We start from the raw sequence: 72,089 nt of genomic DNA on the forward strand, positions 1-72,089 counted from the left end.
TGAAAATTGCTATCCATTTCCAGAGAGAGGACAGACAGGATCTGAGTGGAGTTTGAAATATATTTTTTTCAACTTTTTTTTTCTTGGGGTTTGGGGGATTTTAAGGGGGGAAGCCTGTGTTTTCTTTCACAGCACAACTAATGTGAAAATATATTTTGTATCACAGCCCCTGTATAATCTAGATCAAATTGCTTACCTTCTTAATGAAGGGATAAAAGAGGGAGGGAGAGAATTTGGGACTCAACATTTTTTTAAAATGTTAAAATTTTTACTTGGCATTAAAAAAAATAAAATATATTTTTACAAAAACCTAACACAAAAAAGGAGGCCAGCATTAGAAGAATGATTGGTGGGTCCATTTGACTAGCAGGTAGGTTGCATAATTGAAGGTCAATGTGATTAGTCTCCAAAGAAAGACCTCTGGCCCTTAGGTCCCTACTGAGAAGGCAGCAAATGTAAGGTAAGAGATAGTGGACCTCAATGAAAGGAGACTGGAATTCAAAGATCACTAAAGTGGAATTATCTATAGCTTTAAACTATAGTGTAAATGACTATAAATGTAAGAAATATTATATATACATATATATATACACATATACATATCCATTCATTCATAATATAACATATACTCTTGGACTACTTCCTCAATCCCCATCTACATTGGAAAACAGCTCCAGATTATGACTGAATGCTACTTGCCTCAGAAATCTAGAGGTAACTAAGGGACAAGAATTTCTAAGGCTCCCCCAGTGTGCTCATTAATAATTAAATTTAGCTTTTTAAAACATTTATTTGCCAAGTGAATAGAGTAAGATGCCACCTTCTCCAGTGTTTTGATTCAGTATCATTCCATTGATCCATTTTCCACCTCCTCTTCTTCCCCTTCATCCTCCTCTTCCTCCTGCTTCTTTTCCTGTTCTTCCTCTTCCTCCCTGTCCTTCTCTTCCTCCTCTTACTTCTCCTCCTTCTCCTATTCATCCTTCTTATTCTCCTCCTCCCCATCTTCTTCTATTCCTTCTATTCCTCTTACTTTTTCTCCTCCTCCTCCTCCTTCTCTCATTCCTTCTCCTCATTCTTATTATCACTACCTGGTAACCAATGACTTGTGAAAGATGCTCTCTAAGCTTTGTTATGTTGACTTCTCCAACAGACACATGATCCATCAGTAGATCCTTACTTGATACTCTCTGACTAGACAGGACCTAACAGACCTCACATGCTACAGGAATAGTTTTTGAAGTTAGGTCATCTTCACACCAAAAATGTATTTTAAAAAATCTAATTAAGAAAATTTTATCTTACATAATTTATTCACTAGAAAATCTAAGTTTTTGACAATTTAAATTTTGGATAATTTGTGATCTCATCAAAACCCATTTAGATGTTCTCGTTCTATTTGACTCTGGTTCATGTCTACTCAAAAATCTTTCTTGTCCAACATGCTAGGGCAGTCTCTCTAGATTTGTTTGAATATTACCCAGATATAAGTGGACTGTCAGGAAGTTATTCTTTGCTCTTGATATATGACCAACTTACCTACTTTATTGGTTATATAGCTTCCTATCAGCATCCTTTGAAATCACAATTCAAGCATCATTCTTCATTGGCAAAAATCCAGCCTCCTCATTTCCACCAGATACCTCTCTTTTGCACTTTGAGTAATATCCAACTTTAATTCTTGAAGAATCTATTTGAAATCCATAGTCTTGCACCATTAAAGGAAAAATAATGATATTTAAAAGATTCTTCTCTATTTCAGAGAGAAGTTTGGAGTTCTTAACTTTAATTGTGTGATTTCCCAAATGTAATTCAGCTGGTTCCCATTTTCCTGTTCAGTTTGTGGTTTCATTGTTCATATTCAGACCTATCTAAGATGGATTATCTCTATGCTTTTATTTATCCAAATCCTCTTCCTCCTCCTTCTCTTTTAGTCAATCTATCATTTCAATCCACTTTATTTCCTATCTGATTAATTAGGGCAAATACTTATCAGTGATTATTATGCTCACTTAGAAAATTCTACAATATTCCAATGTTTGATTTGACCAACACAATGTAACCCACGAATAACAAAGAATCCTCACTTTTGATGAATAATACTTTTCCATTTGTACCCTGGTTTGGATTTCCTCTCTTACAGTGATAAACACTTTAATGTTCATGAATCTCCTTATTTTTACCTAATTTGATATTAATGCAGCACCTATGCCCTCCCAGTACTTGCTTGACAGGACTTTTTTCAGGAATCTAATGGTAATCTTGACAATTTAAGGGATAGAATGAGGGTGGACTTTCTAACACTATTGTTCATGAATCTCTACCTAGTGTGGTTCCTTAAAATCAAATATCAGTTAATATCTACCTCTCATATCATTTAATCCTTTGTTCATCTTGGTTGTTGTGAAATCACTTAGTCCATAGCATACCAAGGCTTGTCTGTAGGATTTTCTTGGCAAAGATGCTGGAGAGGTTTGACATTTTCTTCTCCAGCTCATTTTACAGATGAGGAAAATAAGGCAAACAGAATTAAGTGACTTGCCCAGGGTCACACATAAGTATCTGAGATGATATTTGAACTTAGGTCTTGCTGATTACAGGTCTAGGACACACTGTGCCACTGAGCTGTCCTAAAATAAAAGTGTTTGCAACCCAGTCCCTTTCTGAGCTGATTTCTTTTTATACCTCTATATGAGTTATAGCAAGTCTTTTGTTGTTGTTGCTGTTCAAATATTTCACCCATTGTGACCCCATTTGGGTTGTTTTTTTTATTTTGGCAATGGTACTGGGGTGTTTATAAATTCCTTATTCAACTCATTTTAGAGATGAGAAACTGAGGAAAACGTGGCTAAGTGACTTTTTCACATTTACACAACTTGAAATTATCTGAGGTCACATTTGAACTCAGTAAGATGAGTCTTCCTGATTCTAAGCCTGACACTCTAATCACTACATCATCTAGCTGCTCCCAGTTATTCCTACCCAATTATCCTTAAAAAATAATATTTACTGAGGAGATAGAGCAAAAAATCAAAGTACATCCACCTCCCAAATTTAGAACTCACTCTTCCTTGTCACAGTGGTCCACAGGTAGTACATGCCCGAAGGATTTGAATTTGATTGACCACTACTTGGTCCATTTCTGAAGATAATTAGAGAAAAAGTATCCAAATGTCTTAAAATGTTTACAAACAGCTCTCTTTGTTGTGGCACAAAAACCTGGAAATTACAATAATGCCTAAAAATTGAGGAATGATTGAACAACCTTTGTTATATAATTGTGATATCATGCTACTATGCTAGGAGAAATGATAATCTCAATGATTTTAGAACATCATGGAAAGACTTGCATGAAATAATGAAGAGCAAACTGAGCAGAACCAAGAAAACATTGCACACAGTAAAAGCAAAATTGTTTTAAGAATGGCTTTGAGGTATAACTATAATTAATACCCAAATAAACTATAAAAGTCCTATGAAGGAAAATATTACCTACATCCTTAAAAACTGCATAATAGAAGTATGTATAGAATAACTTTACATGTTTTTAATTATTTTTGTCTAATGTATAGTCATCTATAGAGTAGGGGTGGGAGGGAAGGAAAAAAAAAGAAATGTACATGATAATTTTGTTATATAATTTTAAAGGAATATCAAGCTATATATAATAGATTTTCAGTTTTATGTGTAACCTTTTTTATTGTACTGTGTTATGGAAATGTTTGGCTTTTTCCATAAATTAAAAATAACATTTAAAAAATAATGAGCTCAGTCAAGTAATTCATTCCTCAGGGTTGGCTTCTCACCAGATTTGGGTATACCATAGTCATTGCCATACTCTGACACTGATGTCAATAGTTGGACTTCTGAAGTCTTCCAAAGACTTCTTCCTTTCCAAAGTTAATTCATTAACCAAGTCTATTTTTTTCTAATATCATTTGCCTCAGATCAAGAAAAAGTAAAACTCATAGAGATAAAAGAAGCAACAGTGCCATGAATTCATGATCACATGAATAGAGATGGCCTGAGGATCCTCCTCCACAATGATTCTCATCTTGTCCAGCATTAAGAGATTTTTGCCTATTTGAAACTTTTATATGCACATTTGGTTCCAACTCAGCAGACACCATAAAGACTTTTCATTACCTTGCAATAAGCCAAATTGAAACAGGATATCTGTGGGTTCTGGAAAGTAAGGAGAGAAAAGGTTCCTCCCCCACGTATTTCCAGAAGCAAACTTGCCTAATCATCATGTCCATATTCTCCTTAACCTGAAGACTGTGTATTCATTTTTGAGTCCTCTGATTACATTAATAGTCTAGAGCTCATCAAATTTGCCCGTATTCTTATATCTCTCAAGAGTAGATAGAAGACCAACTGAAAGGGAGAGGCATTTGAGGCTGACAGGCTACTTTTTGAAGGCAAAACTTGAATTGTATTTTGAAAAATGCCATGATGAGGAAGAGGCAAAAGGGTAGACCATTTTAGGCAAGAGCCTGGCAAGGACAAAGGCATGGAGATGAAAGTCATTAAATGTCTAAGGAACACAAGTAGGCCAGAGTACCAGAACTGTATAATTCAGGGAGGGGACTAATATATAAGAAAACTGGAAAAGTAGAAAGGAGGAAGATTAGAAGGAGTATTAAATGCCTAACAGAATTTTATATTTGATTCTGGAGAAAATAGGGAACCATTTGAGGTCTTTGGAAGACAGATTCACACTTTACCAAAATCACCTTGGCAGATGAGTAGAATATGCATGAGGTAGGATATGAACTCAAGCTCTCCTTATGCAAAGACCAGTTTTCTTCCACTACATTCTATCACCATCTTTTGCAAACTTTCCTAGAAACAAAAGAGTGAAAAGTACAAGTTTATCTGGTATAGTAAACAGAAAGTCAACAATAGGGTGCCCTTCTCCTTACCATCTAATCTGATGGTCATCAACCTGGATTGACCTACCATGAATCTTCTATCTCCTCTAGCAAAATATTTATGGGTTTTTAAGATACCAGTCAATTGACTCTTAGAGGTTCATTCCTTATTGCTAATAATTATTGTCTCTGTTGTTTCCTTATAATGCTTGGGAAATAAGGGGCCAACAGTGTGACCCTGGCAAAAAGAGAAGCTAGCACAAAGGATCTACTTGAGGTCCTAATGTTCTAAGACACTGACAGGTAAAGATCACATTGTTTAGGGAGCATCAGAGCATAGAGATGTGGAAGAATTCTCTGTGAAGTAACTCATTCATTTTCTTTTGAACTTTCTATATCCCATATCTGTGCTTTTGCACTAGCCTGAAATCAGTTTCCCCCTTACCAATGTCACTAAGAGTTTCTATCATACATCAAGGCTTAATTTAATTTTTATATACCAACTCCCAGGCTGAGACTTTTTTGATTCCTAGAATTGTTCAATTTTTCCCTTTTCCTCAAATTTTCATGCATTTATTTATTTTTTAAATATTCTACCACTTCTCTCCCCCAAATTGCAAACTTTTTAAATGCAGAGATTATGTTTAATTTTGTCTTTGTAGTCTCAATGAGTTTCATATATGAGGCACTTAATTACTTCTTTTGGATTAGATATTAGTGGACAGGATAGGATAGAATAGAAGAAAATGGGTAAGAACAGGATGACAAAGTATATACAATAGGACTATATTATATTGAATAAGATTGGATTGGATTAGATTTGGATTTGAGGCTATTTTGAATTCTGGCTTACTCTGTAGTATGAGTACTGCAGTAACTTCCAAGGCTATAGATAATATTGATTTGTGATTTTTCTAAGTAAATAGTTTTGACTGTTCTAAGTAAAATGTTTCTCTAAGCAGCCCTCAGGGATAAGTTTCTTTTTGAATTTCATACCACTGGACTAAATGACATAGAAATTCCCTTCCAGCCCTGGGATTATGATTTTCAGTATATTTTCTTTTTTTTTCAGCAGGTACTTTCTAGGATGGTCTAAGGAAGGCTCCAGCCTCAAAAAAGATGGGCATACAATTGAAAATGCCTGAGTAAAATTCAAATTCTTCACTGGAATGACTGAAGTGAGAGTATTTCTGAAGAGTAGTCAAAGAAGTAATACAATTGGATAAACAACTTTTAAGTTTCTATGGTATAAAGTCCTATTCTTGATACAGAAAAAGAAGTTCAGATGTTCTAGAAATAATTGAGCCAAAACATTTCATTTTGAAAATGAGGAAACTGAGGCCAAGAGACAGTTAATATAAGGAGACAATAAACTCTTAGCTTTTTTAGGCAAGCTTAAAAGCCAGAGTGTCCATAAACAATACTTACACAAAAAAGGGAATCAGTTACTGACAGGCTGAAGAGCTGGGAGATAAAGCCAAAGTGAGGAAATCCATGTGATGTTAGACAATGGAGACCCTTATTTTCAATTTCACTAAATGAGACATTCTTGGCTTTTTTTAATATTGCCCAATGTTTTCTGAACAGAAAACCTCAATTAAAACCCCAGACTAAACTCAGGAAAGGACTCTGTCTCTTTATGGTTTTTCAGTGACAAAACCATTGCAAAACAGATTTGAACTATTCTCTAAATTTATTGGATTTAAGCCTATTACCTGCTGAGACCCAGGGGCCCTCACAGTTAATAGGAGCAAAAGTACTTTTCCTTCATCTCTATGCTTTCAAGGCAAGAGTTATCCCTTTAAAGGGTTAGGGCATGGAAATTACAATGGTAGCTCTCTCCTCCCTAACCCCCATTGGGCCTATTCAACAAGAGTAACTGAAAAAAGATGGTTGACCACAGAGTGACAGTAATGTAGTATGAAAGAACGAATGAATGAATGAATGAATGAATGAAAAATATTTATTCAGTATTTACTCTGTGCAAAATAATATGCTAAGCACTGAGAATATGAATAGGAAAGCAAGGCAGTCCATCCTTACAAGGAGTGCATATATTTTTTTAAAAGGAGTCAAAATATAGATGAGATTTTAGCATCAAGTCAGATGAAATGATCTTATGATCCTTAGGTTATAGCCGCAAAGCACATCAAAAATGTATATTCTGTACTATGTGTAGTAAAATCATATCCTTATATAATAATAATGAGTTCCAAAGATTTTGGGAGACAGAGCATACTTTTCCAGATCTTCATTAGTTGTAGCTGCTGAGGGAGCAGGGCCATAGTGCACATAAAAGAAGCTTCCATTTTCAGTTTTCACTGGGGCTGGTTCCCCAAGATATTGACTAATATTAAAAGGGGCAGAGAAGTAACCCTCACTGCACTAAGTGCCAAGACTAAGAAGAAAATGGAGACACTTTAGTTAAGAATGTTCATTGTCAATCTCTATGAGTCACTGGTGGTAACTTTTTTAAAAAACTAATAATTTTGAAATTTCAAAATTAAAAATAATTAAATGAACAAAAATGAAAAATAAAGCCAGAAATAAAAGATAAAATCTAAATTACTTATATACTTTAAGAACATAGTTGGAGGACCTGCTAGGTGGCGCAGTGGATAAAAGCACCGGCCCTGGAGTCAGGAATACCTGGGTTCAAATCCGGTCTCAGACACTTAATAATTAGCTAGCTGTGTGGCCTTGGGCAAGCCACTCAACCCCATTGCCTAGTTAAAAAAAAAGACCATAGTTGGAGGGTCTGGTCAAGATGGCAGAGTGAAAGATCACAACTACCAAAGTTTCCCACAAGCCTCTTCTACACCAAATTAAATTATGAGCTTGAAAGTCAACAAAATTCATGAGTCATTTATTTTTCATCTGCAGCAGGTTAGAAAGATAGAAAGAAAAATCTGCAATTACTGAAGTGAGGGTTGGGCAGGAGCTTAGCTCAGTGGAAGGTGAGTGATGACAGCAGCATTGGGGAGACAGCTCAGTGCTCAGGGACTATAAGAAAACTGAACACCTGGGTAGAAAGAGATGTGAGGGAATTCCTTTTTTAGGAGTGAGCACAGAACTGTTTTTCATTTCCCTCCTATATCACTCATTACTCAGTTCCTGGTCACAGTTTCAGGCCATAGAAGAGTGGTTACAATTGGGGAGAAAGAGTCCTTCCTGAGTGAGAAGCAGTGTGAAGCCCAGGAGGACAGTGAGATTATTCCCTAGATAATACCTCTTTAAAAATTTACAAGTCCCCACTGAGCTTTGAAGGCAGAAGAAGGACATAAAAGATAGAGGCTCTGATCAGCAATCTCCCTCAGAGGTGAATAGTACCTGATTCTAACAAAAGCACCTAAGTCAAGGAATAGATAGAAAAAAAAGAGAACCTGACCCTTAAAACTATTTCAGTGATAGGAAAGATCATGATACAAATAAAGAAAAAGACAATGTCTTGAAAAACGTTTGCAAGCAAAGCTTGACAGAAAAAAAATCACATTGAGTATAAACCCAACAAGAATTCTTAGAAGATCTAAAGAAAGAAATTTAAAAAAAATTAAAAATCAATTGAGAACAGTAAAAGAAAAATTAAGAAAAGAAATGAGAATAAGGAGGAAAAAATTTGAAGAGAGAATGAATAGCTTCATAAAAGAGGCACAAAAAATATAAAAGAAAAGAACTCCTTATAAATCAAAATTACTAAAATGATGAGACACAAATATCCTAAAAGAGCAAAATCACAGGTCTGGCCCTGTGATCTGCTTAGAAAAACATTTTGCTCAGTATAGTCAAGACTATTTAACTTGAAAACCAAACATTATCTATATTTTAGTATATTTTAATTATACAAATATTTTATTTGTTTTCCAATTATATATAATAGTAGTTTCTACCAATCACCATTTTGTATGGTTTTGAATTTTACAATTTCCCCCACCCTCCCTTCTCTCCCTCCAACAGAAGAAAATTTATAATCTTTACATTGTTTCCATGATATGCTGTGATCAAAATTGAATGTCCTGGGGGGCGCTTGGTGGCTCAATGGATAGAGCACCAGCCCTGGAGTCAGGAGTACCTGAATTCAAATCTGGCCTCAGACGCTTAATAATTACCTAGCTGTGTGGCCTTGGGTAAGCCACTTAATCCCATTGCCTTTCAAAAACCTAAAAAACAAAACTTAAAAAATGAATGTACTGAGAGAAAAAAACACATCCTTGAGGAAGAAATAAAATATTAGAGATAGCAAAATTATGTAGTACATAAGACAACTTTTTTTAAAAAAATGAAGGTAATAATCTTTGGTCTTTGTTTAAGCTCCACAGTTCTTTCTCTGGATACAGAAGGTATTCTTCATCTCAGATATCCTAAATTTGTACCTGATTATTGCATTGATGGAATAAGTAGATTTGATAAAGATGATCACCCCCATGTTGCTGTTAGGGTGTACAGTGTTCTTCTAGTTCTGCTCATCTGACTTGGCATCATTTCATGCAAGTCTTTCCAGGCTTCTCTGAAATCCCATCCCTCCTGATTTCTCATAGAACAATAGTGTTCCATCACATAAAGAGACTATGATTTGTTCAGTCATTCCCTAATTGATGGACATGCACTAGATTTCTGATTCTTTGCCACTGCAACAGAGATGCTCTGAATATTTAGGTACACATAATGTTTTTACCCTTTTTCATAATCTCTTTAGAGTATAGACCCAGTGGTAGTATTGCTGGATCAAAGGGTATGCACATTTTTATTGCTTTTTGGTCATAATTCCAAATTGCTCTCCAGAAAGGGTGGATCAGTTCACAGGTTATTTTTATGTTTTTTAAAAATCTCCCAATTACATTTTAATATGGCCCCATATTCACTGATCATTTTACCTGCTAAATTGGGATAAGGAATACAACTCTGACACTTCTATCATTCAAATTCACCCTCCCCCCTTTTTTTCTTTCCTTTTCATTTTTTTTTACAAATAAGAAGCCTGAAACTCAGGCTTGTGACATCCAAAGTCATATAAAAGACTTCAGGCCAAAATGGTGGAGAGATGACAGGCACTATGCTAAGGTCTTCTGGTCTTCCCTCATATATAATATGAAACAAACCTCTTAACAGAAATTTGATCAACAAAAGCCAGAAAAAGAAGCTAGGAGGGGTAAAACTCATTACATTAAGAGGTGGAGAAGGAAAGAGGTGAGAACCACCTGAATTTTACTCTCACCAGATTTGGCTTAAAGTTAAAATACACACACTCAATTAATTGAGTTAAGAAACTTATCTTACCTTTCAAGTATTAAAAGGGGAAAAGGGGAGGGGGTGGAAAAGGGGAACTAACAAGGAAGGAAAGTAAGAAGAGGCAAAGGGAAAGGGGGAAGAAAAGGGAAGGGGGAGTTGAATATAAGAAGGCAAACACACTAAAGGGCTGGAATTCAGAAAAAAAGTACTGCAGAATATGAATAATTTGAAAAAAGAGGAAAAATGCAAACAGAGGGAAGATAGCATGGAGGGCAATAAAGAGTTAGTAATTATATTTTTGAATGTGAATGGGATTAACTCTCCCTTAAAACTTAAGCAAATAGCAGAGTGGGTTAAAAACAATGTGCTGCTTACAAGAAACTCACCTGAAGCAGAGAGATTCATATAGAGTGAAGTTGAATAAAGCAAGGGTAGCAATCCTTAAAAGCATCTGCAAAATAGCTATTGTTAAAAGAGATAAGGAAGGAAACTATATCCTCCTAAAGGGTATCATATACAATAAAGTAATTTCAACACTAAATATGTATGCAACAAATGGAATAGCATCCAAATTCTTAGAGGAGAAGTTGAAGGACGTACAGGAAGACATAGACAGCAAAACTCTAATGGTGGAAGACCTCAACCTCCTGCTCTCAGATTTAGATAAAATAAACAAGAAGGAAGTTAAGGAGGTAAAAAGAATGTTAGAAATCCTAGACTTGATAGACTTATGGAGGAAATTGAATGGGGATAGAAAGGAATATACTTTTTTTTCCTACAGTACATGACACTTACACAAAATACTAGGGCATAAAAACCTAATGGTCAATTGCAGAAAAACAGAAATAGGGAATACATCTGTCTCAGATAATAATTCAATAAAAAATAACAAGCAATATTGGTCCAGAGAGATATAGACCCAAAACTAATTGAAAACGAAGTGAGCTCATTTTAAAGAATGAGTAGATCAAACAACAAATTATAGAAAAAATTAATTATTTCATCATAGATAAAAACAGTAATGAAACAACATACCAAAACTCATGGGACACAACCAAGGTAGCTGTCAAGGGATATATTATATCTTTAAATGCTTACATGAGTAAATTAGAGAAAGAGGAAATCAAAGAACTAAACACACAACTAAAAAATTAGAGGAAGAACAAATTAAAAACCCCCAACTAAATACCAAATCAGAAATTCTAAGAATTAAAGGAGAAATTAATAAAAAAGAAAGCAAGAAAACTATTGAAAAAAACCAATAAAATTGATAAACCTCTGATTAATTTGATTAAAAAAAGAAAGAAGAAAACCAAATTGCTAGTACTGTAAATGAAAAAGATGACCACCCTGTGAATGAAGAGCAAATTATTTTAGGATTATTTTGCCCAAATATATGCAGTTAAATTTGATAATTTAAGTGAACTGGATGAGAATTCACAAAAATAAAAGTTGCCCAGGTTAAAGGAAGAGAAAATTAAATACCTATATAACCCTATCTCAGAAAAAAGAAACAAGCCATTATTGAACTCCCTAAGAAAAAATCTCCAAGGCCAGATACATTCACAAGTGAATTCTATTAAACACTTAAGGAAGAATTGGTTCCAATGCTATAGAAACTTTTTTAGAAAAATAGGTAAAGATGGAGCTTGGCCTAACTCTTTCTATGACACCAATGCAGTGCTGATAGCTAAACCACTAAGAGTTAAAAGAGAAAGAAAACTATAGACCTAATCTCCTTGAAAGATATAGATACAAAAATCTTAAATAAAATCTTAGCAAAATGATTACAGCAAGTTATCACTAGGATAATGCAATATGACCAAGTAGGATTTATCCTAGGAATGCAGGGTTAGTTCAGTATTAGGAAAACTGTCAGGATAATTAATTATATCAATAACAAGACTATCAGAATTCATATGATTATATCAATAGATATTGAAAAAGCTTTTGACAAAAAACAGCACCCATTCCTACTAAAAACACTAGAGAGTGTAAGAATAAATTTATTGTTCCTTAGAATAATGAGCAGTATCTGTCTGAAAGCATCAACAAACATATGCAATGGGGCTAGGCAAGAGGCATTCCCAATAAGATCAGTGGTGAAACAAGGATGCCCATTATCACAACTACTATTCAATATTGTATAAAAATTTTATCTTCAGGAGTAAGAAAAGAAAAAAAAATTGAAGGAATTAGAATTGGGAAGGGAAAGACAAAACTCTCACTCTTTGCAGATATCATGATGGTATACCTAGAGAATCCCAAGAAATCAAATAAAAAGTACTAGAAATAATTAGCACCTTTAGCAAAGTTGCAGGATATAAAATAAACTCTCATAAATCTTCAACATTTCTATATATAACTACCAAGATGCAGCAGAAAGAACTAGAAAGAGAAATAGCATTCAAAGTAACTTCAGACAATAAAAAAAATACTCAGGAATCTACCTGCCAAGGCAGACTCAGAAACTTTTTGAAAAGAATTACAAAACACTTCTTACACAAATAAAATCATATTTAAATAACTGGGAAAATATCAACTGCTAATGGATAGGCTGAGATAATATAATATAACTGACAATTCTACCTAGATTAAGGTACTTATTTAGTGCCCTACCAATCGAAATTCAAAAAAAATTACTTTCAATCAGTTTAAAATTACTTTTAATAAGTTAGAAAAAATCATAAGTAAATTCATATTGAGAAATAAAAAATCAAGAATTTCCAGGGATTTAATGAAAAAATGCAGAAGTAGCTTAACCTTACCAGATCTAAAATTATATTGTAAAGCATCAGTCATCAAAACTGTTTGCTATTGGCTAAGAAATAGAGTGGCAGCCCAGTGGATTAGACTAGGTGCAATAGCAGGAAATGATTATAGTAATCTCCTGTTTGATAAACCCAAAGAGTCCAGCTATTGGTATAAAAACTCTAGGGAAAATTGGAAGTTAGTATGGCAGAAACTTGGATTATACCAACACCTCACACCCTATACCAAGAATTAAAATGGATACAATATTATAAGCCAACTAGGAGATTAAGGAATAGTTCACCTGTCAGATCTATGGAAAGGGAAGTAGTTTATGACCAATGAAGAGATGAAGAACATCATTAAAAAACAGACTAGATAATTTTGATTACATTAAATTAAAAAGTTTTTGCACAGACAAAATCACTGTAACCAAGATCAAAAGAAATGTAGTAAATTGGGAGTCAATTTTTACAACTAGTATTTCTGACAAAGGACTCTTTTCTAAAATATACAGAGAACTGAGTCATTTAAAAAAAGCCTTTCTCCAATTGACAAATGGTCAAAGGATATACAAAGGCAATTTACAGATGAGGAAATTAAAGTGATCCATAGTCATATGAAAAATTGCTCTAAATGACTACTTATTAGAGAAATGCAAATTAAAGCATCTCTGAGGTACCACTTCATACCTCTCAGACTGGCCAATATGACCAGAAAGGACAATGATCAATGTTGAAAGGGACATGGGAAATCTGGGACACTAATACATTGTTGCTGGAGCTGTGAACTCATCCAACCATTCTGGAGAACAATTTGGAATTACGCCCAAAGGGCAACAAAAATGTGCATACCCTTTGGTCCAGCAATATCACTACTGGGTCTATACCCTGAAGTGATTATGAAAAAGGGTAAAAACATCACTTGTACAAAAATATTAATAGCAGCTCTATTTGTGGTGGCAAAGAATTGGAAATTGAGTGAATGTTCATCAGTTGGGGAATGACTTAACAAAACTGTGATATATATGTGTGTGTGTGTGTGTGTGTGTGTGTGTGTGTGTATGTGTGAAGGAACATGTTCTATTAGAAACCAAGAGGAATGGGAATTCAGGGAAGCCTGGAAGGATTTGCATGAACTGATGCTGAGCTAGATGAACAGAACCAGAAAAACACTGTACACCTTAACAGCAACATGGGGGATGATGATCAACCTTAATGGACTTGTTTATTCCATCAGTGCAACAATCAGGCACAAATTGGGGGGGTGGATATCTGTGATGGAGAATACCATCTGTATCCAGAGAAAGAACTGTGGAGTTTGAACAAAGACTATTACCTTTAGTTTTTTTAAAAAAAATTGTTATCTTATTATGTAATTTTACAATCTCTTATACTTCATTTTTTCCCTTAAGGATATGATTTCTCTCTCATCACATTCAACTTGGCTCAATGTATAACATGGAAACAATGTAAAGACTAACAGACTGCCTTCTGTGGGGGATGGGTTCAATAATGGCTTGTTGAATTTCTTTTTTGTAAGATAGGGTTATTTAGGTATTTAATTTTCTCTTCCTTTAACCTGGGCAACTTTTATTTTTGTAAATACTAATCCATTTCATTTAAATTCCCCCCTGTGGGGGAAAAATTGCAAAATTCAAAATAAATAAATAAATTTTAAAAAGAGAAAAAGTTATATAATAAAAAAATACTTGAATTTTGAATTTATATCTTAGTAAAAAATTAAAAAAATCATCCCTTTTTTCTATTCTACTATACCTTTTATTTCTCATTTTATCTTCTACTCCCTTCCCCACTATTCTACCCCAATTCCCTAAAGATTAAACCCAAAAAGTCCACCTGAAACAAAAGAAATCAGTGGTCAACTCACTCATGGATAAGGTGTTGATGACAAATATTTTCCTCCCTTCCTAGGAATATTTATTTTCTAAAATACTATTTAAAAAGGTAATACTTTAAACCAAAAAACCACTAATGATAAAATTTAAAATAGATAAGAGAAATAGAATCCCAGGGCTGGAAAGTAACATAAAATCATTCAAACTAACTCCTTCATTTTTTCAGCTCCTTCATGTTAAAGACAGGGAATCAGGTTCAGCTGTAATAAATGACTTTTCAAAATTATGTACATGATCAGTCAGTAAAAAGGCAAAATCTATGACTCAGTTATTTTGATTCAAAATTCAGAGTTCATTTCTTTGCATATGTGGGGATAGTATTAAGTACCACATAGTGAATTACTATTCAACCTGATCATAGTATGGAGAATCACTAAAGGTAAATAAAAGTTAAATAAGTTCTTTCTCAATTAGTTTTCCATCAATAAATAGTATATTTTGTTACTGTTTACTGTTTTTAACTTTTTCATAATATATGTAATTTTTTTGATTCTTCTCTCTACATCACTTCCAAAATTCCTTGGTATTCTTTTCTTTCTAGAATGGCTACCTTTCCTCTTTTTTGTGGATGATCTGTGGGAAGGGTCCCTACAACATAGAGTCTGAAACCACTTTTCCTGGGCTTTCTATAAGGATAGCTATGATTTAATAATTAGTGGTGGACATGTTGCAGAGGAATTGTCTGCCACATGATCCAAACTTCAGTGGACTTTGGAAAATATTCCTTCTAATCCTAATCTCTATGCATGATTTTACTGTATCATAAAATCTCTTAGACCCCAGACACAGAAACTGTTGAGTCTAATTTATACTTGAGCAACAACCCCTTGTACAATATAACCAGCTACTTCATCATGCTTGAAGTCCTCAAATTCATGGCCACCTGAGTCATTCCATTCATCTCTTGAAGAATTATGAGGGCTAGAAAAGTTCCCTCTTCTTATCAAATCTTAATTTTCCTCTTTGAAACTTCTATATATTGTTCCTATTTTCATCCTCTGGGGTCAAATAGATCAATTTTGAAACACAAAGATGATGGTACTCTATTCTAAGTTTCAGACATTCAAATAAAGGCAGACAGTTATTGTGTCTCTTCAGGCTGACTTTCTTCAGGCTAAAGAGCCCTGCTTCCTTCAAATGCTAGATGGCATAGTGGATAGAGTGATGGTTTTACAGTCAAGAACACCTGAATTCAGATCTAGTCTTAGACACTAATTAGCTATATGACTTACCCCCAGATTCACATAGCTTCTATCTGATTTAATTTCTTCACTTGTAAAAAGGTGTTAATAATAGTAATTTCCAGCAGTGTTATGTTAAAAAATAAGATATTTGCAGTTCACTTTGCCTATCTCTGGTATTTGTCCTTAGTTTTCAAAGAGATTTAATGGCATCAAGTGATGTCTTGAATTGTACTTAAATTATTTTTAAATGAGGCAGAGTTGCACAAAGCTGTCAGCCTCACTTTCTCTCCAAAGTCATTAAAGTCCAGTGACAAGACAGAAGTCAGGACAACTGGTGGTCAGCCTAGAATAGAGTAGAAGACATTGCTATTTTTAATGTCTGACAATATCTAAGTATTGTAAAACACCTATTTCAGCCACCTTCATGGCTGTTGAAACATATTTTTTCTCATCTTTCCATTCCACTGGGGAAAGTCTTCATATGCTTTGTGGTAGATATTCCCTTAACTTACCAATGGGATAGAGGCATGATAGTTACTCTGAGCCTTGTATAGCCCATATGATGAAATGGTTTTACTGGATGGGGCTGCTGTGCATGCTATAGCTACTTGAAGTCTCAGCTAAGAGTTGGGTGAAGGATATGAAAGACAGATGAACAACCTGGACAAGGCTCAACAAGTCCTCACTGCAGAGGCACTAATGCTCCTTGAATGCTTCAGGCTCTACATAAAAGTAAGCTATTGTGTTCTTAACTGACCCCAAAGCTAAGCCTTGCATCACTTTTGCTGTCCTTCAGCTGGATGCTTTCTAACTTAACCATACTTTAGTTTACCTTCACATATCTTGGACACTGTACAATCTGAATACAACTCAATTGAACTCTATCACCTTGAATTTTTTTTTCTTCCACTCTTCATTTTGATCCTTTTTTACAGTTTGAGATATAGAACTGGGTTTATTTTTTACTTTATTTTGGTTTTGTCTGATTGTTTTTTGGCTCTGGCTCTTCTCTGTCAACTGAAGTTCTTCCCCTCTCTTTCTTTTCTTCCTTTTCCAATTCATTCAAATTTCTAAATCAATCAGTTCATAAAAAATCACATTTCCTCCTTCCTCAGACAAAATCCATCTCCTTCTCCCACAGTCTCCCCCTGTTGAAGAAGTAGTCTTACTGATGCTGATGAAACTAGATTTAATGACTTAAAAAGCAATGTAATTACTTTGTTTTAATTATTTTAATAAGATGATCATCAAAGACCAAGCCTGTTAACAAGTACATGATCAACAGAGTCAGATTGGCTGAAAACTTAGCAATGCCATGTGGGGCCTATCAAAAATGAGAAAGTAAGTAGAAAGTCTAAGTGATGTGAAGTAAAATTAATTACTGGAAGTGGAAAGAGGAAAGAATTGCAGAGCAGAAGGATTGGTTGGAGAAGAGATAGTGGAAAAGTAGGGAAGATAATATCTTGATCTTCCTTCCCGCCTCCTTGCCTTCTTCAACAGAGAAATTTGTGACCTTCAAAGTGTGTGGAGGGTTTGGATCTTCTCCTCTTCCATTTGGTATCCTATCATCATCTCCTGAGATAGTAGTAGTTCATAGCAGTGACAGCAGCTACAAACATACTGAGAGGATGAGAGAAGGCAGATTCATAATCCCCTAAGGATCTTTAGAATGACTCTATCCCATTCCTAAAAGGAACATCCTAAACACCACACAAAGTGAAGAAAATTCAGGATCTGTCTGTTATCCTTTTGCTCTAAAATTGAGCCCACTTTCTCTGGGTATATTTGTCTACTGGTAAGAGATGTATTACAGACTTTATAAATAAGGCAAAGCATTTTATACCAATTATTCCAACTCTATAACCTCAGGAACTCCCCTTTCTAATAATTAATTAAATATGGTTGAATCAAACTTGAGGGCTTCTCAGCTATTTCATTATCATGTAATCATTAATCACTTAGGGATTCACAATAAAACTGAGGAGAGATGTAATAAACACAATATAGAGAACCAACTCACAACTAAGACACAACTCCACAACTAAGGACACAACTCCTAACAAGTTTGGATAGTAATTCCAGAGCATGGATTAAACTAGTAATGATGCTATAGGTAATATTTCTAATCACAAGTCAAAAGAGTGGGAGAGACAGTAGAAAATCATATTTTTATCAATTTGAGTTCAAATTTTGCTAGTTCATTTGATGCTAGTTCTGTTACAATTAATTATTTTTATTGTGCTAATGTAACATTCTTCTACTATAATTTAAAAATTTTTGACATAATTAATTTATATATTTTGTCAAATGCTTCTATATCTACTCATTTGACTTTTCTTGTGATATGATTTATCTTTCATTTTCCTACTATTAATTCAATGTTCCATTCCTATGACAAGCCTTCATTCATAAATAATATTGTCCTATTCTATTGCTTGCCATTTAAAACAAAGATTTTTATGGTATTTGTTAAAATCTCTTTTATCTCACTGTTTTATCTTTGCCACCTTTGAAAATATTTTTCCTTCCTTAGGAAGAGTTGAGTAGGATACTGCTTTTATCTCATTAAAAAAAACTCTTTATTTTACAAGAACATGTAATATACTGTAGGAATGCCATTATTGTTCAAATGTTTAGACTTACTTTTGAATCCTTCAATCTAATAACTTTTTTCCATTAACAATTCAAAAATGAATTGTCAGATTTCTCTTTTTATAATACCAATCTATTTGCCTTCTCAGTTTTCTATCTTAACAATTTGGATATTTTGTATTCATTCAAATTATCATCATGTAGTCTATAAATTGCTGATTTTGTAAAACTGGACATGGTAATCTCTGATATTTTCTTAATTACATCTGTATTTGCTGAAATACAACCTTTCTGCATCTAAAAACTTGTAATTTAAGTCTTTTATCTTCTCTCTCCCAAACAACCCTTTCATATATGATTTGTTTTATTTTCTGATTTATTTAAATACACATTCAACTCTTTGAGTTTCCTTTCCATCATTAATACAATCATTTCATGCTATAAATTTGTCTCTAAGTACTTCTTTGAGTTCATTCCATAAATTCTGATAAGTTGTATTTATATTGTTGCTATCTTTCAGATTATCTGTTATTCTTTCTATAATTTCGTTAACCAAGACAGTGTTTAAAAAATCATTTTTTAAAAATTTCCATGTGGCCTATACCTTTTGATCACATTAACAATGTTTATCTCTACTTTTGCAGCATTATGGTTCATAAATTATTTCTGTCCTTCTAAATTTACCAATGACTTCTCTATGACCTGAAACATGATTGATGGTCATGACTGTTCTTTGTGGATACGGATAAATATTATCCCACTTTTTCCATTAAGTCATTTCAACATATCTGGCATTTACAATTTCTTCAGTAATCACTTCATCTTTAATTACTATCTTATTTATCTTTTTGTTTGATATGTCATAGTCTGATAGTGAGGTGTTTAAATTTCCAAATATTAATTTTCCATTTATTCCTTCTTGAAAGGCCATGAGACTTTCATTTAAAAATATTAATTTGGTACATACATATTCAATATTTGAATGCTATTTTTTCTAAAGCACTTTTAAGCAAGAGGTAGTTTTTGAAGATATCTCCTCTAATCCCTTATAACCTAGTACTTCCTAGGCATGTATTTCATAATTCCTTGTTTATGTACATACTATTTCCCTAAGTAGAAATAAATGTCTTGAGGCAGAAAGTGACTCATTTTGTCATTGAATCTCCAACATCTACCACAGTACCTGTTAAAATGTTTTTATGTCAGCTCTTCCTATCATTATGAAGCAGAATTCACCAAGCATTGGATTGTTTACCCACTAATGGGAAACATGAACTGTGTTCAAGAAACAGCTCAGGATATATCAGGTTGTCACATTCTGTCACTAAATATCACAGGCTGGTGCTTGCCCAACACTAATGGTGTCTCAAGGTACCTCACTGATATGGGAAGAAGAAAGAAAATTAAGGGCAAGAGATTCTCACAGAAGACATATCTTCATCTATAGGTCAGGGAGTGGAATAGTTTGGTAAAGGTAAGTGAATGCCTTGCACAGCATACCCCTCCTATAATAAAAATAATTATACAAGTCATCAATCACTTGCTTGATTGGAATGGCCCTTTTTGACAATGAAGTACACCCAGGATCCATAAAGAACTAACTATATTTCTTCATTAATGATATCAAACCAATTCATTGTGCTTATTTTTCTATGGGATACTTTCCATGATCAGCTCTGATCTATTTTTTCCTTTTTAAAACCTGTTCCTTATCCTTACTCATGTCAAAAAGTTTCTTTGGTGTTCTGTGTTGTTTCAAGTTCACACCAATCTTCTTCAAAGTTAATTTTAGTTTATATGTGTGTGTTTAAATGAAAGATTTTAAAAGTCTTGTTGGTTGGAACTATACTAGAGATCTTGAAAAAGATACTTCGGTTCTTTGGGAAACTAAGCCCAGGAGGAGCCCAAGCTCCTCCTTCTTTATATTTTATATATGTCAGACTCCAATTTCTCAAGTTGTTTTTGGTTCTTGAAGGAAAATTCTTTTAAGACCAAAGTGAACATATATGGAAAAGTCATCATTTCCTTCATCTTAGCAATGTGAAGAATTTTTTAGCTTTTTTACTGAAGTTTTTCAATTTGATAATGTTGACAGGAGCACAGAAAGTTGAGTTTGAAATAATATCTGACCAGAAATATACTTTCTTATGTTCCCAACAAGTAATCATCAAGTTGTCAGAGAAAGGGACTCCACTATGGGAGGACTTAATGCTTCTAGAAGGGGGTCATTCTGCTTTTGGATAATTCAAATTCTTGTTTTCCCTTTTTGAAAATCTAATTCTTTTTCTTTGAAACATCTATCCTAGAATGTTGTACAGGAATCAAGGTCAGACAGTCACTTACAGTTTGGGATTCTCTCCTCTCCCCCTGTTAAATAAAAAGGAGACATTTCCCTTGTACAATCCTGTACTACCTTTACTATTCTACATAATTGTTCAAAGATGGAAGGCCAGCCCTCTGCAGTCATATAGACCCATTCTATCAATAACTTGAGATATAATTCATAAAAATAAGATCCACTAATTTTGGATTTCAATTTCCCATATGATACATTTGCCCCTGTGATAATGATTGTCCTTGAGGAATAACACAACCAGTCATAGCTTAAGAATATTAATTTGTTATGAGGGAGATTACTTAAGACTCTTCAAATAATACAGTAGAAAATTGATAAGGGTCTAGATTAGAGTTATGGCTATGTGAGTCAAGATGATCAAAATGCATCTCTTAAACACCTACTATCTTTCAGATACTGCTAGACTTTAAAGATTAACAAAATGAAACAAATCATGAGGGAATGTATGTGTAATATGGAGGCAGAACTAACAATATTTAGCAGGATGTGAGGGTAGACTATAAAAGAAAAAAAGTCAAAGATGACTTCATAGTTGTAAACCTTTTGATGGCAATTTAGCCATCATTGGACCTGAAGTCAAGAAGACAAGTTGAAAATCGACTTCAAACACAGGCTATGTGACCCTAGGAAAATGATTTAAATTTCCAACCCTATTTTCCTGATATGAAAAATGGGAGTCATAATATCACCTCCTCCCACTAAGATCATCATCAGGATATTAAATATTTGTAAAACTCTGCAAACCATGAAGAGCCAAGTAAATGCAGCTAGTCAACATCATGGGAATGCACCAACTCTAGTATCACAAAGACTTGAGTTCAAATTCAGCCACAGCGAATACTAGCTATGTAATAGGGAAATTCACTCAACTTACCTAAATTTCTTCCAATGTAAAATGGGAATAATAAACCACCTATTTCATGGAGTAGTTATAGAGATTTAATGAAAATTACTTATCACAGTGCCTATCAGATAATAGGTGACATATAAATGTTAACCATTTATTATTAGTAAGTATGATGAAAATGATAATGCCATCAGCCCAAATGGGAACATTTGGTAAAACAATAGCAACAGCTTTGGGAAAGGGGTATATGATTAATAGGACAAAGGATTTATATTCATTGAGAACAATTATAGTAAGTGCTCTCATCATACCTACCTTTTTCTGACTTTCAATTCCCTGTTAACCATTTTTGATTTGAGTGATTTTAGTGCTAAAGAAGGTTCAAATTACTACACATGGTAGGGAACCCTTCGACGGAATGGAACTGGAAACAGCAACAGCAATGGTTATCTCCTATTGAACTCTCATACATCTGGTGACCTTCTCATCACAAACACTGTCTTCTGATTATCTAAATGTATTTAGGCTTCTTGGATGCATGTTCATTGCAAACACTGGCATCTAATAGACTTTGTGAGTATAAGGAGAAGAGACAAACAGGATGTGAAAGTAACAAAGGCAATGTGTGGTAGAGGGTGCTGATCTGGTCACAGACTCATCCTCTCCAAGCTAAATATTCACATTTAACCAAAGTGGCTACCCCAAGGCGAAATGATTACTAGAAGAATTAAGGTCAGGATATTAGATATGTAATAGGAGGAGGAACCGTCTGTTACTAACTTTGAGGGAAAATTCAGCCAGCACATAGTTGGCAACAGTGGAGAAGAAAAAAGAGTGAGCAGCTTTCAAGAGATCTGCATTTGCTCAACTGGGTCAGAACATTCGCAAACTTCAAGAGTGATTTGATGAAAATAATAGAGAAATACAGAAGTACAGAAGCTGCTAAATGAAAAACAAGACACCACTGGGTTTACCAGCAGGATAGTTCATCCATTTCTAAGACGTTAAAATTTAATTCCATCAAAGCTAAAGTACAAGCAAAACTTAGAGAGATGAAGGAATTTTGACTCTGTAAGAAGGCAGATGAAATTCAGTTTTATATAGATAGTAAAAATAAAGTAGCTTTTATTATACCCTGAAGGCTATTTATGGGCCAAAGAATTATGGTACATCTCAACTATTTAGTGTTGATGGAGCCACTATAATTAATGATAGAGACATGATCCTAGAGAGATGCACTGAGCAATTCTATAGTGTTCTTAACATACTGTCATCAATCAATACAGATGTCATTGACCTTTTACCTCAAGTTGAATTCAATCAATCCCTAGCTGAAATTCCAACTGAAGAAGAGATTTTGAATGCCATTAGGCTCCTTTCATGTGGTAAAGTTACTCGTGCTGATTCTATTCTAGCTGAGATCTACAAGGTCAGGGGTCCTTTGGTCATCAAAAACTGACTGAGATTTTCTGGGTTATGTGACATGAAGAGGTTATCCCAAAGAGTTCAAGGATGCCTCCATAGTCTATCTCTATAAAGGTAAAGGGAACATATAACAATCACAGAGGCATTTCTCTTTTAGTCATTACTGGTAAGATTCTTGCCAGAATCATTCTCAATAGATTAATCTTTCACCTGGAAGATGGTCATCCCCACCCCGAGAGCCAGTGTGGCTTCAGAAAGGGTAGAGGAACAATTGATATGGTGTTTGCCTCCTGACAACTCCAGGAAAAATGTCATGAAAAAAGCATACAATGTTTGTATATTAGACTAAGACCTTGATATGTCAATCATGAAGGTTTATGGAAAATTATGTCAAACTTTGGTTCTAGAGAAGTTCATCTGTATTGCTTATCAATTGCATGACAACATGCTTGTCTGGGTTCTGGATAGTGGACAATGTTCTTGAAATTTCCGAGTCACCAATGGAGTGAAACAAGTGTGTGTCCTTGCTCCCATACTTGGCAGGATGATGGTTTCAGCATGGTATCAAATGTCTTCACTGAGGATGAACAGGGCATCAGGGTCAACTACTGCACTGATGATAATTTATTCAAGTTCAGAAGGCTACAAGGCAAGACCAAAGTGTTGGAAATGTTGGTGCATGATATTTTCTTGGGACTCTATGCAGTCTCTGAAGCTGAGATGCAACAAAGTTTGGATGAATACTCTACTACTCATGCTAATTCTGATCTACCAATTAACACTAAGAAAACACAGGTTCTCCATCAGTCAGCATCACACCATCCATATATGGACCCATCAGTTACAGCAAATGAAGAAGTTTTGAGTACTGTGGACAAGTTCACTTACCTTGGCAGTGTCCTTTCCAGGGATATGCATATTGCCAATGAGGTTGACACATGAATTTCTATTTCAATATTTGGGAAACTGAAACAAAGTGTGGGAGAGAAGAGGTATTAAACTAGTTTTGAAACTAAAGGTCTACAGAGCTGACGTGTTGACCTCATTGCTATATGCCTGTGAAACCTGGACAGTCTACTAGCGCCATGTTAGGAAACTGAATTGCTTCCATTTAAATTGTCTTAGAAAGATTCCAAAGATCACGTGGCAGAAGAAGATACCTTTTTAAGCTAAAATGCCTAGCATTCCAAAAGTACTATAAAGAGCACAACTACGATGGTCTGGGCATGTTATTAGAATGCCAGAAGTAAGCTTGCCAAAAAGACTATTTTAAAGAGAACTCATACAAGACAAGAGCTCAAAACAGGATAAGAAGAAATGACACCAGGACACCCTGAAGGTCTTTATTAAGAACTTTGGAACTATTGTGTAGCATAAGACACACTGGTACAGGACCTCTCAGCAGGACATGCTCTCATCAGTGAGGGTGCAGAGGTACATAGAATTGAAGCAGCTCAAAGGAAACATGATAAATCTAAGTTTAGAGTAAGTACCCCAGGTAAGTACCCACCTGGATTATTTGTGCCTGACCTGTTGTAGAACTCGGATCACTTTGTGATTTGCCTCAAACATAGTAATTTTATTTTGGTCTTCTTTGATAATGCAGGGCAAGAACCAACCAACCATTTTTGATTTATACTAATAAGTCAAATATTCTCTTTTGGAGAGAAAACAGAAATTAAATCATTTCACCTTTACCTCTTTCCAGTATCTTTTATTAGCATTATCCTGGCTAACTTAATTCACTAGTCTTGCTGTTTTGAGATAAAGTGCCAGGATTATTCAGATTTTAATTTTCTCCTTATTTAAGTTCTGTGATTTTTAAAATATTTTCAATATACTATCTATTTCAATATCATGGAACTATTTTGTTATACAATTTCCCCTTTAATATAATTCAGAATTTATTTAACATTTCCTGATACCCTAATAATCTTGAGATTTCTTTCTGTTCTCCAATTCTACCACTTTCATGAGCTGGAAGAATCTAGTTCTACAAAAGACAGAGTGAATTTGAACTCAGTTTAACTAAATATGAACAGATCTAACTTCTAGTAGTTTTTCAACTGCAGCAAGATATTATCTTTACTTTTCAAACTTTCTCTTCTTATCAGAAGAACTATTGTCTGAATATTTTTTCATCTCAATAGACCTTCATACATTCCATCCTCTGTCTATTGTGTTAATTCTCTTCATAATGACTTTTAGCTAAGAATGGAGAATACTTAACTGCTTTCTCTTATTTTTCAAATTTCTGGGTGTTGACATCAAAATCTATGGTTATTCTCTACTGCCATCAAAATAAAATAAAATCTCCTTTTAATTCATAAGGATAAAGACTTATTTCACTAGTACAAATAATCTAGGTTATAATTAAGGACTTCCATAATCTAACTCCAAATTACCTTTCTAGTCTTATTTATATTATAATTATTTATACAGTTTACATTTATTCTAGTCAATTATTAGTGTTCTCCAAGATGAACATTTCATACATTCATCTAAGATATCCCTCTTCCTTACTCATATTTTTCTTTATAAATCTCTATTTTGAAGACTTAGCTCCAAGTGTCCCAATTCCCTAAAACCCTCCGTGAAACAGCTAGTTTTTAATTCTCTCTACCTCTTTCCCTTTTCCTAGCAAACTCTATCTAATTTCACTCTTTCATCTTCTTGACTGTCAACTTTCTCCCATACTTACCTATGCTGCTGCTGCATTTTTCTCCACCTCTAGGAGAATAAAAGCTCTTTAAAGGCAGGAATTGTTTTGATTTTGTATTTCTATCTCCTACATCTAACAACATAACTTTCACCTAATAATTTTCTTTTTAATTGATTCTTCTTTTTCCATGACTCTTTTGCTACATTAAATTCATCCCTTAATGCCAATTGTGTTTCTACTGTTTCTTTAAACAGAATTTGAACTAGTATTTACAAAAAAATGTTCAAAATCCCCATTCCATTTCCTCTGGATTTATTTACCATGATTATTTAGTAATGAATGACATGACATCACTTTGCCATGGTGGAACAGAGCAATTTACTTAAAATAGAAAAGAATAGAATCAGGAAAATACATTAACAGACAGCGCAGTCAGTATCACCCCAGTTGAGATTCTCTCTTAACCTCCAGGTTGGAAGTTCAGACCCTGTCACCCCGAGTTGCTTCTTTTCACAACAGGAGAGGATCTCAGACAGTTTTCAAGCAGTTTTTCCACATCTCATATAACATTTCTTTCTCCCAACACAGTGGGAGGGAGAATGACTCTTTCATTCACAGGGGGAGGTAAAAAACTTTGCTGCAATATTTTAGATCTGAACCTGGGGTACTGAAGGTGAAACTCTGGTTTGGCTGAACCAAGACTGTAACTGAAGGGGAACTCCCCCCACCAAGATAAAACTATTTCACGGCCATTTTGATAGGGATGCTCAGAACTACTAGAACCCAGGTACCTTCTATCTCTTATCCTGACATGGCTTCCTCATGATGTCATGACTCACTCCTGATAACAGTTTCCCTAGCCACTTTTTCCAGTACTGGCTAGTCTTTCTTTACTAACCCTAACTCTCATTGGTGGCGTTGAGGTAATAAGAATACTCTTTGATGCCCATTGTCACTTCCAGACACTTTTTAATTTTTTTTAATTAAAGATATTAGAGTTTTATAATTTCCCCCAATCTTGCTTCCCTCCCCCCACCCCCACCCCACAGATAGTACTCCATCAGTCTTTACTTTGTTTCCATGCACTTCCAGACACTTTTTCTACCAATCTTACTAGGCAACCTCTTCTCAAGAAATGTTCACATTATTCAAATTTATCATATAGTCTAGCTACTGGTGTTTGGTACCTTTAGATCACCAAGATATTCTCTTTCCTTCCTCAGGATAATGCCTCCCTCATGGTATTTCTTTCTTGCTCATCTCTGGAAGACTTGAACATAAATATTGATGCTCCATCAAATAATCTCACCTATCAGTTCCTTAATTTACTCAGTTTCTCTGATTTTTTTCTTCACTTCAATTCAGAGATATGTACCCTCGATCTTGCTATCTTTTGCATCTGTTCCATGTCCTTGTTCACAAACTCAGAAATTCCTTTATCTAATCATAATATTTTATCAATTTATATTTCCCTATCCTTTGTGACTCCTAATTCTATTCTTTATCCACATTGTGACCTCCATTCCCTCTTCTCCTTACTTCTTTTTCAGGTCATCATATCTGAATAGGATATTCTTTTCTCTTTTTTCTATTTCAGCACCTTTGGTAAACCAACTCAATTCCACAATATCATTCACTCTCTTGCCAAGCACCAGTCTTGGGTTATTTTTCACTGTCTTTCTCATTTGCTCTATTTGGGGTGCTTCTGATTTGAACCCAAACACTATAGGAAAAAAGTCTCAAAGTCTAGGTGGAGGAAATCTTTAATAAACTTAAGAAAGCAAAAATCATAAAACTCTTCCTAGAGGAAAATTGACCCAATTTCCTTGAGAAAAAAGAATTTGTATAGTCATAGATATATAGAGGTAGGGTATTAGTACTCAATTTAAAATGCTATGAAAAAAACAGAAAATTATTTATTAATAATTTTCTAATAATAAAAGCTGGTTTATTAATAATATTTTTCAGCAGTTGTATTATTTGATCATCATATGGCATCATTCCTATTTTGAAGATGATGAAATTGAGGCATAGTGAATTGTTGGGATTTGTCTTTTATCACAGAACTGGTAAGTAGAAAGAGGTCATTTCAGTGCTTTGCCATGATGACAATAATGATTCCTGGACATTTGAACAACGAGAGATTTGGTAACAAAAGTTTTAAGACACTAGACAGTCAATTTGAACATTTTATCCAAACAACAAGATCACAGAATGAAGTTTTGTGGTGACATAAGAGGGTTGCACTGGCCAGTTTCCCCAGTAGTACCTCTGCAAAGCATCAACATGAACATCCAGCAAACCTGGTGAGTTTTATGATACCAAAGAGAAAGTTCATCTCCATGGCAACCAGTGCATTGACTCAACAGGGCTTAGTAGACAATTACTTAAAGTACAGTGAAAAGCAAAAGGTAGTCAAAGCCAAGTCAGTCCTTCAACCCCTAGATAAAATGTGTTCTAGGATGACTACATTCATCTTTGTGTTCCCTGGAGTTTTTCTTTACCAAGAGGCTAAGTGAATGAGATCATTCTTCTTCTGGAATTGCATAAATAACAACTTCAGTAGCGTTGCCTTCTGATATAACCTCGAACCCTGGGTTTACCTGTGCTTTTAACTGACTTCAGACAAGTTCCATGGTAATAATTAGCTGCCATTATTGAATACCCAGATTCCACTGGGTCCAGTGCTCTTCTGAAGGTGGTGAGTCAATAGTGCCCCTTTGTGTTCTGATGAAATGGAGTATATTTGTCTCCAAAGAAGGCTAATTGCCCTGATGCATGTTCCTGGAAAGTACTGAACATTCTTTGTTGTTGTACTATTTGTGACTCACCTTCTTCACTCAACAGTCATCTTTGTGCAAATCCATAGTACATTGTGAATCAGTGCATGATACTAAAAGACGATACTGGAAAGTCAGCTAAGCTCAGCTCTTTTCTTTCATGTCTTCACTTTTGATGATGCTGATGCTGATGCTGTGGAGGTATTTCTCTTATATTAAGGAATTTAGAAAAGAAAGAAACCATCTAATTCAATCCCCTCTTTTTCCACATGAGAAAACTGAGGCTAAGTTTAAAAAAGGAGTAATGAGAGAAACAAGGTGGAAAAAGGGAATAAAAGAAAAAAGCAAGATGCAGTAACATTGAAAAAAATGCAACAAAGAAGGAAATAATAAGAATGAGACACAGTCAAAGATAGAGAGAGACAAGGTGAGAGAAAGATAGAAACAGAGAAAGAAAGTCACAGGAAGAAAGAGGCAAAGAGGGACAGAGAGAGAAAATTAAAAGTATAATATTGAAGGAAACAGCAAGAGAGTTATGGCATGGGGGGAGACAGAAAATGAATGGAAAGATTCTAAGGATGGCAGAACCTGAAATTAAACCCTGATCTACTTACATCAGTCAGTTTCCTTTCTACTATACAACATACTTCCACCAAAGGATTGACCATTGATAAGGAAGAAAAAGGAAATTGTTCTCTATTCCATATTTTTAGTATATGTATTTTGGTAATGGAGGCTAAAGATATTAAAGGAGTGCTACAGTCACTGAGGAATCCAAAGAAATCAAAGCCCTTGCACTCACTCCATCCTGCATCGTCATTTTCCCCTTTTTAGTGCTGTCTTTATTTACATTGATGTAATCAGTGTTTATATTCTTCTCCTGATCTTGTTTTCTTTATTCTCCAACACTTGATATAAGTCTTACTATTACTCTCAGTTCTTCATATTAGTAAACAAATTATAAAAAGAAAATAGCATTTAACATTAATATAACCAATTAAACTTGTTTAGCAATTGTTTATATTTAGAATAATTAAATCCATTGCAATATGTACCATATATTTTTTTCACTACATTCTATTAAGTCTTCAACAATATTCTTCATCCATTCTTTATCAGTCACTTTTCTTTTTATCTGGTAAGAGTTAGATTGTATAGTAGTCTTCCGGTTATATTTCTTTCATTTTATATTATTTCATAGAGGTTTTCCTATATCTCTTAGTATTTCCCCATTCATTGGTCTTAATTCAATAGAGCATTTGTGTCACTATGTGTGTATGTGTGTGTATGTGTGCATACAGTTTTCCTCCAACTACATGTTAAAATAATGTTTTTTACATTTGTTCTTTTAAAAATTTTACGTACAGCACTAGAATATTTTTAAACCATCTTCCTCTCCTTGAACTTTGGGTTGTTTCTAGCTAGTTCCCAATGACATAAAAAACAAAGAAGGTTTTGAATACCTGATCCTCATGAGGATGGAGAAGATGAAGATAATTAAGCAGAATGCCTTCCACCCCACCCAGGGAGTAGTGATCTTGACCAGGAAATTATATGGGGTCAAAGGTCAACTGCCCTCGAAAGGTAAATGAGTGAAATGTCAGCTGCCCATTATTTATCATCAGACCACCAGCTTCTACTCCAATGGTCCATGAGGCCCGTGGGCCAAGGTCTTTTGTTTTGTTTTAGTCTCTTAAAAGAAGATGGGTCTTAAAATAGAAAGTCATTACACTTTAGGGATGACCACCCAAACACTATAGACAAACACTGAAAGTCAGTTTCCTTGGAGAAAATTTCAAGGGAGTTCTGTCATGTCTGCTCAGGCCTTTGCTCCCATTCAGGACGTTTTGACTCCATTATTAATAGCTATTCTTTGGGCAATGGATATTTCATGAATTTGCCTTTGGTTAGTTTCTTGTCTTCTGTCTGACCTCAAGGAGCATCCCACTCTTCCAATTCCTACATACAAAAATGTTATCTCAATCCATGGCTAAATATATACTCTGTATGTCTACTCCCATCTTTCTAGTTTTCTAATATCCACCCCCCCAAAGGAATTCTGCTATTTAGTGACAATGGTCTTTGCCGTTCTTCAAAGACCACACTCAATCTCCTGACTCTATTCATTTTCAATGGTTATACCTCTTCATGGAAATCTCTCTCATCTGCAGTTCCTTCTTTGACTTCATTCTAATATCAGCTTAAATCTCACCTTCTTACAGAAAATCTTTTCTGTTCCACCTTTATGCTAGTGCCTTCCTCTCTGAAATTCTTCCCAATTTGCCCACTAGTCATCTTGCTTTAGTAATTGTTTGCATGTTGTCTCCTCCATTAGATTATTGAGTTCCTTGAGAGAAAGGATAATCTTTTAGATCCCTTCATTTCTCCAGCACTTATGGAAGATAGCAGATACAATGTTTACTAACAGACTTACTGACTGATCACCTTACCCCAAAAGGTAAGAGGTATGGGGAAGTTCTAGATGTTATGTGAAAATACTATATTACCTATTCTCTACCCCATCAGTTCATACATAAGAAAAGAGGAATATAATATTTGAAAAGTTGTATGTATGATGGCAAGATGAATAATGTACTCCATTTAGGAATTAAAAAGTTTGATTTTGAGCAGGCCATTTACCTCCCTTGGGTAACATTGTCCTTGTTTTCAAAATAAGGCAGTTGGACTAGATCATTACTTAGGTGTTTTCCAGATCTAAGATGCCATACTCTTCAGTTTCAATTACTGATCTTACTCTGTGTGATCCTGGGTAAAAGACATGACCTTTCTTTTATCAACTGTAAATACCTCACAGAAAGGGTATAAACATATGGGCTCTGATTACCCCCATGAGAATGTGCTGGGTTATGTAATAAATATTGATTTCCACAATCATTTGTCTAATTCCTTTTCCAGACTCTCAACAGCCCATTGAAAACAAGAAAATGTACAACCTTGAGATATTTCTGAAAACAATGTCTGCAGTGTTCAGAAAGAGCATTTTTAGAATTACATTTTTATTTCCATAGTCCCACTGCTTTTAAACGCAAAAACATAAAGTGTGTTAACAGAAGTTGACCATGAGTTCACCCTTAAGCTTAACATAGCAATTGTTGATTGCAAGTTCTCATGGACAGAAAGTAAGACAGTTTCAGAAAACCCAGGTTCAAGTCTTAGCTCTGCCATTCACAACTCCTATGGCCATTGGGAAGTCATTGGACCACTTTCAACAGCAAATTTCTCATCTATAAAATGGAAATTATTATATTTATGATAATGCCCTCAATATTTTGTCAATAGGAATGTTTCTGATGTATTTTAAAATGTTACTTTAATAAGATGCATGATGGGGCAACTAGGTGGCATAATAAGAGTACCAACCCTGGAGTCAGGAAGGCCTGAGTTCAAATCTAACCTCCGACATTTAATAATTACCTAGCTGTGTGACCTTGGGAAAGCCATTTAATGTCATTGCCTTGCAAAAACCTAAAAAAAAGATGTATGATGGAACAATAAAGTCTCTCACAATGTTATGTAAGTCATAGTGGCTCCTGTCTGATCTCAAAAAAATACTCTCTGAACCTTTTAAGTTTTTGCTATATATTAGAATATATAATGGGAAAAATGCATGAGTTATAATTGAGAGAAGATGGGGTTCACATCCTGACTCATGGATCCAAAGCTCAGCAACATATGAAATATATAGTAGAAGCTTAAATGCTTTTGACAGACTGGCTAGTTGGTGCAGTGGATAGAACACCAGCCCTGGAGTCAGGAGTACCTGAGTTCAAATCCAGCCTCAGACACTTAATAATTACCTAGCTGTGTGGCCTTGGGCAAGTCATTCAACCCTATTGCCTTGCAAAAAGCTAAAAAAAAAAGAAAAAATGCTTTTGACCTTGACTGCCACTTGTTATCTATCTTACTTTGAACAAGTCATTTCATTTCTTTGAGTCTCAAATTGTTCCTTTGTAAAACTCTCCCTCAAATTATGACCCTATAAACCTAACCTCCCTCTGACTTTCTGCTGATTTATATAATGATGATGATGATGATAAATACTTGATAATACATTCTTCTTTCTCATTTGATCCCTATAACAACACTGGGAAGAAAGTGTTATTATAGCCATTGAATAGATGAAGAAACTGATACTGAAAATTGAAATACCTTGGCTAGGGTCACACAGTTGTAAAATGTATCAGAGGTAGAATTTAAACCCTGAAGCTGTTGTGCCCCATTTGACGCAGAGTAATGTCTTTTAAACTCCATTTCAATGTCCTTGGCCATATTGCAACTCATCCTCCAAAGTAAAAAAATCTACATGTTAATTAGGCCTTGTACCACTCTAGGTTACTCATATAACACTTAAGAGTCCATCTCAGAGTCAAAGGTTAATCAAATCATTATAAGTGTAATATAGTGCTGACAAAGAAAATATAGAACAGATCCAAATCAATTTGGACTTGCTCAAAGTTACTCTAAGTTCATAGCACATTTTCAGTCAGCATTCATTTAAAAGCCCCCATCAATGTTCCTTTCACCAGATTTGACCAAGGACTATTTGTTCAAAGCAAAATAGATTAAAAGTAAACTCACTTGCCATTTATCTCCTCTTGTGTCCTCTTCACTCCACAAAGAGGGAGCCTGGGCAGTGTTTTCATTCCCCAGAGTAGGTAATGCTAATCTACCTCAATAATGATAGAAAAATAAAAATATCCACCATGTAAATATGCTTTAGAGATTGCAGAGTTCATTATCTTATAGGATCTTCACACAGAAGTGCTATTGTTTTCTTCAATTTAACAATGAAGAAACTGATACTAAAAGATATTAAGTAACTTGCCCAGGGGCAAACAAAAGCATATAATGCATCTTCCAAATTGTAATCCCAGTCCTATTTAGTGTGACACCGTACTTAGCTCTTGTTAAGGTGCTTCATATCCCATATCACATGCTGTAGGGGTGCACAACTTGCCATAGCTTATAATAATATTTCTTTTCTCTCAATAGAAGGAGAGAAGCACCTGTTTCTCATGGTAGTTAGTAGAAAACCTTATTTAAACTCTTGGAGCATGATGGGAATCTCGTTACTTGGTTATGTGAAGCCAGCTGAATAGATTAGCCAGAGGAAAATCTGACTGAGCATTGAAGTCTTCTCCTCCTCTTCCTGCCTCCATCATGCTTGCACTGCCATGGCATGTTTCAGACAAAATCGAGTCAGTGACTTCCTGGTAAGGGGACCAATAGGCACAGTGGTCTAATCTCCCTCTAGCTTCTTCTTCCCAGATACTTTTACAAAGGAATCCTCAAAAGTATCCAATATATTCTATGCTCAATCCATATCTACTGGGTTCTGGCATCCACAACAATCTCCTAATAAATGACAACATTTGAATTACAAAGCAAAGCGGTAGGCTTATTTCAGGGAATCTTAACCTATCCTAATACACTCTTTATGATGGTTAAAAACAGAACTTCTTGAACTAGTTTTATAAAAATATTTTGACAATTGTACTTTAATATAACCGATTTCCAGTAAAATTTGATATTTTTATACATTCAAAAACATTATTGTGAGAAAGGGATTTATAGGCTCCACCAGCCCGTTAAAAGAATTTGATGAAACCTGAACACCCAAAGAATGAAGAACCGCTAATCTAAGGAAATATACAATTTATCAATAGTACCATTGATAGGGCCAAGTTATAAAATCATAGCATTAGATCTTGAAGGTTATCTCCATCTTCATTTTACAGAGGATGAACTTAAAGCTATTTTCCCAATGTTACCCTTTCTCAATAAGTAGCAAGTTTGGAATTTGAATTCAGGTCATGTGTCTTTTTCCATGACTCTAGGCTGCAAAAGATAGTTGTGCTTTGTTTTGGGGTTTTTTGGTATATATAGGGTTTATATATATATATATATATATATATATATATATATATATATATATATATATATATATATATAAAGTTAGGTTAGGGAAAAGCCAAGCTGCCTTTTACTATGTGTAATTCTTGAAAGTTTAAAACCAGGTGTGCTTGCACTAGAAGGAAATTTAATCTGTATGGTTGTGATTCATTTATTCTTAACTCATTCAACTGTTGTGTTGGACACACTTATCTGAACTTGGAATTGCCTAGGGAGCTTGTTTAAACATTTAGAGCTAAAAGAAGTTTCTATTTGCTAAATGTGAAGCAAGTGACCTTGAACCCTGTCGATCTGGAGTTGGCTCAGAACCCAGAGGCAGGAGGCCTGAACAGCTTTTTTCCTTGGTAGGTTTACTCTCCTACCTCTTCCTGTTGGATTTGTTAACACTACTGATAGACTAGTTAATGGAGTGGCTCTGGAGAAGGAGAGACCTGCGTTTCAGCATTAGTGGCCTAACTAAGAGTAAGATGATCAAGACAAAAAATCCATCGGGGACTCAAAATTTGGGACTGAGTATTTTTACATTAGGGATTATGGAATTAGAACCAAGAGGGACCTTAAAGATCATCTCCTCCAATCTGCCTCATTTTGCAAATTAAGCAATAGAGACCTAGAGAGAAGTTACCTGTCTAAGGTCACACATATAAAAACCCTGGTGTTCACTCCTATTTCTTATGGTTTTGAATCAAGACTCTTCATTTTGCTACTCCATTTGCAGAAGAAGAAATCTTTCCTTAACTGGAACATAGCCAAGAACATCTTCTAAGATTTCACATTCAGCATCCTTCCGTGGTGGCTGATCTCTGGTGGGACTGTTAGAAGTTGTAAAGTTAATTATACCACATAGAAATATGTCTTGATGTCTTTCAAAGGATTGTGAAGCAGCTATAGTTTAGTGGGAAAGGAGCAAAACATCTGGCTTTTAAATAGCATTTTAAGATCTGCAAAGTTCTTTATATACTTCTCATTTGAGCATCACAAAATCTCAGAGAAGTTAGTACCATTATTATACCCATTTTACAGATGGAAAAACTGAAGCTGAGATTGTTTAAGTAAACTTACTCAGTCACCCAACTAAATAATTGTCTGAGGCAGAAGGAGAGTTCAGATCTTCCAGATTGCAAGGTCAGACCCCTATCTAGGACTCCATCAGATTTCCTGCTTGACTGGCATGCTGGTAGAAAGTACCACAGAATCACTTAACATTTCCTGTGTCCAGTTTCAATGAATTACTTGAATAAGACCTTAGAGTAATTCATTATTTGAATATATGTGAGATGCTTTGCAAGTCTCATAATACTATATAAATAAGAATTAATATGATTATTAAATTCAGTTCCAAAAATATATTAACTACCTACCTCTATGTATACAAAGACCAAAAAAAGAAACAAAGCAAAACTTTCCCCTACCCTAATGAGGCTTACATTCTAGTATGCAGACTGCAACATTTTGACAAATAAGAAAATCCAAAGCATATATAAGAAGCCACAAAGCAGTTTCAATAGGCAGGGAAAACTATAGTGTCAGAAGATAAGGAGAGAGTTTTGATAGTTTCTCCTTCCTGAGCTATCCCACAGTTCTACATCATTACTCTGGTTTTTCCAAGAATTTACTAAGATGGAATGGCTAGATTTTAAACAACATTCCTGGTGGGATCAGACTAAATTAGAGTATAACATATAGTATATCTGTTCCTGGATTCTAGAAACCTTCCTACCTGCTTCTTTTAAGAAAACATAAAAAAAGAATTGAGAACTAGTAATAACTCTGGTAGAGGCAACCCTCAGATCCTCAAATGGTTTTATGATTTCATAGATTCAGAAGTTCACAGTATTGATACAAACTATAATCCATTCATGCTTAGTGTTTATATACATATATATACATATATATATACATATATATATACATATATATATATATATATATATATTTGATTCTAATTTATACTCTCCCTAAAACTGGTCAAAACGGACCAACATATTAGATGTCTATCTAGCTTTCTCCAGATATTTAAAGGGTCCCAATGGAGCACTTTGGGAAATGAATCTGTACTGTTTCTATAACTGCTACTCCTGTAAGCAGTATTGTCCTTTAGGAACAAATCCCCAATTGAACATCAAAAGGGCAATTCTATAAATCAAAACACCTAATAATTGCTTTAATTTCATCTGCATTGGTGAAGCATTCACCCTTTTCATTTTTGATGCTAATAATTTCTTTTTCAGGTTTTTTTAAAAATTAAATTAATCAATTTTATCTTTTGTTATTTCTTTCATAAAAGTAGGTCCTAGTTTTATTTTTTAGTTCACTGAGTTTTTTAAAACTGTAAATTGTATGAATCTCTACTCTAAATTTGAGACTTACTGTCTTGACTTTTAATTTGGGATTTTTCATTTATTCTTTTTCAATGTCTTTTAATTGTATGCCCAATTCATTGATTTGTTCTTTTTTTCTTTCACTGATATACACATTTAGAAATAATTTTTCCTCTAAATATTATTTTTCACTGTATACAACATTTTTAATATATTATCTTATTGTCATCTTTAACAAATATGTTATTTCTGGTAGTTATTCTTTGACCATTTACTTTTAGCATTGGATTATTTAGCTTCTAATTAATTTTTAATCTTTGCTTCCACAGTCCTTTATTGAATATAATTTTATAAATTTTGGTCTAACCTATGTGATTTTTTGCATTTGTTTTTGAAGTTTTTAATCATCTAATACATGACTGATTTTTGTAAATGTGATATGAACACCTGAGAATAAATATATCACCCTTTTCATTCCCAAGAAATTTTTCCAGAGATCTAGCATACATAACTTTTCTAAAATCCTATTTATTTTCTTAATTATATTTTTATTTCTTTTGTGATTTAATTTATCTAACCCTGAGAGGGAAAATGAACCTCATTTACCTTTTCCTTTAAGAAACTGGATTCTTTCTCATATGGAGCATGTGTTTATTATTTTTATTATATGACTGTTATTATTGTTCCCTGCCTATATTTATTAATTAGGGGTTTTTTTTGCTTTTGAAAAATATTTTGTCGATAGTATGATTACTCCCTGTGCATTTTGATCTTCAACAAAAACATAATAGACTCTGTTCCAATCCCTAATTTTAATTGCTTTTTTAAATTTTCATTTGCTTATTTAAATTGGGGTTTTTATAGGTTGCAAGGCAAATGAGGTTAAGTGGCTTGCCCAAGGCCACACAGCTAGGTAATTATGAAGTGTCTGAGACTGGATTTGAACCCAGGTACTCCTGACTCCAAGGCCTGTGCTTTATCCACTACTCCACCTAGCAGCCCCTAAATTGTTTCTTATAAAAAATAACATATTGTTGGATTCTAGTTTCTAATCCATTCTGCCATCCCACTTTCATTTTACACATAAGTGTATTCCATCACATTCATAGCTCTTATTACTACTTCTGAATTTTGCCAAATCTCATTTTCTTCTTTATTTTCTCCTTACCCTGTCCCTCCTCAAAATTCTGTTTGACTTCTGACCATAGCTTCCTTTATTTATCCTTCCTTTTATCATCTCCCTCTTTCCTTTATCCCCTTGCCTCTTACTTTTCTGTTAAGTAAGATACATATCTATACCAAATTGAGGGTGTGTGTGTGTGTCTGTGTGTGCATCTGCATGTCTGTGTGTCTGTGTCTGTGTATTTCCTTATTTGCACCAATTCAGCTGAGAGTGAGGTTCAAGTGTTGTCCACGCTGCCATATTTACTTCACTGTACAACCTCACCCTTACATTCATTTTTTATGCGAGAAAATTTTTGCATTCTTCCCTTCCCTTCCTTTTATCCCAGTATGCCCCTTTCTTACTCCTCAATTTTATTTTTGTAAACATCCCATCATAGTCAATCATACTTGTTCTCTCTAAAATTATTATGATCAATGTCAATGTCACTTCTCATCCATTTCCCATTTATTATTTACAATAACCTGCTTAAGTAATTCTAGGTTAAATAAGTTTCCTTGCTTATCATCTTTCTCCTTCATTGTTCTCACTCTTTCTTTATAAATTATGATCATAACTCTAATAAATTTGTATCCAAATAACTTATTCAGAGATAATTTTTGTATGTCTATCAAAACATAATCAGTTTCATTCTTCATGGTGTTATATGTTTTCCTGACTCATACTTTCCCATAAATCCCTTCCCTTCATCTTCCTACTTTCCTACCCTTGCCTAGAAGTCAGTAAGTATCAATGGATGTGCTGATTTTATTTGGAGCTTCTTAAATTCTTTGCTGAATCTCTCTACCATTTTATCTTCAGCAAGTATTGGTGTGTTGGCCACAACTCTGTTTTTCTGGTGGTCTTTTTCAAATATTTACTAGGAGAGCTACAATCTGTGATAACAAAAAATGCATAAAATAATTATCTTGTAACCTTTAAGCACAAAACCTATCACAATAAAATCTTTCTTTTGACTTTCTAAAAACTAACTTCTTGCATTTAACTGTAAATTTCTTCCTTCTAGTTTCATTTAAAAGAGGATCAATATTGATATGATTCAACACCTCTAAGAATATATCTATCCATTTGTCATTGGACACACAGATCACTTATGGGATAGTAGCTACCCTGTATGTAGGGCACCTAAGGATCTCAAATCTCTCACCTAATGATACAGATATCTATTTACTCTCTGTATTAGCTCACTCACTGCAATCTGCTTTCCCAGAAACAGATCTAGGTACCAGAGAAAGATTCCCCTTTTCACTCTTGTTAGTCAGTTATTTCTGACCTTTTGTGACCCAATTTTCAGTTTAACTGGCAAAGATACTGGAGTTCCTTTTCCAGTGAATTCAGTAGATTTGTTTTTGTCAGATAATCAGAGCATGAGACTTGCCTAGGATAACATAGCTTGAAAGTGTTTGAAGCTGTATTTTCACTCAATTCTATGTGACTCCATGATGTTTACTCAGCCTCCTGGGGCTAACATTATTTAGGAAACAACCTCCTCCCATCTTAATATTCTTAGCTAATTTTTACTTAAGGTAATCATTAGAACACAGCCTAAATTCAATCAAATTAGGAACCAGGAGCTGTCTCTTCATTTAACCCAAAAGACACTTTTGCCCAGCTGTAGAGTCTTTTCTCTATCCTACATACCCTCACCAGATAAGATTCAACATTTCTCACTCTGTGCTGAAGTATTACATAAAGCATTATTTATCGCAATTAACATTATTTTTTTATTATTTTATAAGTAATATATCTAGCCCCAAAGTCAGAATGACCTAAGTTTAAATCTGTCTGCAGATATTTACCATGTCACCTTGGGCAAGTCACTTAACCCTATTTGCCTCAATATCCTCATCTATAAAGTGGAGAAGGAACTGGGAAACCACTCCATTCTTTCCCAAGAAATACAAAATGGCATCATAGAATCTTACATGCCTAAAATGACTAAAGAACAAAATATTGCTGTCACAGTTCATTCTCTTCACAAAACAATCTCAATTACATTGGAAAATTATTTCTTCATAGATGCGAGTGATACAATGGATAGAAGGCTGTATCTCTCCTCTGAGTTTAGATCCTGCTTCAGATTTAGTAATTGTTTGGTACAGGAAAAGTCACCTACCCTTTCCCCAGTCTCAGTTTCCTCACCTGTTAAATTTGGATAGCAAAAACACTTATTTTCTGAGATTGTTGAGGGGATCAAATAAGATAATATATGTACAGGGCTTTGTGAACCTGAAAATGCTATGTGAATTCTAACTATTACTGTTATTGCTCTTCTGTGCTCTTTTCAAGCATGAAAATATTCATCTTTAACAGCAAAAGAAATTGCATCATTTAACTGTTGACTTAAATTGCTTTCTGCCGTTTTCATTCCTAAACTGTTCCATATGAGGAGTCCCAAAAATGAATAAGTACCTTAGTCAAGGATCTCAAATTTAAAGTATATACATATAAATAGAATTTTGTTGATGGTAAAACTTGTCCCATGTTTAGTAGGAGGAAGCTGTCTCCTTAGACAAGCAATTCTCTTGAGTTTCCTCATTTGAAAATTAGAGCTCTACCTAAGATCCTATGTTCACAGACAAATGGAAATCTTCCTGAGTGGATGGAGTTCCCATACTGGAAGTTGAGCACCACTGAGAAAATCAAAATGTACATTCAAGTCTAAGGGGCAGAATTGCAAAATCTGGGGGTCTGTTAATTATATTTGTAAATGCCAATCCACAAAATCTACATCCCACCATCCAGAGAAAGAACTGTTGTTGGCTGGTCTTTCTTCTCTCACTCAGCAACATAGGTAGAGCTGAACGCTCTGAAGAATATATCATGGTCTAAAATAAATCTAAGCCATGAGTTCAAGAAGATAGCATCTTTAATAGAGATAACAGGGTAGCAAACTTGTCACCTTGGGAGATGTTCAATGGATTTCCTATCTCCAGGACACATGTAAACACTTATTTTTTAACATGTAAACACTTCTAATAAGTTTAAGAGGAAAGGGAGAGGAGGCAGAATAGGAAGCAAGGCCTGGTCACAAGCCCCAAGTGGTCCTTGGCAATCCAGGCAAGGAAAGTCACTTCAGTCTGAGTTCATGTCATGAATCTCAATAAAAGGGGGCAAGGACATTCAGTTATAAGTGCACTCCCCCACAAGGCAAAAATCCCTGGGTCTGGGGATCTAGGAGGTGGTTCGGTTCAACCTAATCCAGGTCAGGCAATTTAACAGTAGGAAGGTAAGCACATTATTGAAAATCTGTCATTATCATCATCATTTAAGGGAGTGGTAGTCCATATTATATTTGATATTAACAATTATATCAACAATTTTCTATACAATCATTTCCCTGTTTTTACTAAGTACCAGGAAAATGTAGTTAAAGGAATTGCAAATTTAGAACTCAAACAGACTTTAGGTATCATGGAGTATAATTCCCTTATTTTATAGTTGAGAAAACTAGGTCTAGCAGAGGCTGTATGACTTGCTCAAGGACACACACCCTTGGTAGAGAATTTAGGTCAGACTCCCAATCCAGAGTACTTTCCACTGAGCAGATCCTTAGGATACCAAGAAATATTCATAGTGATTGATGTACCTATAACCGAGAAATTGCAGTGAACTTTCCATTCATTCATGATCTCATTTTGCAGGGGTAAAAAAAAAGTCTTCTCTGGCAACTTAGCCCCAAACAACTGATGAAATTCCACTTCAGGGAAGGAATTTTTTGCTTCCTAAAACAATCTACAGGGAGTAGTAGCTGTTTTTCTTTCTCTATTGTTTGAATACCTGGTAATAGCTGCAGTTTGTATTAACATGTAAATTGGTGTTTTGTCCTGGGACCAATTGGGGACCTCTCTAGACTCCCCTGCCCCCCAAATCCAGAGGCCTGGATCTGTTGTAATTCTCTCCCCTGAGGGAAGACTATTTGACCTTTCCTCTCATTTGTCTCCTTCAGCTTGGCTCCAGTCTGTCCTTTTGTTTATGAAGTTGAAACCCCAGAGTTCCTCCTTCATTACCAGCTGCCCTGAAGAGCAAATATTTGGCACTTTTCCACTGTAGCCAGATCCACACACCACCCCCACCACCACCCCATGCCTTTGGAAAGGAAAGAGTATCTTGGGAGATCAGATGGTCCAACAATAAACACATTGAGGGAGCTCAGATAAGAGGAGGGCAGAATGAAGAGGAAACACAGTTTCTGTGTCTTTTCCACATACCTGAAAAGCTCCCACAGACTAATGAGTGAAAATGGCTATGTATTTAGCAGGGGATGAGGCAGTCTTGCAACATTAAGTTTTGTGGTTGGAAGGAAGGTCAGAGGCTATTTGGTCCAAACGAATTCACTCCCTCCTCACCTCTCTTTGAGAATCCCTAGCTTCTTTCATATACCAGCACACACACACACACACACACACACACACACACACACACACACACACACAGCATTTTCATGTTCCCTGAAATATGTATGTGGAGTTTTACCAATAGAATGAGAGAAGAAACCATTTCATTTTAGTCTTGGAAACTTCTGTTCAGCTTGGCATATCAAGACCATTTAAGAGATGTTTGTTTGATTGATGAAACTGGATCCCAAATGATTTAAATGGCCTCTCAAGATCACACAGTTAATTACTGGCAATGAATCATTTGCAGTCACTAGATCACTCAGCAGATAGTCTGGGAGACTTAACATTAAGAAGATTGCCTTTGAATTTGGCTCTAGACATTTCCATACTTTCTGATCTTGGGACAAGTCACTCAGCCTTGCTTAGTCCCAGTTCATTCATCTGTAAAATGGGGACAACTATAATAATAGCATAGAATATCATAATATCAGGGTTACTGTGAGAGGATCCAGTCAAATGCGATAGTAAACCCTTTATGAACACTAGGATGAATAAATGCAAACTAGATTTCATATAATTCAACCTTTACGTTAAGTCAAAAAACTTTAGAACTGAAATTGAGAAATCTGCTTGTCCAAAACATTTATTTTATTCCTAAAGAATACTAGAGGGAAGCAAAATGATCCACCTGAAGCTGAACGGATACATATGGAAGTTAGACCTTGAGATAAAATGGAGGAGGTCGAAAGGGGCATCAGGACTTTTCGATTTGCTTTAGCAAAATAGAGAAAATTAAGTTTATAGTTATACTAAAATAGTCACATGTAGATTAATACTTTTATGAAATACTATTAAAGGAAAAAATCATTAGGATTTTTAAATGACCTTAAATATCTGGTTCCACATAAATAATTTCAGAGAAATAAGCCTGCCATGCTAATAAGCTATGTCCATCATTCGTACTGGCCAAACAATAAAGTGTTTGTTAAACACCTATTGATGTGCCAGGCATTTTAGAGCTATTGTCCTAGAGAATTCTCTCCAAGCATTGTTTTTGTTCCAATTTTGTTCCTTTTATGACAACAATGCTATTTTTATAAAATGCTTGACTCTGATGGATTAAAGGACAAAATTTCTCATTTGTAATTTTCCTCTCTTTTTATAGCCTTTGGTTATTTCTAATCAAGATAAGTATGCCTTCACCTACCACAGTCACCAGTTGGTGCTCAAAAATTCCTCCCAATAAATAGATTTTTATTGTAATTGCATTTATTATTGAAAGATTTGATTGAAAGTACATAAAAGTTGTTTTCAAGTTTTAAAGTTCTATCACATGGAAAATGGATTGAATTTGTTTTGCTTGGCTCCAGAGGACAGAACTATAAGCAAAGATAAAGATTTCAGTTTTATACAAAAGTAAAATGAACTCCCTTGGGAGGTAATGGATTCTCTATGACTAGAATTAGTCCCATAAAGTGGGCCTAATCACTTGTCAGGGAAGGGGTAAGAGGCATTAATGGACAGGTATACATTGACCAACATCATCTTTGAAGTCATTCTATTCAAAAAAATTTATTAGATACCTATTGGGTTCTAGAACTTAAGGGAGCAAAATAAGTTGTTATTTTGGGGGTGTTTGCATTCTGACCAGGGTTAGAAGACAATATTTAATAACTTTGGAACTTCCACTCTGGGGTCCTTGGGTAGTTAGTATTCATTTGATCCAGGCCCTTGAGTAAAGGGATCCTTCACTGCTACTTTAATTTTACTAATTGTCATATGAGGGCCCAAGATCCTTGTCCTGTACAAATGGGAACTACTTCTGCCTTCATGGGGTTAGGTATCTAACTGATCATTCAATCAAAGATCATGGAAAGGGGGGGGGGGCTACCCTGATCTTGTTTTATGTCCTATGTAAACCCTTTTCCTCCTTCCAAGCTTGACCATGTTTTATGTACATGAATAAGTTATTGCTTCACCCACATGCAGCGTCTGAAGTTCTTATAGAACCAGTCCTAAAGGTACTTCCAAAGCAGTCCACACATCTGCCATTTATATGACTGACCTCTGACATCAGGATACCCTAAGCTTATAAATCCTTGCCTGGGATAAATCTCCCAGTAGCCCCTGAAACCCCCCAGATTAGAGTATATAAAGAGCAAGAGTTGGGAGCATGAATCCTATGTCCTGAAGAGAGGGACTCACTATTTCTCTTATTGATACCTAAACTTGGGCCTTGCCATGAATCTCATTCTACCTCTGACCTTATCTCTTCATCAAAAACAGAAGCAATGGGAAAGAATAAAAACAAATATAAATTTTGCATCGGTAACTAGTAGTATAGTGTATAGAATGATGGACACAGAGTCAAAAAGATTCAAATTCACTTCCTGACTCACACACTTATTACCTATATGATCCTGGGCAAGTTAACCTATGTCTAACTCGGTTTTCTCAGCTATAAAATGGAAATGATGATCATATCTATCTCCCAGAAGTTTTTGAGGATAAAACTTTGCAAAGCTTAAAGAACTATTGAAATTCTAATTATAATAAGGGAAATGCAAAGTATTTAGAGGTCTGTCTTGGGGAAAAGAGATTAGATGTATTATTTTGATTGACTCCAAAGGGAGGAACTAAGAAGTTGATGTAAGAGGGAGAAATCACAGAAAAACGAGGGGATGAGGAAGTGACTCAAGCAGATGGAACCTGAGATGTGCTTTAAAGTACACCAAGGATTCTAAGAAGTAGTGGCAAGAGGATGTTGCAAACATGAGGGAACACTTGTGCAAAGGCACAGAGGCAGGAGATGGAATATCAAATGTGGGAAACACTAACAGTCCAATTGTGATGAATAGAGAGCACATGAATGGCATTAATATGAAATAAGACTAGAAATATAAGTGAGAAACATATTATGAATGGTCACATATAACAGGTTAAGGATTTTGTATTTTTTGCTAGAAATAATTTATAGGAAATCGTTGGAAATTGTTTTTCCTGGGGATGGAGTGATGAGTTGACATGACGATATTGATATTTAAGGATTAGAATTTAGGATTAAAAAATCATATGGAGAAGGTAATCAAAGGCATCAATTAGAAGACAATCACTGGGGTGGCTAGGTGGCATAGTGGATAAAGCATTGGCCCTGGAGTCAGGAGTACCTGGGTTCAAATCCAGTCTCAGACACTTAATAATTACCTAGCTGTGTGGCCTTGAGCAAGCCACTTAACCCTGTTTGCCTTGCAAAAAAATAAAAACCTAAAAAAAAGTGGAAGACAATCACAATAGTCCAGGTGAGAGATGATGATGGCTTGACTAGAGTAGTCAAAAAACCCAAATCACTCGTTGGAAGATTCCATGATTTTATTTATAATTTCATCAAAAAATCATAAAATGAAAACTAATTTTTATTTATTTCCATTTTATCTAGAATGACTACCCTTTGGAATATTTAGAATATGGTGCCAGGCACCAGAGACCTGGGTCACTGTAAACAGAATAAAGAAATGATATTTTCTATGTGGAGTCTGTATTTCACTTAGCTTTAATGGTATGTTGTTTTTGCTGAAAGTATTTCACTGACAAGTGTCAGAAAACAAACATTTAATGACAGCAAAAATGTAAGCTGAGGATTTATACTTTGTTTTTCCTCTGGAGGACATTCAAGGCTGAATAGAGGGACACAGTGGGAAAAAAAGATGCTAATTACAGGTGAAAAAGTGAATGAGATTCTCAAAAAGATTATTTTGGCCAACATTCAAAATATACGATCTTTTATTTTGGAGACATGTGAGATAGGAAGATCTATCTATCTCATTTTAGAGAAGTTACTACCCTAGTAACCAAATATTTTGATAAGCATACTTGTTAGTCATGAAAGTCACAATAGAATAAAGCTTTATCTGTCTCCTTGGATACTATATAAAAGGAAAGCTGAGATATTAATATTCTCCATATAATAATTTGTTCAGTTTTTAACTTAAAACTACAAGACATTTTTTAAAATTTAATTTTAACCATCAGGAATGATCCTCTGCTTTTCTGTTCATAAAAATTAAAGTTTTTGACAAGACAATCTTAATTTAATTTCTAGATTCAAATTAATGATTCTATGACCTTGCTAAATTGCTATTAATATCCTAGTCTTCAAAAGATATTACTGTAATAAAAGCTTTCTTTCAGCCAACAAATAGCAGGGGGAAAGACCTATAATGACTATCATAGAAGATAAGGCTACTTGATATCAAATATGTGATCTACTATGGAATATTGCTTGCTAATGCCTATCATTTTTTTAGGTTTTTTGCAACGCAATGAGGTTAAGTGACTTGCCCAAGGCCACACAGCTAGGTAATTATTAAGTGCCTGAGGCCGGATTTGAACTCAGGTACTCCTGACTCCAGGGCCAGTGCTCTATCCACTGTACCACCTAGCTATCCCCCATTTTTTTCTAAATGACACTTTCATCAAGGATGCCATTGATACACATATAGTTTAGATTCACAAAAATTTCCATTGGAGCACAGGATATAGGTTTAGACCTTACTGGTCATTGAGACTAAGTCCCTCATCTTAAAAATGAATTCCACAATTCCTATTTTATAGAGCAACTGTGGGAAAGCAATGGAATAAAGGGGTTCATCAAAGAAATGTCTGAATGACATTGGAGATGAGCTTTTTGTACAGGGAAAGCAAGTGTTATTTAAGGGGAAGTGCATTCAGTACACTGATAGGCTTGTGATATCAACTTCTTATATGTTGAGAGCAAAGGATGTTTAGTTTAATAGGCAGTGCATTCAATACATGGGTAGGTTTGTGATAGCAAGAGAAGTTGGTAATGAACCCATTCTCATGTTGGGTGGACTGCTCTGGCAAACATAGTCAAAAGCAGCACCATTCAGGGGCTATATAAATAAATGAGCTTGAAGATCCATTTTATTTGGAACTAGAAGATGAGAATATAGATGCCCTTGAGATGCCTAATACCCTTAGTCTACTAAAGGATTTACAGAGAAGTTTGATTTAGGATGTGATGTAGCATAGTGTTGCTAGGTGGTATAAATGCCAGACCTGAAGTTAGAAAGACTTATCTTCCTGAGTTAAAATCTGAGTTCACACACTATGTGACCCTGGGCAAGTCACTTAACTCTGCCTCAGTTTACTCATCTATGAAATGAATTGAAAAAGAAATGGTGAACCACTCCAGCATCTCTGTCAAGAAGACTCGGAAAGTTGAACATAACTGAAAAACAACTGAGCCCCAAATTCAGTGTTGCAGTGATGGAGCAGAGGAAAAATACATTCAGAGCATTTGAGAAAGAAATGATTGAACTAGAGGAGTTGGGAGAGACCCCATGGAAAGTGTGGCAGGTGAATTTGTACCTGAAGGAAGAGAGGACTTTTATAGACAAGGATGAAGCAGGGGTATATGTTCCAGGTAGGAGAAATGTCTTGTACTAAATGAACAAAAATTGTAGAGGCCAGGCTGAATGAGAAAACTATTAGCTCTCTCTGATTGAAACTAAAAGAATAATGATATTTCAAGCTAGAGGCAGATGGCAGTGGGATGTGAGGTAATATGTTTTATATGTTATATTAGACTCCCCAGAGAATCTCTGAAGATTTTTGAGCAGAAGGAAGACAAAGCCAGATATGTGGCTTAGATGGATGACTAGGGTAGTGATTTTGGCAGGCGGATTGAAGAGAGGAGAGACAAGAGACTTGTATAACAGTTAAAAGGATATTGCCATAGTCCAAGAGAGAGGTGATGATGATCTAAACTAAGAATGAATTGAGATTATCTACTGATGGAGAAAGCAACCACATCAGTTAATTAAGAGATTTGTTAAAGTATTGAATTAAAATAATAGGATTTTTTAAATCTATATAAATCCCTATAACCTTTTTGTGACCTTAGAATTATGCTCAAGTCTTGCAACAGGAAAGAGCTCTCTGTATCCATCACATTTGGATATTCTCTCCTAAGGACCAGAGAAAATCCTTCCTTATTCAAATGCAAGGGGCATGAGTGATTTTTATCACCTCCCTGGTCTTAAATGACTTTTACCACGTTGTTTTACAACCAGTAATTAGGAGTTGGTTTTATGGAGGGAAAGGAAAATACTCTTTCCAAACAACACATTAGTTTTATGTAGCCTACTTGATTTTCCCCATAAAGCTTGGGAGGAATCTGTGGGTAGGCACAAAGGAGAACAACTGAATGAGCCTCCTAACACTGGGCTCATTGTTCAGTTCTATTACAGAAGATAAGGCTACTTGGTGCTTAAATTTCAGATCCCCTGTCTCTTGTCTAAGTCATATCCTCCTGAAGGCACCCATATGATCGTCAGTATGATGCTCTTGCCATTACTCTGGTCATTCAAAATACCTTTCCTGTCTATTAGGGGTATGACTGGTCCTCTTCTTATCTACATTGCAAAATAGCATTATTCTCCTCTTAGAATGAATGAAAAAAATATTTATTAAGTATTAATGTACAAAAACACTATACTGAATTCTGGGAATGCAAAAAAATACAATATCCATATAGCAGTGAAGACAGGAAATGTTCACATTGCAATGCAGTTGGATAAAGATTAGGCAAGTAGATGGTTTAAATCTTTGGATCGCAATGATTATACAGGGATGAAAGTAATAAAATACGGAGGATGAAATTCAAACTTGTGTTGTTGTTGTCCAGTCATTTCAGTGTGTCTGACTTTTCATGACCTTATTTAGGATTTTCTTGACAATGTTATACCATTTTCTTCTCCCACTCAGTTTACAGTTAGGATCCTGAAGGAAAAAGGACTAAATGACTTACCCAGGATCACACAGCTAGTAAATTATATGAGGTCAAAATCATGTCTTTCTGATTCCATGCCTGACACTCTATTCACCAGATTATTTAGTTGCCTCAAAATTAAAGTGGAGGCTTACAAGTAAAGAAGATCCAGGGAGTATTTGAGGGGCATAGGGGGTATCCATGTGTTCCTTGGTGGAATAAAGGGAAATAAAAAAATATTTAATTTTAAAATTTGGATTAAAAATCCCAAAGAAGAAATATGTATATACTTTAATAAACCGCAGACAGAATAAAGATCTTTTTAGTACTGTGTTTTATTGTCATTTATTAAATTAAGAAATGGAAGATGTAGTTCTTCGGGAAGGTGGGATGCTAATAGATTATCATAGGGAGCCTTTGAATAATATGCAATCCAGGGCCCTAAAAGCCTTCCTCCCTTAAGATATTTCAAAACCAAGTTTTCCAAGATTTGGAAGCATAATTCACAGAATTATATTAGTTTGAGGGAGCAAATTGAATAATCCAGATGATACTGCTGCTCCATTAATTTCCTGGCTTCTCAAAAATGTGGGGAGATGCCCCCTCAAATTGTGAGGGGGTGGATAGTTTCCCAAAGTGCTGGACACATCAGATTGATATGCTACCATTGATCACTTCATTGACTACAATCTTCTAAGTCCTTTCAGCTTGTGATCTTTAGGCTTTAAAGCTCTCTTTGTTCCTTTGGTCATGCTTTCTTAGTCTGGGGTATGTGTAAAAACCTATTTCAATAAAAATCAGTTTCCTTGGCATTTCTACGTTTTTATTGATGTAATGAATTCTTTTTCCTGACTTTATTGGATTTTGCCAGACTGTTAGAGGGCCTCAATACTCAACAGGTTGCATACCTCTTCTGCCAAAAGGAGATCTCCCTTTTCATCCTTACCAAGTTTGGGAGTAATTGGTACTTCACTTGTAGCCACTATTTTCATAATTTCAAGGGCCCTAAGTATTGAAAATAGTTAGTGTCATGGGAATAATTTCCTGAGGTTTGCTTGGCACTAAAATGTGAAACTAAATACAAAGTTCAGACCCCTCCTGCATTGTTATGTTAGTGTTCTATCAGAGATGCTGAAAGTGGCTGTTTCAGAAATCAAGAAATTTGTGGTCAAGAAGTTTGGTAAGTCAATAATCAGAAAGTCCGGCTTCTTAAGACATACTCAGGAAGATAAGATGATTCATTTTTCATAGCTTTGATTTCCCCACCCCTATTTCTCAATGATCAGAAAGGGGATTTCCCAAATAGGTTTTCTCACCCAGTAGGTACTATATTCATCAAAACGAAATTTTTACTTTGCACTTTTTTTCTGTTTGACCTTGTTCAAAAATATTCTTTTTAGTAATCAGTTAAGTACAGGAAAAAAAATAAAGAAATATTTATTTTAAATCCAAACCATTGGACTGTAATTACTATGCAGACTTATATATTATCATAGAATAGAAGGTTTAAACCCTCTACATAAATCCTTACTTGATTCATCCAGTTATTAAATTTCTCCACCCATCAAATTAGCTTCTATTTACTTCATATATATTTTGTATTTGTTTATTCAGGTACATTTTGTTTGCCCCAATAGAATATATACTCCTTTAAGGTTAGGGACTGTCATTTTCTTCTTGCTGTTTTTTAATTTACAACCCCTAACATATATTAAAAGGGTAATAATTTAACCCTTTTTAAACAGTTGTCTAGATTTGTTTGAAGATATTTTATCTCAAGAATGAAGGTGCTGCTCTAGGAGTAGCATCCAGATGCCAGGGTAAAGAAAAAGCTCAACTGGGCTCTCCCAAGAGTTCCAACCAAACAACTTTAAAATAATAACTAAAATTTAATGCTGAAGTGGAAGAGTTAATAAAAGGTCAGAGAGAGATTTTTCCAGCCCAGGACAACTTAGAGGAGACCTGTGATACAGGGATAGAGACTGACCCAGAACCAACAAGAATGATTCCCCAGTGCTAGACTTAGATGGCGGTAACAGAAATAGCAGCACTTTTGGAAGCTCCATGACTTGAAAACGGATCATAAGGTGATTATAGTATCCCCTGTCCTAGCACTAAATGCAAGACCAAACTTTTTTTGGTACATTCATAGTTAATAAGCATTTCTGAGTCATAGTTCCAGGGGAGGGAGGAATACTTCATTCAAATGGGATTGGGACCCTGAGAAGTAATATCACTTTTGATCACAAGGAATCAGAGACTCTGAGGATTTAATCTGTAGATTAAAGTAGTGTAGCCTGGGAACAGCAATAATCACAACTTTCCCAGATCCTATGATCTTGTAGACACAGAATAAATCCAAACTTCAAGAATTAACTCTAAAAAAAAAAAAAAAAAAAAAAAGACTGAATCTTGAGACAATGCCTCTCTCTCTTAACCCCACACTTATGGCAAGAAGAGTACAACTTTTAACAAAAAATTAAGGGGAAAAAAAGAAATTGATTATAAAAATATACAATAGATACATGGAAGATCAAGAAACAAACTCAGAAATAGACAGAAAAGTCAGAGCAATGGAAAGTTTCAAAGGGGAAAAAAAGTGGATACAAGGTCAACAAGAAATCGTTAAAAAGTTAGACAAATTTTCAAAATCAGAGTGGTAGATGATAAATTGGGAAAGTAATGAAATTTAAGGATGAAAATTTTTTAAAAACAATTTTACAATATTTTAACTTTTTTAAAAAGGCACAAATATATTGAAGAAACTTTAAAAATTGGGTACATGGAAAAATAAATCAAAAAAGTTCATTGATAAGAATGACTCCTAAAAAAAAAGAATTAGCAAATACAAAGAGAGATTTTAAAAACTGCCTTAGAAAAGGAATTCCTTAAAAATTAGAATTGGGCAAGTGGGATATAATATTTCCTTATGACAACAAGAAACAATAAAACAAAGTCAAAATAATGAAAAAACAGAAGAAAATATTAAACATCACATCAGAAAAATAATTAACCTGAAAAATAGAGGAATTATAACTTAAGAATCATTTGACTACCTTAAAGTTTTGATCAGAGAAAGAGCCTAGACTTATGCCAAGAAATTTTCCAGAAAAACTGCCCTGATATCCTAGAAGCAAAAAAGATGAAATAGAGATTAAAATAGTCCATTGACCATCAATTGAAAGAGATAATAAAATGAAAACTTCCTGGACTGTTACATTCAAAATACAAAGAAATGAGGCAATGAAAAAGCAAAACTGTCACTCATTGAAGATACTATGATGATATACTTAGAGAACCCTAGAGAATCAACAAAAAGATCTTGTTTAAACAATTAACACATTTACCAAAATTGCAGTATATAGAATAAAGCAGTAAACATTTTTTATACTACCAACAAAACTCAGTAGGAAAATATAGAAATAATGTCAAAATAATCTTAGGCAATAATAGGATATTTGGGAGTTTAAATGCCAAACCAAACATAGTACAAAAGCCTTTTCACAAAAAAAGTTCTATTTGGAGTAATTTAATTAGAAAAAATACTAATTAGTCATGGGTATGGTGAGCCAATGTAATAAAATGATAATTCTAACCAATTTAATTTACTTTTTCAGTGCCATACCAATAAAGCTACTAAAGAACTATTTTATAGAACTATAAAAAAATTGTAAAATTTATTTGCAATAACAAAAGGTCAAGAAACACTAGGGAATTGATGAAATGTAAATGTGAAAGGAGTCCCAGCAAAGCCAGATTTCAAACTGTATTATAAAATGGTAATCAAAACAATCTGTTATTGGCTAAGAAATAAAAGTTAGATCGGCAAAATAGATCAGGAACATAATACACAGTAGTAAATGATGATAGCCATCTGGTGTTTGATAAACCCAAAGACAAAAGCTTTTGAGATAAGAAGTTATCATTTAGCATTAATAACTGGAAAAATGGAAAGCATTTTGGCAGAAACTAGGCACAGACAACCATTTCAGATCACATACTAAGTTTAGATCAAAATGGATAAATGATTTAGAGATAAAGAGGTTATTAATGATATCTTAAATAAATCAGGGAATAATGTAAAAAATGTGTCTTTCAGACTTATGGATAAGGAAAGAGTTTAAGACCAAACAAGAAATATAGAGTTTCACAAGAAGTAAAATACTTAATCTAGATCATGTGATATTAAAAGTTTTTTTACACAAACAAAACTAATACATTCAAAATTAGAAGAAAACAAGAAAGTGGAAAAATTACAGCAAGGTTCTCTGTTATAGTCTCAAATATGACACAAATATATAAAAAATAAGAGCCATTTCCCAAATGATAATTGTTGAAAGGATATGAATAAGCAGTTTTCAGAAGAGGAAAGAAAAGTTGTCAGTAGTCATATAAAAAATACTCTAAATCACCATTGATTAGAGAAATGCAAATTCAAACAACTCTGAGATATGACCTCACATTTATCAGAGTGGTTTACATGACACAAAGGAAAAATGATGAATACTGGAAGAGAAGTGGATAAACAGGGATACTTATACACTATTGGGAAAATTGTGAAGTAGTTCAACTATTTTAGAGAATAATTTGGAACAATAAAAGAATATAAAGCTATACAGATCCTTTGACTCAGCAATATCATTATAAGGTTTGTATCCTGAAGAGATCAAGAAAAGGGGAAAGTGCTTTTATGGAAAAAAATATTTATAATGATCGTTTTATGGTAGCAAAGAATTGGAAATTGATGAATGCTCATAAATTTGGAAATAGTTGAACAAATAATGGTACTGAATTTTGATAGAATACTATAAGTTATATGCTATAAGATATCACAAGCAGGATAGTTTCAAAAGAAACCCATGCAAAATGAAATAAGCATAAACAGAAAAATATTATAGATAATAACAGAAATATTAGAAGGTTGATGAACTGTGAAAGACAAATGAGAGTCTGATTAAGAAAATGATCTAAGGCCATTCCAACTGACCCGATGAAAAATTCTATCCAACCCCAGAAAAAGAGCTTATGAAATCTGCATGCAGATTGAAGCATACTTTTTAAATATATGTTTTTCTTTTCTTATGCTTTCTTTTGCAACATGGCTAATATGGGAAAGCTTTTCTTTTCATATTGTGCTTTCATTTTTTTTAATTTTTTCCCCATTACCAGTAAAGATAATTTTCAACATTCGTTTTCTATAAGACTTTGAGTTTCACATTTTTCCTACAACAAAATGGGAAAAAACAAGAAAAAACCATAAAATCACTTTTAAAAAATTGAAAATAGTATGCTTTGATCTGCATTCAAAATTCATAGTTCTTTTTCTGAATATTGATGGCATTTCCCACCACAAGTCTTTTTTGGAATTGTCTTCAATAATTGTCCTGTTGAGAAGAACTAAGTCTATAATAGTTGATCATCACACGATATTTCTGTAATGTGTACAATGCTTTCTTGGTTCTGTTCACTTCACTCAGCATCAGTTCATATAAGTCTTTCAGATTTTTCAGAAATTCACCTGCTCATGATTTCTTAAACTTTCATTTATTTTAATGATATTTTATTTTGCCCAATTACATGTAAAAAACAATATTTAACATTCATTGTTTATTTAAAGTTTTGAGTTCCAAATTATAACTCTTTTATTTTTATCTTTCCCTTCCCTAAGACAGTAAGCAATCTCATATACAGGTCATCATATAAAGAAAGAGAAAGAAAGAAAGAAAGAAAGAAAGAAAGAAAGAAAGAAAGAAAGAAAGAAGAAGAAAGGAAGAAAGGAAGGAAGGAAGGAAGGAAGGAAGGAAGGAAGGAAGGAAGGAAGGAAGGAAGGAAGGAAGGAAAGAAGGAAAGAAGGAAGGAAGGAAGAAAGGAAGGAAGGAAGAAAGAGGAAGGAGGGTGGCTAGGTGGTCCAGTGAATAGAGCACCGGCCTTGGAGTCAAGAGTACCTGGGTTCAAATCCGACCTCAGACACTACTAGCCATGTGACCTTGGGCAAGCCACTTAACCCCATTGCCTTGAAAAAAAATCTAAAACAAAAAAGAGGAAGGAAGGAAGGAGAAGGAACTGCATTTTTTCAGTCTATTCAGACAATATTTGTTTTTGTTCTTTGGAAGTAGATGGTTTTTTTTCATCATGAGTCCTTTGAGACTGCCTTGGGTCATTGAATTGTTGAGAATAGCTAAGCTATTTACAATTCTTCACTATATATTACCACGTACAATGTTTTCCTGGTTCCACTCACATCACATCAGTTTATGAAAGACTTTCCAAGTTTTCTCTAAAAACATTCATTTTGTCCCTTCTTATCTCTTAATAATTTTCTATTACAATCATATACCATAACTTGTTTAGCCAATCCCAATTGATAGGCAATCTCTCAATTTCTAATTCTTAGATACCACAAAAAAGTCACTACAAATATTTTACTACAAATAGCTTCTTTTCCTTTTTAAAAAAAATTTCTTTCAGATATAGACCTAGCAGTGGCACTCTTGGATTGAGGGGTGAACAGAGTTTTAAAGTTTTCTGGGCAGAATTCCAAATTGCTCTCCAGAATGATTGGACCAGTTCATAGCTCTACCAACAGTCCATTAGTGTCCCAATTTTTCCACATCACCTCCAACATTTTTACTTGTCCTTTTTTGTCATATTAGCCAATATAATTACTTTGAGATAGTACCTCAGAATTGTTTTAATTTCCTCTAATTAATAATGATTTAGAACATTTTTTCACATGACTCTATGTAACTTTGGTTTCTTTGTCCAAAACCTTCCTCTTCATATACTTTGACAATTTAGTAATTGGGGAATTACTTGTAGTCTTATAAAGTTGACAGTTTTCTATATATGTGAGAAATGAGGCCTTTATGAGAGATAATTGCAGTAACTTTCCCCCCAATTTTCTGCTTTCTTTCTAATTTTGGTTGCAATTATTTTGTTTGTACAAAAACTTTTACTTTGTATATAATCAAAAATATCCATTTCTTATTTTATGTTTTCTATATCTTATTTGATCCTAAATTCTTCCCTTATGAATAGATCTGACATTCTATTCTATGCTTTCTTTATTTTCATATGGTATCATCCCTTATTTGTAAATCATGTATGGAAATGGTTTTGTATTTCCTGACATAGGAATAACTTAATGTCTATTATAAGGAAATTGGGCTATATCCCAATAATCCATAGAAATGGCAAATTATTGGACACTAATTGAGATAATTGAGATATTCCAAAGATAAACTAAAGATTACTTATAATAACTTTTGCATTATCTTTATAGTAATCTGAATTAATAATTGGTTTAATAATAGGCATACATATGCAGCTAGGAGGTGCAATGGATAGAACACTGGTCTGGTCTGGGAGTCAGGAAGACAAGAATTTGATTCCATCTTCAGACATCTTCCTAGCTATGTGAACTTGGGCAAGTCACTTCACTCTTATTGCCTCACACTCAGGGTCATCTCCAGTCTTCCTGATTCCTATCTGGCCACTGGAGCCAGATGGCTCTGCAGGAGAAAATGAGGCTTAGGAGAGCCCACCCCACTCATTCAAATTTAATTCATATGTTTATTGTGGTATCACTTCCCTGATTTCATAGTCTTCTTTGAGAACAAAGGAAAAACATCATCATCATCATCAGGTACATGTACAGAGACTATTTCCAAAATGGTAGAACATTTTAACCCCCGTTTCTTAAACTGGTCATTGCAAGAAATTTACTCTTAAATGACAATGATGTTATAATGAAAATAATAAGTCACAGAAATGGCAATTTTTTTTACCATTCTTTGAGTGGCAACTGGCAAAAGATGAAAAAGGAGAAATGTCTGGGAACTGGAATGAGGACTTGATGAGCTTTGATGAATATGTATTTCTGTAAGACAGGGACATTCTGTGCACCATTCTGTGCACTAAACACCTCAAAATCTGTGTGGGCCAATCAAAGCATTTAGATAAGTATAGGTTTTCTCTGTTGCCCTTGGACCTAAATCCAAAGGAGAGGAGATTGGGCATAACCCTTTATAAACCTTAAATCACTATAATTGGTATGTAAGAATTACAATATTTTTCTGTACCTTGGACTCTATGACACATCATTAGCATCTTTTTTTGAAACTTTTCTTAAAGTTTTCAATTTTTTCCCCTAGAAATAGAAGAAGGAATGTTAGCGGACATATCACATGCCCCACCCCACCAGAGTTCTATTCAAGTATTACTTTCTTTCAGGTGATCTATCATGATCGATAAATTATTTTATAAACCTCTTTTGCTCAAACAATTCAAACCACATTTCCCTGCAAGTAGGCCTTGGGCTTTTCTCCTTCATGATAGCCGGTTTTTGGCATTTCCACAGACTCTTCAGGGTATGAAGTCAATTCTTGAAAAACTGAACTGGTAAATCATGAATAGCTTTTTTGTTTTTAGGATTGATCATTCTGAACCTTCAACATATTTTCAGAGTTCTAAAAGTCTCAACTGAAGACAACTGTCCTTGACTCACGTTGGTTGGATATGTGAATATAACATCACTGATTTGAAAAGATTATATTCCTGATAATTATGAATCAAAAAAATATATATGTGTATTTAGATGATTTCTGAATCTACGCACCTCATCTCAGTGAGGATAATCTTCCTTAACTCCATGTCATGATAATGAGTATATGCAAATATTTAATATAAAGTAGAGTTAAACAAGAGAAAAATCATGGGAGGTAAGTCACATTTCTAGTAAACCTCAAGTTCTCAATGTATTTAAAGTTTTGATAGCTTAGCTGCTGTCAGATCTTATATAAAATTCAAATCTTCAAAGTGGAATTTGTTGAAGAGATCCTTGCCATCTGGCAAAGATATTCTGGGCTCGGAGCCCTTAGAGAGTTTAGGGGTAAAAAAATCTTGCTCTATGGAAAAGAGATGTAAGAAAGACCTTAGAGTAAGAAAGCCTGGGTTAGACAGACATTTACTAGTTGTTTGTGTGTCACCTAACATCTTTCAACCACTATTTCCTTGTACAAAAGATATTTCTATTACTTGTTGCTATAAAAAGTGATTTGGGGCATGTAATTGGAAAATATTATATAAAATAACATTAAAATTAAAAATCAATAGACTTTTACAAAAAAACCTAAAAACTGATTTGCTGAGAATGAATGTGCTATTGTTCAGGATGGGAATTCAAACACTGGCTCTAACACTGGGCAGTTATTTAGTCTTTGTAAAGTAAATTCATCTCCCTGAATTTGCTTCCACATCTATAAAATGGATATAAGGCCTATGCTTCACAGGGTAAAACATATGACAATCAAATGAGATAATGTAAGTAAAACATTTTGCAAATATTAAAGACCTATATGCATCAGCTATTATTGCTGTTAAACCACAAAAAAATCTTGCATAAATGTGAAGCTGTTTTAAACTTTGTCAAAGCCTAAATTTAATTTTGGAAGTAGGACCCTTACTCACTCAAAAAGAATGAGTAAATAAGCATAAATGGCAGTTAAAGGGACCTTGCCATTTTTCTGGCTCATTGAATCAGTAGTACAAGTAGTACCATCTATAAAGTGAAATAGGCTAGAAGAAAATGACTTAAAAATGTCCTCCTACAACCATCCACACTTGAGAGAATACACTAAAGATAAACTATTTTTTAAAATAAGGCAATGGGGCTGAGTGACTTGCCCAAGATCACACAGTTAGGTAATTATTAAAGTGTATGAAAATGAATTTGAACTCAGGTCCTCCTGACTTCAAGGTTAGTGTGCTATCTACCCACTGTGCCACCTATCTGCCTCTAAAAACAAACTTTTAATGATTCAATTGCAATGAATCTCTTTGGTGGTGAAGAAAATGGGTATTTTTTGTTGTTTTTAAACAATATAGAGTATGTTTGCTAAACTGGGTTTGTAATATCTGGTAAATTTTATTGACTTAAGAAGATAGAATCATAGAATGCTGAAGCAAATCATTTAGGCAAACATTTTATTTTTCAGATAAGGTAAAATGGGAGCTATGGAGGTAGGTAAAGAGATTTACCTAAGGGGTATTTTAGAATTTAATAACATAGAGCGAACTAGAACTGAGATCTGAGGTTTCCTGATTTAATGCTCTTTGGATTTGTTCTAGATCTACCCAAACTATCATGCTGCCTTTCTAACAGGCAATTAATTAATGACCATTCCATCAACAGAATTCAAGGTTGAATTGCAAATCTTAGACCTTATGTTGTTTGATTTGGTCTGTAAATTTGAAGAATTGGTACATGGAGCCAAAGGGTAATTGACTAAAAGGAACTTCACTGATTCCTGAAGCTAGAGGTAGAAAATGGGGTGGAGACCAAGATCAAGAGAAGGAATGGCATGGCACCATCAGAGTGAGTCTGTATCAGATTGATTATGGATCATTCTTACCAAATGAATTGTAAGACGCTAGAGTAAGATCTAGAAGGGATGTCAATTCTCTCTCCCAATTCTTTAGTTTTTCCTAACACTACTCTCATTTCCAGCTTCTGCTGTCTGACTTACTGCTCTTCTCTTTCCCTTTTTTGAATTTTTTTAAAAAGTTATTTATTTAAGGCAATGGGGTTAAGTGACTTGCCCAAAGCCATACAACTAGGCAATTATTAAGTGTCTGAGGCCACATTTGAACTCAGGTCCTCCTGACTTCAGGGTCAGTGCTCTATCCACTGTGCCACCTAGCTGCCTCCTTCTCTTTTTCTTTAGCTGGATCATGATTCTTCTCACTAAGTGTGCCTCAATGTGTCCTAAGTTCTCTTCTCTCTCTCTCTCTCTCTCTCTCTCTCTCTCTCTCTCTCTCTCTCTCTCTCTCTCTATTCTGTCCTTTGGAAATATGAATGATTCCCATGATTTAATCTATCATATCTATGAAAATGACTCTGAGATGAATTTAGTCAATTCCAGTCTCTCTCCTGAACATCCATTCCATATTACTCTTTTCCACTCACAAATAGAATCTAATTTCCTTGAATATCAAAACTGTTTCAATTTTATCTTTGGAATTTCCTGTCCAATTACAGTTTTATGCAGAGTGGGTGATTAATAAATATTTGTAGTATTTATTTGAATGAGCCTGATAGGACCAAACATTGATGAAGATGCTAGCTATGACCAAGTTATGATATATGCAGTTATGAATGTGTGTCTAGAGATTGGATCAAGTATGGATCCCAGCAACCAAATAAGATAATTTCTGTTAGGGAGGCAAGTAAAAAGGCAGGTGGTTCTTTGTAGTTACAACTCCTTTTCAGGATAACAAAACTTCAGACATTTGGCTACAAGGGAGGATATGCATCTACCCTTTTCTTTAACTTTTTGTCTGGGTCTGGAATCTATTTGCTCAATTTATAGCTTGTTGACAATTGGGTTGGTTTTGATGCAAAAACACACAACCACAGAGGCCACTGGATCCAACTTTCTAAATGGGAAATATAAATGTTGGTGTTTTACTCCTCATAAAGCATACACTCCCTAAATCAACCCACAAAATCCATGGGAGAACATGAAACATTCACTCCTATGAACAGTCAGAACCTTTTAAAAATGAAAGGCAGCTGGATCTAGTGGAGAGTGTCCTGGAAACAGAGTCCAAAAGATCCTAGTTTAATACCCCTAATAAATTTGCCTTCAATTAGCTCAAAAATATTCTTCCCTTTCTGGACCTCAGTTTCCTTCAGTAGCAGTAGTAATAATAATAATAATGGTAATAATAATAATAATTGCTAACCTTTCTTTTGTGATTTAAGTTATGCAGAGCTTCTTACAAATAGTATCTCATTTGAGCTTCACAACAACTCTGGAAATATAATTATTATCTTATCTTACAGATGAGAAAAATGAGGTAGGAAGAGATTGATTACAGAATGAAAGGTTGAGACTAGACCCTCTATCTCCGAAATTATTTTTTTCTTGAATATAATTCTCAAATAAAATGCAAAACAGATTACAGTCTGTTTGAAACATGGTTACCATATATAGATGCAACTTTAATATACAAAATCTGGTGAGCCATTATTTCCTCCAGACTAGATAGTGGAGTGATCACATCAGGTAATCTGAAAACACATTACTCTTCTTGCCATATTAGCCAGGTAAGTTTCTTTCAGTTGGTTTTCTAGATATTTGGTAGCCAGGCAAAGTCTTCAAAATACAGAGCTGTGTAGCCAAGAATGAGCAGGTAAAAGATCAGTTTCCTAAGAGCTGATTTAAAAACTGTCAAAAATCTAGTAGCATCATAGGACAGTAATTTAATTGGAATTAAGAGGGAATCTCATCCAATTCTCTCATTTTTAATGGATGAGTATTCTGTGGGCCAGAGAGATCAAGTGGCCAACTAATAGTCATTATGCCAGGATGTAATTATCACTTGACTAAACTGGAAGGTTCACACAAAGCAATATGGTGTGGTGTCTTTCTTGCTGGCGTTGGTATAAAAGAATTTGAGTTCTATTCTTATCTAAGACTCTACTGTAAGTTTTTGGACCAATCACAAGGCAGTCTTTGAGTTTTAGTTTCCTTATCTATAAAATCAGGATAACGATACTTATTCCAAGACACAGAATGCAGTAGCAGATAGACACCCTCAATTTAGACAAGCAAGCACTATTTAAGGCACAGACAATATGAGTGTTGATCTGCAGTGGAAGGGGAATTTCTTTACTGAGTGTTTCCTAAACTAATTAAATTACAGATATGGGAAAATAATTCTTCCCTTTTTTTCCTTTTCCTCTTTCTCTTTCTTTTTATTTCATCCTTTTCCTCTTCCTCCTCCTCCTCCTCCTCCTCCTCATTACCATCTCATAACCAATGTACTCCTTTGTTAGGTTTGGTTTGATCACAACTAGTTTATGCTTTGCGTTGATTGATTCACTATAGCAGTCTGGACCCTTGGTCATTAATTTCAGTAGTGGTTGGAACTTCCTTCTTCTGATACAACATTTGGAGTATGTAGAACAAAATCAAATAAGGTAGTATTTTCCCCTATGTTGACTATTTTTGTCTATTTTCCCTGTATATGGTGAATTGCAGAAATAATCCGAATTGGAGGTGAGTCTTTCAAAGCCAAATTTTTATGAATGAGAACTTCCCTCTTCTCTTTCAGTTGTTGTACTTAAATCAATATATATGACTCAAATAATTCCATTGGAGTGTAGAGATGGTTCTATTTTTTGAAATAAGTCATACTTGTAAGGAAAATAAAATAGTTCTTCAAGTAAACTTGACTAATTTTAGAGTAGAATTCATGAGCCTGTTTTATATGAGAAAACAAGCAACTAGTAAAGTTTTCAGAGTTCTTTTTCCTTTTGGCTATAATGAAATTGTTCCTTGAAATGGGTTCCTTAATGGGAACAGGGGAGAACATATGTGCCTGATTGCTAAAAGTTATCTTTGGAAAAATATTCAGGATTATCTGAGAAAGTATTAGAATTCTAATTCTTGGGCAAAATTTATGTTGTGATTCCTGACTCACCCGAAGGGAAGTCATCTAGGCCACAAATAGCTGTTAAACTCTCCTGGCATTGCTTCCTGGTTAAATCTTTCACATAACAATTTTGATCATAGGGCCATCAGATCATAGGATCATAGATCAAACACTTATCTCATGATTTAATCAGATTAAAATGCAATTTGAAAACATTTAACAAATGAAATAAAAATAAATAGAGTACAAAAAATGTTGATCTGTTGTTTTGTAAGTCAATATATGGTTCGAAGATATTTCTGGATAATTTAGTGGCTTCCATTTCTATTTGAATTTGACACTCTTGCATTAGATTACAGAGTTAGGGGCAAAGGTATTTTATCATTTTTAGCCTGATTTTTATATTTTATAGGTAAGAAAATAAAACACTAAAGACATTAAATATATTATTACTTACCCAAAGTGTAAGTAACAGAAATTCCCTCATTTTAGTGGGAATTTGGAAGAGGAGGAGTTTAGAATGTGGCATACACTGTCTAATACAATCCCTATGGTGACTGGGTTTCCTAAATTATTTTTGTTGTTGTTAAAAGGTAAGACTTTGGACCAAGATGTGGGAGCAGTACAGAGAATAGTCCATAAATGATTCTGATATAAAATTCAAAAGGTATATGGAGGGATGGGAATTCAGGGGAAAATGGAAGGATTTGCATGAACTGATGCTGAGCTAGATGAGCAGAACCAGAAAAACATTGTATGTCCTAAAAGCATCATGGGGGGTGATGATCGACCTTGACAGACTTGCTCATTCCATCAGCACAACCATCAGGGACAATTTTGGGCTGTCTACAATGGAGAATGCCATCTGTATCCAGAGAAAGAATCATGGAGTTTAAACAAAGACCAAACAAAAAGTTGACTATATATTCATGTATGCACGTTAACTATAGCTATTTGTTTATGTATGAAAATATATCCATATATATGTATATATGTATATACTCACATATAAATTAGGTCTGACTGGTTTAAAGCCACATACATGTACTTCTTCCTAAGACCATTCCCCAAATTTTTCTGACAGGAAATGCAGATTTGCCAGCAACTTTGTGGCTTCCAAGGAGAAGGGAACTTGATCTCAGCAGAATTTTGGCTGGAATATGGTTCCCAGAGTATTTTGGAAGCCTTGGTGATAGAATCCCCCACAAAAACCCTCACAATTCTACCCAATACAACCCTGGCCATTAAGTACCCCTAGATCACTATGCATTGGTTCCCCATCATGAATATTACCAAGTTGTCAGTCAGTCTTTGAGCAGCTCTCAGGAGTCACATCCAACTCCAGGATCTTCAGAAAAGATATTGTGAAGATTTCACCCACTAAGCCAAGTGAAAACAACAACACCCTTCAAAAGTAAAGTTGGAGTGTGATGGTCCATTGGAAACAGGATTGGCACAGTTTGGGAGACTTCTTGGAGAAAGAGAGGGTGCCAGCTAAACATTTGCAATCCTCATTCATTTTTTTTCTTTAGGCTCAGAAGTGCTTCAAAAGCAAAAGTACAATGAGGTTTAGTTTAATTCAATAGGCTTTGGAATCATACCTTAAACATTCACAGTAGAAACCATGACTCTGTCAGTATCTTGGGACTTTTCCATGTCTGTTTTTTATGAGACTACAGTATTCTTTTCTATTTTTTTTTAAAAGTAGGGCAGATATAGACTTAGTTCAATACATGATTGACTAGACTTATCTAATTCCCTATTGAAAAATCAAAATGTTTTGGTTATCACCAGCCCATCATTAAGTCCCACGTTTTTCCAATGCAAGGCCAATGGTCAAGAAAATTAGCATTCATATGGATTTATGCATGAATGCAACCCCTGGCTTCAATTTATCTTCTGCAGCCTGTGCAGATGATGAAATTGGATTAATTTTAATCCAGTTTTCTCTATCCAGTCACTGGGTGCAGCATAAATGAAGACAGAGTCAGGGAAAGGGCATGGCCTCTATGGCTGTAATTTATTTCCATTGTTGGCAATGTTCAATTCTTAAACCAGCTGCTTTTAAATTTGTTCATTTAAGAGCATATCCCAGGACAAGGAAATTTTTAGAATCACATTGTCCTGATCATCCTGCTGAATCTCCCATTTTGAAACTCAATTTCTTTCATCTTTAACCAAAATGCTATTAAAATGCCATTCAATGATTCAGCAGCTTGGGCATAGTGGTTAGATTTACATTGAGTCAGAAGACCTGCATTTGAATCCTGGGGTCATTGAGTTGTTTATTTTTTTTTCAGACATGCCTGACTCTGGGCTTTGGGCATCTTTTTTGGTGTTTTTGTTTTGTTTTTGTCAAAGATACTGGGGCAGTTTGCTATTTCATTTTCTTGCTCATTTGGAAAATGAAACAAACAGGGCTAAATGACTTGCCCAGGGTCACACAACAACACATAACTGTATGAGTCCAGATTTGACCTCAGAGCTTCCAGGGCTCTATCCACCTATGCTTATATTACACCTTCTCTAAAAAGACGTCTTTCCCAGGCACCCTTAATGAGAATGCTTTTTCCCTCTGATTATCTATCACGTTTTTATGTACACTTCATGGTTATTAATTTGAATTCTGACTCCCCATTAGACTCAGAACTTCTGGAGGGCAGACACTTTTGCCTTCCCACGTAACCTCAGTGCACATTATAGAAGCCTAAAAAAATACTTGTTGAATTGACCATGGGATTTTGGATGCAACTTTCCTTAGTCTCAATTTTCTAATCTATAAAATAGAAATAATAGAAGTTACGTTAATCTCTTTCACAGGTTATGATGCAAATCACAATGGCACTGTAAAAAGGTAAGATCATTTATTATTATTATTATTATTATTATTATTATTATTATTATTATTATTATTATCATTATATCTTCAGGTCGTTAATTTCCTTGTGATTTAGAATTCCAAGATATTCTTTGCGGTGCAACGACTGCCCAAATATTTCAGATTCTACTAGGTGGTTGGCTCTACACTAGAATTACTCTTGAAATTGTCCCTAGATTTTCTTTCCTTTTTATGGTAGAGGGGAAGCTTCCTTTAGCTTTCCTCCCTCCCAAAGTATGAGAGAAACATGATGAGAAACCTCCCTATAGCAATGCTGACTGGTATTTGTTCTGCAATTAATAGTCTTATAGATTTGTCTGGAAACTTTGAGAGATTAAGTAACTTGTTCCAGCTTATATAGATATTATGTATCAGAGATAGCACTAGAATTCATGTCTTCTTGACTGTAAAACCAGCACTCTATACATTAGCTCATGCTGGCTCTCCTTCTTAAAGACTATACCATACATCTAGAAAAAAAGTACATGAAAATAAATGGGAAAATTCGCCCTCTAATATTTCATTTGTGATATTTGTGGAGGGTTTTTTTGTTTCGTAATTATCATACATTCTCTATCTGACCTGAAATAAAAGCTCCATTGAAAATCTTTTTTACAAGTTTTCTCAGAGAAATAAATAGATTCCAAGTGGTGAACTATTTTTTCAGTGAATTAGGTGATTTAAAAAATATAATTATGAACAGCAGATACTGATTCACTGAAGGACAAGCATCCCTCACATTATTTTATCATTGTTCATTCATTCAGTAATATCCAACTCTTTTGATGATAAACACCAGGTCCTTCTATGCTTTATTACTTCCCAACATCTGTCCAAGCTCATGTTCATTATTTCCATCATATTATCTATCCATTTCATCCTGTGCTGACCCCTTTTCTATTGCTTTCAGTCTTTCCTAATATCATGTCTTTTCCAATGAGTCCTGTCTTCTTATTATGTGGCCAAGGAATGTAAGCTTTGGCTTCAGTACTGACTTCTAGTAAATAGTATGAATTAATTTAACTATTGATTGAGTTTGGCCTTTTGTCTAAGGAATTATCAAAAATCTCCAGCACCACATTTTGAAACGTCATTTCTGTGGTACTCAGTTTTCATTATAGTCTGATAATGATAATGCTTGTATTTCATTCTCAAAGAATGACCATGACATCAGGAAGGTGATGACATGACAAGCATATGGATTGGATTTGAGTGAGGAGGTGCTATGCTAAGTCACCAGTCTCAATTTCTCCTCCAGAGTCATCTTAGTCCAGTGACCAGGTATGAATCGGGATGTCTAGAGATGGCCCTGAATGAGAAGGGTGAAATGACTTGCCCAAGGTCACATAGCTAGAACATTTCAAATGTCTGAGGCTACATTCAAATTCCCATCCTCCTGACTCCAAGGACCATACAGATTTTTGCCAGAAAAGTGACTGTCTTGGAATGTTCCACCTAGATTTCCCATAGCATTCCTTCCCACAAAGCAAAAGATTTCATTTCATGGTATCTGGGTGATCTTTGAGTCATAGAATATAAAATCCAACACTGTTTCCATTTCTTCTCCCTCTTTTTGCCAGAAAACAATAGGACCAGTTACCCTGATTTATGTATTAACCATCACGTCAACTTTTATACTCCTTTTTCATCCTCATCAGGGGGCTTCTTAATTCTTTTTCATTTCCTGGCATCAGAGTGGTATCACTTCCTTATCTAAGATGCTGATATTTCTTCTGGCAATCAACATTTTGGCTTTTGATTTGTCCAGCTTAGAATTCTCCATGATGTACTCTGCATAAATTAAATAAGCATGGTGACAATGTGCAGACTTGTCATTCTCTTTTTCTAATATTAAACTCATTGTAAATTGTTGCTTCTTGGCCCATATATAAGTTCCTCAGGAGACAAGAAAGATGATCTGATACTCTTTGAAAACTCATCACATGTTGTTATGGTTTAACACAATCAGTGGCTTTAGGGTGGTCACTGAAGAAGTAGATGATTTTCTTAAACTCTTTTACTTACTCCATAATCCAAGAAATGTTGGTGATTTGATGTCTAGCTCCTCTTCTTCTTCTAAAATTAGCCTGTCTTCTGATAATTCTTGGTTCATATGTTGCTGAAGTCTAACTTCCAAAATCTCAAGAATGACTTTGCTGGCATGGTAAATGAGTGCAATTGTTTGGTCATTTGAATGTTCTTTGGCATTGTTCTTCTACAGGATTGGAAGGGAAATTGATCTTTTCCAAGGACACCGCTTTAACAACATCATCTTTTAGGATTTTAAATAGTTTATCTGGAATTCCATCACCTCCATTGTATAGTTCTTTATATTCTTGCTACCTTTTCTCAATATCTTTCACTTCAGTTAAGTATCAACTGTTTTTGTCTCTTATTATGTTCTTTTTTGGCTGGAATATTACCTTGATAATTATAATTCCCTTGGGGAGATCTCTTTATCCCATTCTATTATTTTGTTCAATTTCTTTGCATTGTTCATTTAAGAAAAAAGTTCTCCTTGCTATTCTCTGGAATTCTACAGTATTTTTCCATATCTTTCCCTTGCTTTTTAACTTTTAGTCATGAGTTTCAAAGTAGCTTAAGCTAAAATAGTACAAAAAAGAAGCCTGAACCTAGGAATTTATTCAAGATGGAGTCATTAGAACAAGAATCTAAGGGGAGTAGATGGTGGAGAAATAGGAAACTGAGCCAAAAAAGTCAAAACAAAAGAGAATGGCTTCAAAGTAGAATTCAAGATGCTAGTTCTGATTTATATTGGCCTTCTTTGCATATTCAGCATTTTTTCCAGCTATTATTATGGACAAGCAATCTTCCCATCTACCAATCTCATTTCAATCCCAATCTGGGAGTGGTGCCAGGCCACATGTTGCTTCATAACCTGGGAATGTTTTGGAGTCAAAAAGAGAAGGAGGGAGTTGAGAGGGGTGGATGGGTGAACTAAGTATCAATGAATAGCAGGTGCTGGTCATTCCTTGGGTTTATTTAAGTTCAAGAGGATATAGCTGGTCCCTAGAGTGGTGGAAGGCTAGGTCTAGGTGTGGCATGTGACTATGCACTCAGAACTATTGGATATTTATAAGTGGAGTTAACTAAGCTGGAGCAGGGAGAGATGGAGAGCAAAAGAGTGAGTAGACAGTGAGTGAAGATTAAAGAAAATATTTGACCACAATCAAAGGAATTTGGCAAGAATGGTTCTGGTGACCTGATGAGCAGTGAATGATGAACATCTAGAGCTTGGTACTTAGCCTCTTCCTCCCTCCATCCAGTGTTGCTTCAAGTAGAAACATTTCTGAAGAAAGGCTGTAAAGATGGCTTATTATCTCTTCTATTATTCTTAAGTCACCCTCAGGTCTCCTCGGTTAGTCTCCAATCACTTCATGACCAATATTGCCCTGAGACCCTAATAAACTTGTCTAGGGAACAGGAAGAATCCCCTGAAGATTCCTAAATACAGTTAGTGTACCATTTCTTCTTGCTTTTCTCCTTCATCCACTCCTCAAAACCAAGATCTAATACAGTAGTACCTGGGTTCAATATATCATTCAATAATATATAGATAGCACTTTGCAAATCTTAAAGCCTAGGGATAGATGATATAGATCCATATAGATATAGAGATAAAGCTATGGATATGGATATGGATATGGACAAAGATGTAGTTATAGATATAGGTATGCTATTGTTGTCAATTTCATTATTATTGATAATCCCAGTCTCTTGGACATAGACCTTAAGATGACTTTTTCTTAAATAATTTATTTCCATGGATACCATTGGCTATTTCTATCCATAAAGATGATCTCAAGGCTTTAATTCCCATAGTTTTTATTTTTTCACAATTAAAAAAAATAAATTTGGCTTGATAGAGCAAAACACATCTTTAAGGCTCTCCTGAAACGAGGATTTTTCTCATGCAAAGGTCAAGATGCTCCAAGATTCATTAAAAGCAACTACAAAGGGGGTGACTAGGTGGCACAGTGGATAGAGCACTGGCCCTGGAGTCAGGAGTACCTGAGTTCAAATCTGGCCTCAGACACTTAATAATTACCTAGCTGTGTGGCCTTGGGCAAGCCACTTAACCCCATTGCCTCGCAAAAACTAAAAAAAAAATTAAAAACTAAAATTTAAAAGAATAGCAACTACAAAGACAACAGTTCATGAAACACAACAGTCAAGCTTGTCTAAGCTTAGGGAGAAGAATAATAGAATGGGTCCTAGCATGTGGGATTTGGCAAAGGTCTTCCAGAATCATCTTAGGCTGGCTCAGGATCAGAATTTATACCTCAGAAAATGGCAAATGTTATCAAACAGGACTTGATTTATGGATTTCTGTTGTTATTGTAGATTGTCTAGAGTCAACAGAGTAACTTAGCAAATGTTAGCAAGGCATATTAAACTTAAAAGTGTGTTGCACATATTTTTTTTAAAGCAAATTTAGCATTAACTACATCCCTGATTGGAAAAGAACCATAAGGATCTCCTCACCCAACCACTTCTCTCTCCCTCCATTTAAAAAAAATTAAGAAACTGAGATCTAAAGAGGCTAGTGTATTTGCCAAAATTAACACAATTAGTTTGTGGTAGAACCAAAAGCTAAATCCGATTTCCTTGACTCCCAGGCTGGTATCAGCTGATTTTATTTTGTATTTTTGGTTGAAGTAGGGAACTCTTGATAAGTAAAATCTTTCTACCAACAGCTACAGTTTCTGGTCTGTGTCTTATTTTCTTTCATCTTTTTTCTTTTTATCATTTTTAATTTATGAAGTAAAACAAGCATTTCTAGAACCCAGGAGAATGATAAAAAAGGTGATTGCACATAAAATTGCAAATCTATTTGATACACAATTCTTACCTCTTACATATGTAATAAATTTATCTTATAAATTTCTTTTTGCCCTCCTCTCCTCACACCCTGCCCTCTGTCCTAGACATATATTCATACACATTTGCCTGAGCCACTATATTTGGGAAATGGGACTTGAACACATATTTTTCTGACTGATTTCAAGGCCATCTGTCTCTACCTGATACTAGACTTTCTCCAAATTGATGGAAACAAAGTAATTTACATTTATGTTAGAAATCCATTGAATTGTTTCTCTTGGCAGCAGATTTGTTTTCCTGAATTACATTTTTGCTTAGGCTAATACAAACCTCAATTTGAATTCCTTGATCAGTCCCTGAATAGACAACAAGGGGAAGGGATCAGAGGGAAGGAACAGAGGGAAGGGTTGAGGTTGGCTAAGAATATGTTTGCTGGGAGGCCAGTTTGGGATCAAAAATTTGCCACAGGTAATCATCCAATAATTGTATAATCCACATATGTTTGTCTATATATATATATATATATATATATATATATATATATATATATATATATATGTAAATACATTTTCAACCCTTCAAAACTTATTTGCCCCCAGAATTACTCTCTCTAAGCCCTGGGAGGGCAGTGCACTTGAATTCACTTCCCCTCCCTTCACAACAGATGTCCACATACATCCAATCTGAAGCCAGTGTCCATATGAGGAGGCAGTGCCTGGTTTCCTTAGAGAGTGGGGAAATTCCTGATTTTCCCCCCTGCATGCATTTTTGTCAATGCAAAGCTGCAAATATATATGTTAAAAGGGGGTCATATGGGTCTGATTGCTAACTGCTGTTCAACTGAAGAGCAGGATGGCTGTATGGAGAAGCAGCAGGAGTCCAGTTCAAATGCAGTGATGTTTGTCCAAAGGAAACAAGAAATGTAGATGCTTAGACAGGAATCAGCATCAACCCCAGGCCTTCCAAAATGACTCACCAGACTTTGGACCACCTCATCTCTCCACCTGGAGTCATTTAACTTAACTGCAGGCTTCCCTCTAGTCTAGGTCCTGGGGCCACTCTTACTCTGAGACTAGGGCAATAGAAGTATGATTCACTTAGCTCAAATTCTTTAACTCCTGCCCTAGGAATGGAGGTCTTCTTAACTAGTCCTGCATGGCTAAGGCCTCCATTTCCTTTCCCTAATCCAGCTTGTTGTCTTTGGAAATGTGATACACTGGATAGCAATTTGGACCTGGAGATAGAAAGTCATGACTTTGAATTCCCCCTCACATGCTAACTGGGACAGAATGGCAAGGGGTTTAACCTCCCTCAAATCTAATTTCACTGGACCATAGGTGTAAAATTAGAAGAGATCATTAGGTCAACCTCTTCATTTTAAAGATAAGGGAACTAATGTCCCAAGAGATTTTAACATGGATAATATTAAAAAATTACCTCGAAGGATTTTTGTGATGATCTAATGTTACAATATGTGTATAAATATACCTATATGATATGAATAAATGTATATATATATGCATGCCTATATATACTTAAAGTTCTTTATTTACTGTTATTCAATCATGTTTCACTCTTTGTGACCCTATTTGATTTTTTCTTAGCAAAGATACAAGAATGGTTGACCATTTCCTTCTCCAGCTCATTTTACAGTTAAGGAAACTAAAGACAAACTAAAGACTCACCAAAGCTCAAACAGCTAATAAGTAACTGAGGCTAGATTTGAACTCAGGATGATGAGTCTCA

Source organism: Macrotis lagotis, chromosome 4 (genome assembly GCF_037893015.1).
Source record: "Macrotis lagotis isolate mMagLag1 chromosome 4, bilby.v1.9.chrom.fasta, whole genome shotgun sequence".
NCBI lineage: Eukaryota > Metazoa > Chordata > Mammalia > Peramelemorphia > Peramelidae > Macrotis > Macrotis lagotis.